Here is a 72,089-nt window from a genome sequence, read left to right on the forward strand (position 1 = left end):
GCATATTGGACTCAGAATCCTTCCAACATGGAGATGGCAGAAATCTATCTTCACTGGAATAAACACATATTTCACATTATTCTTTGCTTTGTTTGATTACAGGACCTTGGGCAGCACCACTCTATGAAGCCTAGAGTGTTTGCTCCATCAAAATAAGATCTGACTGTTTCCAAAAGTACTCCTTTATAAATCTGCTGCATACAAATATCTGTCATCAAGTTTGTTTCCCTGGGAACCTGCCCCAATACAGTACCCTTAAGCACATAATATTAAAACTGTCAAGAAACAAAGGCAAACAGAAATTTTAGAAGCCACTACAGAAGTAAACAAACAAACAGAAACAAACAAAAAACCTGTTACCTTCAAAGTAGCAATAAGAAGACTGACAGCTAACTTCCAAACAGGAAAGATGGAAGGCAAAAATAAATGAAACATCTTTAAAATGCTGAAAGGAAATCTGTCGGTGTAGACTATCACACCCAGAGAAAATAATATTCAAATGTAAAGATGAAATGAAGTCATTTTCAGGAAAACATAAACTGAGGAATTTGTTGCCAGCAATCTTCACTAAAAGAAAAACAAATAAATAAATATAGGAAGTTGCTCTGGAACAAAAACAATGATCCCAGGCAGAAGCCTGAATGTGCAACAGAAAAAAGATATTGGAAAAAGAGCTTATCAGGATAAATATGGTATAATAAAAAGGAGTAATCCAAAAGAAGGCAAAAAGGAGGAAAAAAACAGACAAATTCAAAATCATAGATATTTTTAACAATAAATGGTAGTTTAACAGTCCTCTGTGCTTTGGCTGATCTTTGTGTGTGAAGATTGGGAGGGAATCATTAAGCTCACCATTAGAACATTAAAGTATTTTCAATTACTGAGAATTTTGGAATAAGGGCTACCAAAATTAAGAAAGGAAATAAGAAATTTCACTGCCCCTATGTCAAAATTCTTAAGGAATGAGGAATATGAGTTTTAAGTTTCAAAATTATTCGTGGAATAGGACATTTTGACATAATAAGATGGATATAGGAAATGCTAAGTCAGGAGTATGATTTCTATAACTGAAATAATTAAATGACAGAGATAGAAGACCATGAAAAGAAACACTCTATAACTGTGGGAGAATTAAATGAACATTAAACACAAAAGATGTCCACAATGAGGTAAGTGGCTTGAACCAGAAGGTAAAATCATTTTCTTTTGTCTTGATAGGAAAAACAATGGCAGCTGGATAAAATTATAACTAGTGAATTAGTTAAGTTAGATTCTGGCAAAAACTTACTGACCCTGTGCAAACACTGAAAATCAATTGCAAGTTCATGAATAAAATATGGTGTAGCAATGGTTTCTAGCATATGTTACTGAGGGAAAGGATTTTAAAATAGTTTTTCTTTAAAATATCATACTGATTGCAGAGGAACTTCACTGTAGACTGACCTCAGAAAATCTCTATTCCAGATAATATGAATAGCCTCCCTTATTTCACCATGCCCACAAAGAAAAGGAGAATGAAGCAAGACTAATAAAGGTAGTTAATGATATTACCCTCCTTATAGTGGCTTTTCACATATTTATAGACAGCATTATGCAGAAAGCATAGATAGATAGAGGGAAAAATAATTCCCTCTTCATAAGAAAGCATAGAGAGTAATGATCTCCCAGGAGAAGATGATCTTTATTAGAAAAATAGCTCTCCAAACAAAATTATGCCCTCTGTCCATGGGTAAAAATTCCTTACCCTAAGAAGAAAATTCACAAAAATCATGAAAATAAACTCTACATTTTTTCCACAGCAGAATTTAAAATATTGAGGAAATTCATAATAACTATGGTAGAGGTTACCAGTGCTCACTTCTTAAGGTAACAACCCACACTACATTTCTCATTCTTGAATCAAAATGACTACGTGACTAGTTTTCAACAATGCAGTGGAAGTGGAAGTATCATTTCTAGGCTGAGGTGCTGAAAAGTGGGAATGTCTTCACCAATTTATTTTTTTGGAGGAGGTTGTTTGTTTCAATCCACTAACTAAATGGAGAGGACCCTGAGGACCTTGATGAGCAGAGAGCTACAAAAATGGAAGAAGTTTGGTTTCTGAGTTATGGCTTAAATTCAAGTAATTCATGAGGAACATTCATATAGAAATATCCCTCTGGGTAGTTACATGAGAAAAAAATACATTACGTTTTTTACATGCTATGGCACCAAGAGTTTAGACTTTATCTGTTATTCCATCTAGTTAGTGTTCCTGACTCTCATTAATAAACAATTAAATCTTTTTTTTTCCTTAAGTCCATCTCTCTATGTGCATAAATAGCATGTAAAAATTGTTTAATTCCTTCCCAAAACATTTGTGGGTTTTCTTTGTTACTTGACAAACACATCCAGTTAAAATAATAATTATCTTGAGTATTTAACGGCGTGCAAGCCAACAAACATTTTGGTGGATAATGGATATTATACCAAGTTTCAGCTCTCAGTAGATTCATAGGCTAGTGGAAGAGGGTATAAAATAGATAGGTGCCCCTAATAAAAGGAAAAATAAAATACTAGCTGTCACAGAGGTTCAGTTAATGTAAATTGGAAACAAACTTCTAAATGGTGTCTACTTGGATATGTAGATGTCAGATCAGGATATATAAGGTTCAAAAAATGCTTATTTTAAATAATTAATTGTATTTGTAAATCCACAAAATTTGTCACAATACAAAGTAGACAACTACTATCTTTTTACTGAATTAGAGTTTGGGCATTAGTTTGCATATATGTCATAAGTATCTATTATTTATATTAATTTAGATTGGATAATACTCATTTAATGTCCTTATTTTTTACAAGATTATTTTTATCTTTGAAATTGAATACTTTTATATTTATATTATCAAAAAAGTTATGGCAGAAAAAATTATAATACATGCAAGTAATGAGGATTTATCAAAAAGGAATAACAAAATTCAGTCATACCATGATAAATTATGTGTATATTTTGGTTCGGTTAATTGAATTTTACCAAAGTAAAAGATAATTTTCTCTTGGTTTAATTCCATTTTAATTTTTTTGTAAGGGAAATAAAGGTTATTTAAAGTGACTGATGAACTTGCTGGGAAATTAAACTTAGAGATAATTTGCAAAATTAGTAGTTCAAATTTAGGAAAACAATACAGTTAGGTACAATACAATGCAATATACTCCTACACAAAGTCAGCTAAGCACTTATTTGCTGGCAATAAAGATCTTTAAATTTCAGTTAACTCATTATCTTTTACTGGTAATGCTAATGTAAATTCTAGTATCTTGAAAATATTTTCTCCTAATTTTTAAGATTTGTTTTAAAAAATATTTTCAATTAAAATCCTGGATAATTTTGTACATGCCAAAAATTGTTGAAAATTTTTAAGTGTTCTTAGTTTCTAGAAAATACATATTTAGAAAGATATTTTTCTGTATCATTTAAATTTGAAGGCAAACTGGTTCTTTGTATATATCTGTACATATATATATAATCATATATGTATATATGATTAAATCAAATATTTCTATTTAAGAAATGAATTGGTTTTAGGAAGACGCCTGATAGAGCACACTGCTTTTTAGGAACTAGTTGAATGACATGTTTTTCAGTTGAGCTTAGGAGTTGGAAATACAATGGCAATACAAGTTTAAGTTCTGTCATCACTTTCAATGACTTTAGAATTCTGATCCTATAATCACCTTGCCACCTTAATAAAAGAAAAAAACAATTTCTTCTAAATATAATTTTATATGTTTGAATTAACTTTATGTTTTGAATTTTATTTGCTAGAATAACATTATTGTACATATTTTAATATAGAGCTAAATATTTTTAGAAATTCTCAGTGTTAAAAATTTTAGATGTCATTTGGTTTGCCCTAAAACAGTCTAGAAATCCTCAATTAATTGAAAGTTATTTTTAGATATAGAAATTGATATGCAAGTTAACATATTTCAAATATATCAAATAAAATTTTAAAAGACATGCCATTCTGTTAGCTGTAAGATAGTTTATTAAATGGAAAGTTGCTGTTTGTGTTTTTCTTTATTATTTATTTGCTTTTGCTTCTATGGGTTGGGAAACACTCAACAATGGTATACCAGAATATAGAATAACAAGAAACTTGGCATTATTTCTAGAATGGTCCAAATTAAATATGTTTCAGTAAAATGGCATTTGTCCTTTTTGTAAACTGGAAAGCATCTAAAGTATTATTTTTAAAATTCTATTTTCCTGATATATATTAATGTAAAAAAGCATTCATATTTACTATATAACTTTAAATTTATAATCTTTTTTATTCTTTGCAATACATCTTATATAGATGGAGGCTAAATGTATAAATTTATTTGAAATAAAATTATAAGTTCTATAAACTTAGTGGATTATTTATTTTCTAACAATTTAAAAGTTATATTAAAAATGCATGTTCCAAAATTCTTATCAGTTTACTGGTTAAGAATAAAAATTCAGAAAATGCAGTATTTATTTGAGAAAAAAAAATTTTGAGGGGAAACCTAGGTAAACAGCAATGGGAGGCATACAGACAGGGGCAGGAAGTACAGAAAGATTTCACATTCATCTGGTCAGAATTGTTCAGCTCTTTTTACTTGTCTAATAATTGTTATGTAAATTTTCAGAGCATCTATTATCTGCAAAATAAGAAGTCAGAATTATATGGTGTACAAGTTTCCTATTATGATTTGATTCATACATAAAAATTATTCATTCAGTATTGTTTTTATTGCCCTGTGCTTTTAAATATAGCAGTATATAATTTACTATTATTGTGTAACAAACTTAATGACTTAAAAACAACATAATTTAGTAGCTCAACTCTGCAGGTCAGTAGTCTGGGCCCCGCATAACTGGGTTTTCTGTTGAGGCTCACACAAGGCTGTGATCCAGCTAAGTGTTGGCCATATTGTTGTTCTCATCTAGAGTTTGGGATTCTCTTCCAAGTTCATTCAAGTTGTTGGCAGAATTGTTTCTTGTAGCCCTAGGAATGAGGTCCCTATTTCATTACTGACTGTTAGCCAATGGTCATTTTCCACTCCCAGAGGCAATCTACATTCCTTGCCATGTGGCCTCCTCCAACTTAAAAGCTAGTAATAGAAAAACTCCCTCACACTGAATCTATCTCACGTTTAGAATCTGACTTTGAATCTCTCACCAGGAAGAGTTTGACCCTTATAAGGGTTAACCTGATCAAGAGAACTTCACCAAGGAAAATCTTCTTTATCTTAAGGTCAACTGCTTTAAGACCTTAATTACATCTACAAAATACCATTATAGCAGCACTTAGATTTTTATTTAATTGAATATCTGACAAAAGGTGTTCCCCAGTGGGATGGGAATCTTGGGGCACATCTTAGAATTCTGCTTATCACAAAAAGTGAACATGTCAGCCTCAATCTTTTCTTTCATAATATATGAAATCAAGTTTGGGAAAAAAATCAATGCCCAAATAATGACCTAAATTTATATTTGATAAATGTTAAATAGAAGAAGTAGGTTGCTTTGAGTGCAGTTACTCAAGATCATCTTAACTGAACAATGCAATCAAGCTATCCACTTGCACTAACAGCATAGCCTGTCTTTAAGTTTCAGTTCAGGGCATGCATGTTCCTAAATCTTTCTTTGATCAACATTTCTCCCACAAACTTAACATGGTATTTGGATGTTGCCCTGGCTATTCTCCATTTATTTCTAAAAATGTGCCTCCCCTTCTTTTTGTCTGATGCTTTGCTTAGCCTTCTCACTTTCCCCAGGAAGAGAAAATGTATAGACTGTTTTGCTGGGTTCATTACCCTCTGTCTTCTGATTGGACTTGACCGGTGGTAGATATAAGCAAGAGACCAGAGGTGGTAGGATAGTGATGTTGGGGTACTTATTCTTCCTCTCTGCTGGTCTGTAGTTTGACACAGTTCCTGTCCAGGGGATTGCTCCTATGATTATAGCTCTGTCTCTCTGGGCAACAGTAATTGTTCCTTCTTTTTCCTTCAATCTAGACATAGTAATGACTCCCTGTTATTTCTGACCTTGGGGTCATTTTTCATCTCTTTCATTTTCCTTAACATTACCCAAATATTATAATTTATTTATAATATTTATAAATTATTATATAAATATTATAAATATGCCCCTCAATTATCCTATTTGAGTGTGGAATCTATTAGCTGATACTGTAACTGATATAAATGTTTTATTACTAGCTAACATTTTTTTGTCATACATACCCCCACTCCCCACTTTTTTTACTGGTAATCTGAAACATACCCCCACTCCAATTTGTTTAGGGTGGGAATGTGCTATGTAAATATGAGACCATGAAATATAGTTATAGCCAATGAGACATAATCAGATGGCCTTTTCTAGAAAGCAGCTTACTTTTTTATTACAGATGACAATCATGCCTTATTCTCCCTTCCCGCGTGTTCCTGCTTGGTTGGGAGGAGGAGACATGTAACGATAAAACCACAAGCATATGACAAAAGACTCAGCCCCTACAGGTGAGAGTGAAAGCTGGAAACAGTCTGAATTCCTAGTGGCAACTTTGAGCCACCATACTTGCTCTGAGCTTCATGATACAAATAAATCCAACTGTCAGTAGTATTTCTTTTTGTTTCCAGCTGGCTTATGAATGTATTCCTGACTAATACATCTACCCACCCTGTTCCTTTCATGCTTCTTTGCATATAACAATGTTATCAGCAGATTAAGTGATGAAATATGTCTTCATGGAGCATCTACTTTAATATTTCTGCAGCCCATGCTCAGAGCACAGGCAGATAAAGTAGGTTTGCCATTCCCAAGAAGTTCTTGAACATGAAAGATCAAGTGGACCCTTTAGCATACACATTCCTGTAATTTCTTATTTTTGGTAGAAAACCCATCAAGACTCCTGTCCAGACCTTCTCATAATACTTTGTGAGAGTTTCATGTTCCTCAGTCTCTAGCTTATAATTACTTTATTTACATTATTTTCATTCTATAACCAGGCAGTGGGGTGGCAAATTCAGTGTGTTTTTATAAGATACATGTGGAATTCAACATTAATAAGAACCTTAATACTATTTTATTAAAACTATCCCCTTTGTTTTTGGGTCACCTCAAACTTCACACTTTTAGTGGCAAGAAAGCAAACCACAGCATGTCCCTGTTTTGATCTCTCTTCCATATCAACTTGATGGTCTGTCTATTTTGTCCTCAATTTGCTTTCTTAAACTCATTACATTTCTGCCAAATATTCTTGTGGATTTTTTCCTCTGTTGCATGATTAATACAGTCCCTGATTCTCCTCTGATACGTACTGGTCACTTTATAGTTTATCTGTGACATTTTAATAGCTGATCTTCTTACTGGCATTCAGAAAATTAGATGAACAAAAACCAGCTTTTTAAAAAAATTTCCAGGAAACTTTTATTCCTTTACCCACAATTGAGGCCATAGAAGCAATCAAAGATTTGATCAGACATCTGCCTTTATATAGGTCGTGATTGTCATGCAGGCTTGGAGTAATTAAGACTGAGAAAGCTTTTCAGCATATATGGGAAGAAATGGATTTGAGAGAGAGCAACAAGGAAGAACAAGCAAGATGATAGTGAGTTTTATTTTACTAACATAGGGGGAGAAGGAATCTCATGATACATGATGTCTGATAATTAGTAATACTTGGTAGAGAAGAATCAAATTTGGCAAGGCAAAGATACTTTGAAATTAGAAGACTAGATCATAAGGCACCATGAGACTTTCTTTTATGGGATATTCTTTCATATAACATTCATATGGTTCTGATTTCTGAGGCTGAGCTTTGATACAGATAATTAGGTTTTGAATGTGAGTTACTGAGATGAGACAGCAGCAAGATAAAACAGCAAACCAAAAATTTAATATGAAAAACTGAAAGGGTCAGCTTGTTGAACTTGGTTACATTTTACTAATATGAAGAAAAGTAAAATCTGTTTCTGAAGTGATAAGGAAATGCTCAATAATATTTTTATAAATTGTTCATTTTCTCTCTCATTTTTATTATAGGAACAATTAAAACTGAAATTGCATTACCAGTATTATTGCCATTACAGTGATATTTCATAGATACTATTTGTGCTTTAGTATTGAGACATTAGAGTGATAAAAGGAAACAGTAGCGTTTTAAGTTTTTGTGTAATAAAGACTTTTCATGCTTCTCTTCAAAGTTTGAGATTATTCTAACAAAATTAAATAAAATGATGACGGGGAATTCTGTGACTGCTCTTATGCTTTTTCTGGTTTATTTGTACTTAGTGAAAGGTTTATATGAATACAGCAATTACACAACTTGGATTAACTTCCTCTTCTCTCCAAATGCAAGGCAGTTCCATTTGTCATATTCCTGTCACTTTCAGAGAAGTATGACACTAACATCAAAATTGTCCCCATTTGAGGCTTCCAATTCATGACTGGAAACATGCATTTATATCTTTAGGTGCTAGAAATAAGGATAAAACAGAAAGACAGAGGGGTAAATTGGAAGTGAAACCAGGGTGGCCCAAGGGAAGTCAGACAGGACTTAGTGATGAGATTAGAATGTGTGTCCTGAGACATAAATCATAATCCCAGACCTACATGAGCCTTGGAGCTGATACTGAGCTGCTTAATCCACTACACTACCCTCCCTAGTGGAAGTTAAGCAGTGGGGTAAATGCTTAAACAAGACACAACTGTAAGCAACAAGTACAGTAGTAATACATTTTATCTCTTTCTGTGTATGTGTGTGTATATAAATATTTATTTATATATAAATATATACATGTATATATATTTATATATTTATTTAATACATTTATAATTTAGTATATAAATATACATGTATTTATATATAAATAAAAAATATATGTATATTTGTTATTTATTTTTATATATAATTTTTCTTTTTTTTTTTTTTTTTACTGGTAATCTAAAACATGCCCAAGATGATCAGGACACATGTTCAGGTAGCTAGGGGATTTTATATTACTTGATCCCACCCCTACCTTTACCCAAACTAAAATATGATCTTGAGGTATAGGATTTTTATTTGTTGTGTTTATGGCAAACACTTCAGTGACTTACACAGAGTAAGTATTAGTAAATATTTACTGAATGGTTAATGTTTTTCTTTCTGCTTTATTTTTTATACAGGCAAATCATTTACAAAAAGACAAATATCTAGAGATACTAAAAAAGACGCAGGAACGATGTCATATCATGTAAACAAATTACAGATGCCCACAAATTTCTTACCAAATTTGATTATATTTAAAAGCTTTGTACACGAAAATGAAGAAGCATTATTCATTTCATATACAAAAGTTAATTTACTGACAATCTTACTCTAAAAGATAAGGATTAAAAGCTTTAATTTCAAAGTTACGGGTTTTATTGAAAGAGCTACATAGTCATTATTTTTAAGGAAAGTTCTTTCATTCCTGAGAAATTGGATGTTTTTCATTTATAAGTTAATTTTCAGTTTATGGTTTTAAAATGGTCATTTTAGCAGCTCCATTTAAAAAAAAAATTTTCCTAGACTTCCCAGTTCATTCTAGACCCATACCTCTTTGTTAATAACAATAATAATAATAATACATAGTGTGGTTAAAATGTAATTCTGCTTTAAATACTAACCTCAGATAAATACTATTAGATATATTCCCTCTTATTATCTCTCCCTTTGTAAATAATTTGTAAATAATTAATAAATTTAACATGGTGAGTAAAATTACACAAATATAAAAATTTTAACTATGGTATGATCTTCAATAAGCTACTTCAATTTGGAAACAATACATGGAGAAAGCACAGACTATGAGAATGAAATCTGATTGTATTAAATTACTTTATATTCAATATGCTCACTTAGGCATGCACCCCTTTTAATTTGAGGGCATTCGTATTACAAAATTCACAAACTTAGAGCACTTACTTGAATGTGTTATTTTTGTTTCTGCTACAAGTCTAGGAATAATACGGCTGGAAGAATTGCTTCATGACTGGAGCATGAGTAGACACTGTTAATTCAATGATAGTACCATGATTTAAACTAAATACGCTTTACCACTTCAGAATAACTACTGTTATGGCTGACTTACACAACCTTTTCTCAGTAAATCAGTTCAAAGATGTCAGTTTTACCTATTAAATGGTCATGTCTAAATAGTTATGTCCAAGAGTACAATATCCATCATCTGTCCTCAGATTCCCACAATCATTAATTTTAAGATTGATTGGTTACTGGCACACCAGTTATGTCCATGGTTTTTCACATCTACTTTTTATCCTTGGAACACCCTGGCTCACAGCCATTAAGGTCAAAATCCTTTTGTTATGTACAGAGTAACTGCCTTTTCACTTATTTGAATCAGATAACACATGCCATTTGAAAAATCAGAATTGAAAATATTAAAAATTAAAAAAAAAACACTTTAGGTCTTCCCTGGTGGTGCAGTGGTTGAGGGTCCGCCTGCCGATGCAGGGGACACGGGTTCGTGCCCCGGTGCGGGAGGATCCCACATGCCGCGGAGCGGCTGGGCCTGTGAGCCATGGCCGCTGAGCCTGCACGTCCGGAGCCTGTGCTCCGCAACGGGAGAGGCCACAACAGTGAGAGTCCCGTGTACCACAAAAAAAACCAAAAGAAAAACCACTTTAATTCAAAATAACTTAAGAAAATTAAATATGTTTTATATTCTCCCCTCTCCCCCGGCCTCTCTCTTTCTTTCTCTCTCTGCCCCCTCTTGACATTTTTCTAATCATTTTACATATGATAATAGTAGCACGTGAAACCATATTTGTTTTGTTATGAAATAAATTTCATGTCCTAAGCAATGAATCTGATCGAAGAGTGTAACTGGAAATTTATGAAGTAGGCATCATTACTTAATGTGATATTTCATTAAGTGTTATAAACACTTACCATATATTATGACAGAAGGGTCAGCTTTCTAATAGACTGTTTTAGTCATACAGGAAATATTAATTCGGCAAATGAGCTAATATAAACATGATTTTAAGTAAAAAAGTTTCCTCGGAGATGGAGCTTCAAACTTCTCTGTTTCAATCTATCTTAATTATGATGCGAGAGTATAACTAGTTCTGAGCCACAGCTCATGCTTTTGCCAGTATATGAGTCTGGGAAAGTTACTGAATGTATCATAGTCCTTACTTTATATATGTCATACACATTTGAAAGACATGGTTTGTTTCATCTTTAGATATTTGGTTAGAAGAGCAATCAAACTAAATGAAATGATACTATTTATAGAAAATAGCTTTGTAAAGAGGTAACCAAATACAAAAATTTACTACTTAGTGAGAAAAAATTAGTAGATGTAAGCAATATATTTTGGGGCAATGTGACCTACCACTCTCGGACTTCTTCTATATTATTTCCCATCAGTTAGGTTTTTGCCTCTATATATTCTTCTCTTTTGCATTTATTATTATTTTTTAATTTCTCCAGGAAAATGTCTCTACATTATTTTGTATATGTATTATCTGATTCTGTAAGTCTTAGAGTTCAGTGGGAGAAATAAAAAATGAAACAACAGTAGTAAGAAATCAGCTTAAGCATACTAAAAATTATTTCAAATATTACATGGCATGAGAATCCACAAAAGATACTACAGAAAACCAAATTAGTAATATAGAGGACAGGATTGAGAAAATCACATAGAGTAAAACAGAAAGTTTTATTTTCTGGAAAGTTTTATTTTCAGAAGAAAGTTTATTTTCTGGAGCAGAGCTTTGAAAATACGCTCTTTGTCTATATCCTAAATGCTCTATTCACCTCAAACTTTTTATCGTTTTGTGTCTTCAAAATTTATATATGGATTTTCCAATTTTAATTACTTATTCTAGAGAGAAGACATAGGTAAAATTGCTATTTATTTTAAAAGTATATAAGTGATTTACTTTGCAGTCTCTTTCTGGTATAATCGAGTATCATTATCAAAACGCAGGGACAATGATTCATATTACTATATCTCTCATTTACTATACTGAGGAGTTAGGAGGAAGATCTGGAACTCAGGAGAGGAAAAATTCATCTTAATACTATTTCCTAAATCTCAAAAGTGAGATTTCTTCAGTGTCTCTTCTGCTTGGCCTGTTGTCTAAGTTCATAGTAATCATCTATCTAGCCTCTTAATTTGAGCTTCTGACCGCCTGGTCACCAGTTATTGTCCATGAAATTACAGTTTATTTTTTGTTTTTATTTTATGGAAATTTTGCTTTTAAACCAATACGCATTTTTAAGAAACTGAAGAAGATGTAAAAAACAATGTTATTTTTCAATCATTAGGTAGAATTATTTCTCCAGATTCTTTTTATATATTTTTCTATTTTCATTAAAAGTTGTTTTGCATAATAATGCCCCCACCAAAGGAAAATAAGATACTAGATTAATGGCAGTTTCATATATTTTAGAGAAATATTTTTAGCTCTAATATTTAGCAATTATTAATAATCATAGTCTGATAATATAACATGTTTTCTAAGACTTTCAGAATTGATTCCCCAATATATTTTTATCAACATATTAATTACAGTCCTATTAAAATGATCCTATTATGTCAGTATATTTTACATGTCTACTCTTATGTAGAAATATAGGCAGAATGCATTTTCAATGAATAGCAAAATGTGGTATTTCATATTTCATAGAGCAGAAAGTAAAAATTAAGTGTTGTATGGAGTCTTGATATTGAGATAAACTATGACGTAGATTTCTATATAATGTAAATCCTATGTTTTTTTTTACCATAGTGCTAATATTACTGATGTTCAAACTACAGCTTCATCAGTAACTGATTCTTTTTTTCCTTGTCAAAGCCAATTTGATATCTGAATAAATATATTTGCAAATTACTTTGTATTTAGTGACGATTAGTAATTTCTGAAACTGGGCTTTATAAAAAGGCAAAGGTTTAAAAGTCCCCACATTTAAAACTTTGTATTTGAGTTCAATTTTTTAAAAGTCTAGCATACATTTTTAACAATTATATTGCTAAACAGATAAATAACAAAACACTTTGTCTTTCCTCTATAGCTCTTTAAATTTGTTCATATCAAAAAATAATTGTTCTAAACTGGCAATAACACTGCTGCATATCATATAGCAGAATTAAAAGACAGGAGTTTTGGAAACAAATTACTTCACAGATAATGAGGTACTAAAGCTTGTTTGTTGTCATTGTTCTAACCAGGAATGTGGAGTAATTTTACTATGGCTAAAATATGAATGAAACATGTGACAAGTTAAAAAGTCTGGTTAATACTCTGAAATTGCATTGAATTCCCAAATATTTATTTTTATGCTTCAAAATATAGAATTTGAAAACTATCTGTCATGTATTAAACAAACCAAAAAGTCAAATTTTACTATTTTACTCTTTTAAATAGTTGAAATACTTTTCTTTTGCCGTTCAGTAATTTACGTAACACTTTAAAGCTATGACGTGAAACTGATTTTAGTGCTATGACCACTAATTAGAAAATCCGTGAGAAAATACTAGGAACAATCTCATTTAATGTTACTTTAATATATGTTACACTTTTATAACTACCAAGAGCAGGGTGTATACAGAGCTTAAATGTCTCCTCACAAATTACTTAATAACTTCAAAAGTAAATATGTAGTAACTACAGAGAAACCAGATGACACTCTATCTATGATCAAATTAACATAACCAATAATGGACAAACAGGTATATATGCCTGAAAATTTGATACTCTGAGAAGGAATAATCAATATTATATTATTGTAACCAAAAATACATAGCCTGTACCAAATAATGAGGAAGAAAGTCAGAAAACAACCAACTTCAAACTGAAATAATTGGTATGGCAAATGCTAAGACAGACATTGAAACACTGAGGAAAGTTTTCAGATTAAGGGAAACTAAATGGCAAACAATAGCAAGTTTTTGGTTTTGTTTTTGTTTTTAACCCTGACTGAATCCTTTATGGGAAAAGCAAAGAAACAAAATCCTTTATAGGATATTATTGTGAGATATGAAGAATTTCATATTTGTATGAATGTTAAATCCTCTAAGCCTGATAAATACAGACAGCATCCTTATTCAAATGAAATGCTTTGGTCTTAGGATATATGCTAAATAAAGGATTTAGGAGTAAGGGAGAATGTTATAACTTTTTGAATCTGGGCAAAGTGTACATAGGATTATTTTGTGTATTTTTTTTAACTTTTTTGAAAGTTGAATATTATTTCAAAATAAAATGTTAAAAGATATAAATAACTGTCCGAATAAAATGCATGCTATAGCATCAAAAATTTGTAGCAATTGAGTTATAGGCATCTCAGTTTTGATTATTTTCTTTTTAAAAATATGTGTATTTCCTAAATTTTAAAGAGAGGACATGGCAGATTTATTTACATGAGATTTAGGCAGAACCTATATGGTTCAATAAGTTTATGCATAAAAGCTTTCATGTATCAGTAACGTTATCATAAAAAATTAAAAGGTGAAACAAAAAAATGAAGCATACTAAAATATAGAAGAAATGTCCCAAAAGCAGGGGAAAAAATAAAAATAGACCCCCAAGTGATTCAGATACAATTGTTATTAACCACAGACTTTAAAAATAATTATGATTATTTTATTGAAGAAAACAAAGGAAAATATCAACTAAATACATGAAGAATTAGAGAATTTAAACAAGAGTTTAAAAATATTTGAAATTAAGAAATCATTGATTGTGTTTAAAGCAGAATACTGAAAGACTACAGAATAGAAAATTATGAGGAAAAAATAAAGAGATGAACATTAAAAAAAAACAAAGGAAAAAACGCAGATATAAGCATAAGAGAGCTATGGAATGCAGACAAAGATCTAAATCTAAATGGAATACCAGAATTAAAGGACAGTGAGACTGAGGAAGAAGCAATATTCAAAAAGATAATATCTAATAATTTTCCAGAACTGTAGAAAGAAAGGCTTTAACCCATAGAATCAAGAAGCTAGGTCCTGTTCCATAAAGGAAATATACAAACAGAATCGTGTAAATTACCACAAACTTCCTAAAACCAGAAATAAAGGTAGAATCCTTAAAGTAGCAAGAGAATAAACGACACAATACTTTTACAAAAACATAAGTTTTTCAACAGAAACTATGGATGTCAAGAGTCAAAGGAAAGATATCTTAGATGTTGAAAGAAAAATACAGTAACCTAGAATTATTATCAGAATTAAATACTTTTGAAAGATGGTGGATTGTATACATTTTCTTATAAACAATGTTGAAATATTAAAAGCCTGAATATCAAAATTTCCTCTTAAGAAGCTAGAAAAGTACAGAGAAATGAAACCAAAGAAAGATAGAAGGAAAGAATAAAGATAAGCAGATTAAAAAAATTTAAAAAGCTTAAACAAAAAATTTTAAAAGCCAAAAGTTGATTCTTTGAAAAGATTATCAAAATGATGAACATCTTCAAAGATGAATCAAGAAAAAAGCAGATAACAAATTAGACTGTAAAGCTACAGTAGCTTCTTAGTTACTGTGCTATTAGTACAACTTAGGTTAGTAGGCAAATGAAACATAATAGAGAGTGTAGAAACAGACCTATACATTATTTTAGATAGGCAAAGTACACCTAGAGCTGGAGTATAGGACATCACTGTCTGGAGGCCCATTCAATACAGACCTGCACTGTGGTTTGAGCAAGATAACAGCTATATCACAAAATTTAAATTTCTGGAGATCACACCCTTCCTTGTACATGGTAATGAGTATACAGGCTAGAAAGAATATAATTATTAAGAACTAGAGTACAATCCTGAGCCAGTCCCCTCATTTCACAAATCTCATTAATGAACATAGGTTGAAGCCAAGCCAGGGGAAATCAGCTTTGGCATCATTTTGTTTGAGAAGTCTGATTTTTCTCATTTCAACATTTCCATTTAAAATCCATTAGGAAATTTTAAAGCTTTTGGACAAGTCTTTAGGAGTATATATACAACATGCTTCATCAATGACAGCACAAGAACTTGCTTGGGAGACTGAAAGAGGATAGATAGTGGCTCTGTTATATTTAACTACTTGTCCATTTTCAGCTACTCTTCTCCTCAGGAAGTCAGTAGTCTTGGTGGAACTGTCCACACCTGAATAACTCTCTTTGCCATGGCATGGATAATCCTTGTAATTTTTTGAATGTCTTCAGAGTTTGAAGTGATGTAGCGCTGGAACTTAAAATGGCAGTTGAAAATTCTTTATTTGTGAACAGACAACACATTGTGCACTAATTTGTTAGATTATCATTTTGTTTTTATTCATTTATTTATTTTTACTAAGAATTTTTTTAATTGAAGTACAGTTGATTTACAATGTTGTGTTTCAAGTGTACCGCAAAGCGATTCAGTTATACATACATATATATCTATTTTTTTCAGATTATTTTCCCTTATAGGTTATTACAAAATATTGAGCATAGTTCCCTGTGCTTAACAGTAGGTCCTTGCTGGTCATCTATTTTATATATAGTAGTGTATAAACATAAACAAATGGGATCTAATTAAACTTAAAAGCTTTTGCACAGCAAAGGAAACCACAAACAAAACAGAAAGACAACATACAGAATGGGAGAAAATATTTGCAAATGATGCAACCCACAAGGGATTAATCTTCAAATTATACAAACAGCTCATATAGCTCAATATCAAAAAACAACCCAATTTAAAAACGGGCAGAAAATCTAAATAGATATTTTTCCAAAGAAGACATACAGATGGCCAAAAGACACATGAAAAGCTGCTCAACAGTGCTAATTATTAGAGGAATACAGATCAAAATTACAATGAGGTATCACCTCATACCTCATACCAGAATGGCCATGATCACAAAGTCTATAAATAAATGCCGGAAAGGGTGTGGAGAAAAAGGAACCGACCTACACTGTTGGTGGGAATGTAAATTGGTACAGCTACTATGGAGAACAGTATAGAGGTTCCTTACAAAACTAAAACTAGGGCTTCCCTGGTGGCGCAGTAGTTGAGAGTCCGCCTGCCAATGCAGGGGACACGGGTTCATGCCCCGGTCCGGGAGGATCCCACATGCCGCGGAGCAGCTGGGCCCATGAGCCATAGCCGCTGAGCCTGCGCATCCAGAGCTTGTGCTCCGCAACGGGAGAGGCCACAGCAGTGAGAGGCCCATGTACTGCAAAAAAAAAAAAAAAAAAACTAAAACTAAAAATAGGGTTACCATATGATCCAGCAATCCCACTCCTGGGCATATATCTGGCGAAAACTACAATTTGAAAAAATACACGCACCCCAATGTTCATAGCACTATTTACCATAGCCAAGACATTGAAGCAACCTAAATATCCATTGATAGATGAATGGACAAAGAACATGTGGTGTATATATACAGTGGAATGTTACTCAAACATAAAAAAAGGATGAAATAATGTCATTTGCAGCAACATGAAAGGACCTAGAGATTATCATACTAAGTGAAGTAAGCCAATCAAAGAAAGACAAATATCATATGATATTGCTTATTATGTGAAATCTAAAAAAAAAAAAAAAGATACAAATGAACTTATATACAAAACAGAAATATACCCATAGACATAGAAAACAAACTTATGGTTACCAAAGGGGAAAGGGGGGAATGGATAAACTAGGAGTTTGTTAGATTCCTCTTGAACTAGAATATAATTTTTCCCCATGGTTAATCATCTAAATTACTCCATTTGTAAGCCATGGTTGTAAAAATCTGTGAGGATACCTAGAGGGGCCGTAGAATTATAACTGACCGTATGAGATAAACCTAAGGTTAGTGCCCCAAGGTAGCAGATATTCAACAGAATGGTCAGTACTTGAGGCAATATGTTCCTGAACGTTTTGCTTGGAACCAAGTATGCCTTAGTTCCACAAATGCAGTGCTAAAAATTAAAAGCCACCCTTGGAGATTTTTCTTGTCTAAGTATTGCATTGGGATTGTTTAACAACTTGTACTTTATTTCTCATTTTAAAAGGAAGTAATCTCCACCCACCAACTCCCCAACTCTAACCTCAGCTAAAGAAGAGGGATAAAGAAAGGACACACAGTGGTCTTTGTCTGAGCTTTGCATGTTAATATTTCTTCATGACACAGCCATATGACACAAATATTATTCTATCAGTAGTACCTATCTTGAGTCTTTGTGTGCCTGTTTCACAAATCATTTTTTTCTGCTTTTGTATAAGCCTGTTTTTGTCATGTCTGGAATGATACTGATTTTAAAAAACTCATTAAGGCTATTTTTCCATGCCTTGTCTCAGAATGAATATTCTGATCTTCCTGACAAAAATATAGAGACTAAGATAAGTTCTCCAAAGTGAAATGGAAGTTCACCTAAAACCCAGTATATTTCTGAGCATTTCACTATTGAGTGGACCACTTTTAACTAGCTATTGATATCAGCAAATAAATAATAGTATCCATAGGTATAGGGAAAAAGCGTTAACATGAAAGAAACATCTTTTGATTTAAAATGACAAAGTGGCACTAAAGGCAGAGTAGAATGACTGCACTAAAAAATAAATCAAAACAAAATGAAAGCCAAAACCAACTGAACAAAAATGATACAGAAAGAAAACAAAAAAGAAAGGTAAGAACTTGATCCAGTTTCTTAGGTCAAAATAGTTTTATGATCTTATGATAGTTCTCTGTTTATGGAGAACTTTTGAGAATCTGTTGTTTTAAATCTTTGAGATGGATACACAGATGATGAATAGTGAAAACATGTGTCTTCTCTGTTAGGAGGTCATACATCCAAGGCCCTACTTCCTGGTAATTAACTTCTATTCTACTGGTTAAAATTATAAGATAAGGTCTTGTGTAATGTGATTCTAAGACATTTTTCATATCTTTGATATCTTTAATATCTTTTTCTAAAGTGAAATCCTCAGATTTTGAGCTTGTGACTGCTACTTTGAAGACTCCTGAGGACAGGCAGATCATACCTGGATGTAATATGGCTGTGTATATTCCATGAGTCCTTTCAAGACTTCATCATGTCATCTGTAACTAATGTAAAGTCCAAAATTGGGAGAGAAATATCCAACTTTATAGGATAACCCTTGATAAGTTGTATTGTGAGAATCAATGATTACTAAAGGTCACACAGACCAGAAATAACATGACTGGCTAAGAAAGCCCAAAACTGTCAGATTGTTTGAACAGAATGAATATGAAAATGTCAGTAGCTCTCTCTACTTTTCTTGAAAATGGAGATAAAGGAACAATAAAATGTCTTTATTTACTACAAGGCTTTGCAAAGCTCTTTTGTATGGTCTCAATAAAAATCATTGCCCTTGTCATTAAAATGATAAGTTTGAATTCCCAGGTTTAGATGTAAAATCTAGATGTGGCATCAGCAAGAGGAAAAAATATGAAGCTTTAGACCCTCCTTCCAAGGAAACACAGATCAACCAAGAATACTATATTTGTCAAAACTGTCCTTCAAAAATGAAGAGGAAATTAAGGCTTTCCCAGATAAACAAAAGCTAAGGAAGTTCATCACCAGTAGACCTATCCTACAAGAAATGCTGAAAAGTGTCCTGCAAGTTGAAGTGAAAGGATGATAAACAGCAACACAAACCACACAAGAATATAAAATTCCCTGGTAAGGTAAATATATAAGATACATCACACGTTAGGCCCCCAAAAGTGTTCTTAACACATTTAAGAAGATTGAAATTATGCAAAGTGTCTTCTCTGACCACAATGGTATTAAACTAGAAATCAATAGGAGAAGAAAAACAGGATAACCCACAAATGTGGAAATTTTAAAATGCACTCAAAATCTAAGAGTCAAAGAGGAAATCATAAGATAAATTTTTAAAAATCTGGAAACAAAAGAAAATGGAAACACAACCTACCAAAACTTATGAGAGGCAGCAAAAGTAGTACTAAGAGGGAAGTTTCTATTGATAAACATTTACATTAAAAATAAGGAAGATCTACACCTGAAACTAACACAAGATTGTAAATCAACTATGTTCCAATAAAAATTTTAGAAGAAGATACATAAATAGTATCTTATTGGACTGCTGCTTTTTTCACACAATAATATTTCTTGGAAATTGAGCAATGCTTTGTACAAAATAAATACCCAATGTATAAATAAAAAGTGAATGAATAAATGAATAAAATAAAACTAAGAAAGATCTCAAATCAACAAACTAACCTTACACCTCAAGGAACTAAAAAAGAACAAACTAAATCCAAAGTCAACAGAAGGAAGGAAATAGTAAAGATTAGTCCAGAAATAGTGTAGAGAAAGGAGAAACAACAGAAAAAAAAAATTAAACCGTGAAGATTTTTTTTTGAGATCAACAAAATGGACAAACCCTTAACTAGACTAACTAAGAACAAAAAAAGACTCAAATTCAGAAATGAAAGAGAAGACATTACAACTGATGTCAAAGAAACAAGAATTATAAAAAAAAAAAACTACTATGAACAATTAGATGCCACTGAATAACCTAGAAGAAACAGACAACTTCTTAGAAACATACAACGCTGAACCATAAAAAATTGCACAATCTGAACAAAACTATATCTAGAGAGAAGCCTGAAGTAGTAATTAAAACCTCCTAACAAAGAAAAGCCCAGGACCAGATGGATTCCCTAGAGAATTCTACCAAACATTTAAAGAAGAATTAATACCAATCCTTCTCAAACTTTTCCAAAGAATCAAAGAGGAGAGGACACTCCCAAACTCATTCTTTGAGGCAAGCATTACCCTGATACCAGAGCTAGATAAAGACACACAAAAAAAGAAAACTACAGGCCAATTTTCCTGATGAATATTGACACATAAATCCTAAACAAGATGCTGGAAAACAACAGCACATTTAAAGGAACATACATCACAACTAGGTGCAATTTATACTTGGAATGCAAGGAAGGTTCAATATATAAAAATTGATCAATGTAATTTATAACATTAATAAAATAAAGGAGAAAATACATATAATCATTTCAACTAATACAGAAAAATAATTTGAGAAAATCCAACACTCTTTCATGATGAAAACATTCAACAAAGTAGGAATACAAGGAAATTATCTCAACATAATAAAACCATATATGAAAAGCCCACACCTAACATCATCATAGGAAAAGACTGAAATCTTCCCCTAAGATCAAGAATGAGGCAACAATACTGACTTTTGCCAGTACTATTCAACATAGTACTGGAAGTTCTAGAAAGAGCAATCAGACAAGAAAAAAATAAGAGGCATAAAACTTGGAAAAGAAATACAATTTTCTGTGTTCACAGATGAGATGATCATATGTAGGGAACCCAAAAGATTCTATACACAACCACCCACACAAAAGAAAATAGAACTAATAATCAAATTCAGCAAGAGTTGCTGGATATAAAATCAATACACAAAAATCAATTGAATTCCTATACAATGACAAATCTCATAATGAACTAAGAAAGCAGTCTCATTTAATATAGCAAAAAAATGATAAAATACTTAGGAAGAAACTTTACCAAGGAAGTGAAAGACTTTATTTCACTGATGGAAAGACACTGAATACTACAAACCATTGCTAAAAGAAATGAAGGAAGACCGGACAACAAAAAAATTTACAAAATGGAAAGACAGCCCATGCTTATAGATTGGAAAACTTAGTATTATTAAAATGTCCATAGTACTCAATGCAGTCTAAAGATTTGATGCAATCCTTATCAGAATCTCAATGTCACTTTTTTGCAGAAATTTTTTTTTTTTTTTTTTTTTTTTTTTTTTGGTACACGGGCCTCTCACTGTTGTGGCCTCTCCCGTTGCGGAGCACAGGCTCCGGACGCACAGGCTCAGCAGCCATGGCTCACGGGCCCAGCTGCTCCGCGGCATGTGGGATCTTCCCGGACCGGGGCACGACCCCGTGTCCCCTGCATAGGCAGGCGGACTCTCAACCACTGCGCCACCAGGGAAGCCCCAGAAATATTTCTTAAAAGTTCTAAAATTCATGAGATCTCAAGTGACCCCAAATAGCCAAAACAACCTTGAAAAAAGTTAAAGGTGGAGGCCTCACACTTACCGGTTCCCAAACATACTATAAAGCAACAGTAATTAAGATTATGTGGTACTGGGATGAAAATAGATATATAGACCAATGGAATAGAATAGAGTGCTCAGAAATAAACCCTTGCAAATATATCCAAGTGATTTTTGACAAGGTGCCAAGTATACACAAAGAAGAAACACAGTCTCTTCAACAAATGTTGTGGGGAAAACTGAATACCCACATGCAAAAGAATGCAGTTGGAAACTTACCTTATACCATATACAAAAAATAGCTCAAAATGAATTATAGATCTGAATACAAAACCTATACTATTAAAATTCCAGAAGAAAACATAGGGTAAAAGTTTCTGGAATTTGGATTTGGCAATGTTTCTTCTGAGTTGACAGCAAAAGCATAGGCAACAATATTTAAAAACAGACAAATGGGACTACACAAAAGTTATAAACTTCCAAAAAGTATCAACAAACATCAACAGAGTGAAAAACCCATAGAACAGAAGAAAATAATTGTATATTGTATATCTAAGAAGCAGTTAATATCAAGAATATGTAAGGAGCTTCTACAGTCAAACAATAATAAACAAATAACCCAATTTAAAAGTAGGCAAAGGACTTGAATAGCTATTTCTTCCAAGAAGATTTACAAGTGGCCAATAACTATATGAAAGTATGTTCCACATCACTAATCATTAGGGAAATGTAAGTCAAAATCACAGTGAGCTATTAGCTCTCACCCAAGGATGGCCACTATCAAAAGAACATAAAATAACAAGTTTTACTGGGGATGCAGTGAACTTGGAACCCTTGTACACTGTTGGGAATGTAAAATGGTGTGACCATTATGGAAAATAATATGGAGTTTCCTAAAAAATTTAAAATAGAATTACCATACCACCCAGCAATATAACTTTTGAGTATATATTCAAAAGTGCTCAAAGCAGGATCTTGAAGAGATATTTGCACACCTGTGTTTATCACAGCATTATTCACAATATCCAAGAGGTGGAAGCAACCAAAATGTCCATCAACAGTTGAATGGATAAAGAAAATGTGTTTGATATATAAAATGGAATATTACGCAGCCTTAAAAGGGAAGGAAATCCTGTTACATGCTACAATATGTTTGAACATTGGGGACTATATGTTAAGTGAATAAGTCACAAAGGGTAAATACTGTATGAGTCCATTCATATGAAGTATGTAAAGTAGTTAAAATCAAAGAAAAGGAAAGTATAAAGCTGTTTACCAAGGGCTAGGGGAATGAGGAATTAGTGTTTAGTGGGTTAAGAGTTTTAGTATTGTAAAATGAAAAAGATTGAGAGATCTGTTGCACAGCAATGTGAATATACTTAACACTTATCGAATTGACACTTAAAATGGTTCTTATAATGGAAAATTTAATGTTACTAACCATAGTAATTTTAAAAATCTAACAATATCTTTGCTACCAACATAGCCGTAGCTATCCAGCAAAATAATGTTTCATTTCATCTTGAGAATAGTGAAATAATCAAAAATTTTTGAAAAATTTTTGGGGTGTGAAGTGTGGCCCAGGCTATGGGATATGTACCCCCCCATGCCCCTCTCCCAGCAGGGCCAGGATTATAGTGGCAGGGCCAGCTCTGAGGGGAAGAAGTAATTGAGCAGAAGGACTGATGGGAGTAGCTGTATGAAATCGATTTCAAGATACTTAAATGAATCCTGCAACTTGGGCTCTTTCCACATTATACCTTTACAGTTTTACCAAAATTATATTGGTGACATATTAGAATTCACCAGAAGCATTCTCGACTATTTCTGTAGATTGCTGATGTTGATTTGAGTACACTGGTAATTTGTTTCTTCTGCGGTGGGTAATTTGATGTAAATTCTATGTGAGGTCCCATTTGATGCCCTCTGATGTCATCAGATCTGTCTTAAAAGTGGCAGAGTTTATCATCATGTTATTTACAACTATAGTTTTTCCAAATAACTTTTTTTCTGATTCTGGAGAAAATTGCTGAGCCATAATGGGTTCTTTGAAACTCTCCAAAGAGCACTTTGGAGTATTACCAGGCAAGGTCTTAGTGATTGCTGCCTAACTGGTATAAAGATCAGCAAAGGCATTTTCTGGCTGTTATTCCTTTTAGTATGAGCCTTTACTTTTACAGATATAGCCAATAGAGTACTTAAAATATCTTTATTCTTTAAGGAATTTTTTTCTGAGATCAAGAAGTCTCATGGTTTCTTTAATATGAATCATGGGCTACCCCAAAAGCATTTTTGCTACTAGTGAATATATTAGCTCTCTTATTTCTAGATACTCAGAAAGCTCAGTAAATGAGTTTTGCAATCTTGACAGAGGTTTGTGTCTGGTAAGGAGATATTTTCTAGTGGTGAGTACAGATTTGTTGTATGCTGCCTCATATTTTCCTGTTCCTGTCACAGAGTATGTTCCCTCAAAACACAAAATTTTCTAGGGAAGGAACTTTTAATAAATGTCCATGGAATGTGGACAGTTATCAGAAAGATTCTAGGGCACTTCTGAATTTCTGTTTCTTTTGGTAGTAAAAGGAGATGTGAATGGAAATGTTTGAGGAAGAAAGTGATGTAAGAGTTTATCTTTTAGGTGTAAATCATATCCTAGGGGACATATTCCTTTTGACAATACTGAAGCATGAATTTGGAAGTTCAATATTCTTTCTGAGCTAAAATAGCAGGTAGATTGCTGTAATCAATCTTAGAGTTCACGTCATGTTTAGAACATACCAAGAGGTCATTTGCATTTTTGGATAATACTAGAATTTCAGGGAAATCTAAGGATCCTTAGCGTCCTTGGCTAAAGGCTTTGAAAAGTAGGACAGTGTCTTGGTAAACCTCAGAAACATAACTGTCTCAATATATTGTTGTGTTTTCCAGAAAAAGAAAAGTAAATATTTATTCTCTCTTGTCAAGGGCCACTAGTGTAAAGATTATAGGCTGGAGCACGGCAAGTATCTGTGGATATCTGAGGCAGAGTTTGTGTAACAGTGACAGGTGTTTAAGGTTCATATTCCATATCTACATCTATCAAAAATTTATAGAGTTGTCACTTAATATTTACACAAATTTCTCCCATGATTGTTTAAGGATAAAATAGGAAATTAAGCACTTGGTTCCCACTAACACCTTCTGACCAGCTGTTTAATTTTATTTCTTATTCAGTTTCTTAGCAAACACGGGACAGTTGTTTACCTAATGTTGTTTTCTGCCTGCAGTTTCTGCAGATGTCTTTTTCAAAAGACTCTCTTTCCTGGCACATACTAACTGGATGGGAGCAGCTAGTTGCTTTGTTTGTAAGGCTATCTGCGTCAGTTTTTCCTGGATCTTATTCTACGTTTATTCTAAGACTCTTTAAAAATGCTTAGAAAGTAGTTAGAGATCTGGCAATAGGACTATGTATTTCCCATTCCAGATTTTGCTGCATTTTAAGTTCTCTATTTCTACCTCAAGGCTAGTCACGCAACATGAAGAGGAAGATTCAACACAACTGTTTAAGGATTTACATCTAATTGTTTCATGAAAGAGTTAACCTACTCCTGAAATTATTTAAGGATTCATCTTCTCTTTGCTTGTAGGACTGTACTAAAATATAATCTATTTTCACAGCAAAGATGTTGAGAGAATCTCACAAGATATTATGTAGCATTTTCAGTTTTTTGAAACCACTTTAGTTCCCTATGCAAAATGGGATACTTTAAATCAATCTTAGGATCTTCATCCTCTGCATTTGTCGTCCATTATTTTCATGCGGGATTCCAGATTACATTCTTAGAACTATTCTAAATTCTTCTATAAATTTCTGTTTATCTTCCTAGGTTTTTTGAATGTTAACAATAGCTTTCACCTATTACCAAGACAAGGGCTCAATATAACTATTAAGTGGCTTGCTCTATTCTGACTCAACTTTAAAAGGCAATTAAGTAATGGGAGTTTCTGGATGGTCAGCATCATAGATGAATTTGTCAGAAGGAAATGTACAGGCAGAGAGTATGGAAGTATATAGGATAAAGGAAGGGATATAGTTTAATTTATTGTTTGGGGAATGTAAAAGAGAGATTTAACTTTTTCACATGTGTTTATTTGCCTTGGTGACACAATTTAAAAACTGAGTTTATTTGGAAGCATCTCATACCAGTTAAAATGCAGACCATTGGATGTTTGGGATTTTACTTCTTTTTTTTTTTTATTCTAAGGTATTTTTCAAATGAATAATTTAGTTTTTATTATAAGTTTAGAATTAGTGAACACAGTAAGAAAAAGGTATTGGTGAGCAATCTATTTTTTGAAAAGTGAGCAGTTTTCTTAAGTGTATAATACATTGCCCAATAGAGCAACTGTTGCCCAGATGAACAAACTATTTGCCTGGATAAATTGATTTTCATGACTTTGCTGAAGCAAATTGTAAACCATTTATTGGTTTATGGACTTATTTTCTGGGCAAGCATTTACTGAAATAAACACCTAAGTTAGGTTTATAAAGATCATCTAGGTTCTAAGTCCTAATAGTTGAGTTATATTGAAATACATGGTCTCAACTTCACAGAAAATATAAATCCGTTTTTCAATTATTAAAGGAGGCTATTGGTAATATTGGTCTTAGATTTATTGCAGATCAAAGGGAGACTCTGCATACTATATGGCCCAGATCTTTAGGAATCTTGGTTTTACAGGAATTTTATCTATAGTCATACTTTGGAGATATTGCAGGTTTGGTTCCAGACCGCTGCAATAGAGCTAATATCTCAATAAAGACAGTCACAGAATTTTTTGTCTCCAGTGCATATCAAAGTTATGTTTATACTATAGTCTATTAAGTATGCAATAGCATTATTTCTAAAAAAAAAACAATGTACATACCTCAGTGAAAAAATAATGCTCTTTGAGAAATGGCATCAATAGACTTGTTCTACACAGGGTTACCATAAAACTTCAATTTGTAAAAACCACAGTGTCTGCAAAGTGCAAGAAAGTGAAGCACAATAAAATGAAGTATGCTTCTGTAAAAATACATACATACCATAGTAAGAATTTAACCTTGCCCAAGAAGAAGTCTGGCTTCTGTGCTCAGTTCCTGAGAGGTAATCATTAATGCCTTGGAATGTCCTGCCTGATAAAAGATTTTGTTTACTTGGGGATCTTGGGACATGGCAGGTAGTCTAACAATGGGATTTCTGGTAGCGGTTCTGTGTTATGTGGTATCAGCTGGACCACTGAAGGGTCTGGAGAATGAGGTCAGGCATGTGGGAAGTTGACCATGTCTATGTGATGGAGCTTCAATAAAGACTCTAGACATCATGTCTTGAGTGAGCTTCCCTTGTTGCTAAAACTACATGCATATTGTCACACATGGTTGCTGGGAGGAAAAGACAACTGGAAACTCCATGTTTGGAACCTTCTAGATTCTGCCCATGGTTCTCTTCCCTTGGCTGAATTTAATCTACATTCTTTTACTCTAACAAACCATAATCATGAGTATAACAGTTTTCAGTGAGTTCTGTGAACACTCCCAGCAAATTACTGAAGCTAAGAATTTGGGTACCACTGAATTGCTATTGTTGTCAAAAGTGATAGTGGTCTTGGGACCATTCTATAACTTTGCCTATACATATACACATACATTCATGTATATACTTGCCTTTCTCGATTCTAATATGATATGTAAATCATACTACTTTTTATATGCTACATAGTACATATCTGTCATATATATGTATCAAATATTCAATCATGAATATCTGATAATTCAGCTTTTATAATAGTCTTACAAAAGCTTTTATTTGAGAATGAATATTAAAATATTTGTTATTTATTCTCTGGAGGTTTTCTAACTTATATTCCTACAATTCAGTCAAAAATATGTAAGATGTTATATCACTACTCTATTGAAATGTTTCTACATAGTTAAACTCCCATGTATTATTGTTTTCTCTCCCTATTTTTAAAAGTTTAGAGACTTTTCTCTCAATGCTTCTTATGAAAGGACTTGCATGATAAATCATTTCTTTTATTCAAAAGACATACCAATTTGCTTCAATTTAAAGGGAAAAACTATGTCTTTAGATGATTTTGTCTCTGTAAAATTTTATTTTTTTTAATTTTTGTTAACTACTAAAACTTTATATAATACCATAATTCCTTTTCTACTTTAGCTACCAGAAAACTAAGAGTTAAATTGAAGTCCAATGTAAAATCTAGTTCCAATCAGATAATTAAGATTGTTTTTTCAATATATGTATTTACTAATATTATCCTAAATGGAACAGATTATTATTTACTCACATCAAATGATGCACGTTTCCCTCTGCCATAATTTCCTCCTTCCAGTGTGATGTTATGAGAATCAGATATCACTCTAATATACAAGATTAGCATTATAGGTAAGGAACCCTTCAAAAATGCATCTGTGCATTTATTAGGATTGAGAAGTAGTTTTTTTCTCCCTTTCCCATTCTGAGATAGTCTACTTAGAAATACAATGAGAAGGATCTTCGGTCCTCATGCTTTGTAATGTAAATAAATTTCTTCAGTGGGCAGATATCTAAGACTATAGTCTCCAGCTTACAACCCAAGGATGTCTCCAGGGACCTAGAGGCCTTGAGTCCCTTTGAAATATAAGCACATACCTCTGGAGTGGTATATCTTTTTGGAGTCTCATTGGCTAATCAGACATAAACTAATTTCTAAGATTTATCAGTTAGCCCTGGTCACAAGTTTTAGTAAAATTTGCTCAGAGAGACAATTTTAAAGAAATATAAAAATATTTTCTCTACAACCCCCAAATTGGTAACATCTCACTCCCCTCTAATATTTATTAGCTTTTCTTTTGTTCTGATAATTATGTAATTTAAGCTTTTGAATAGCAGTTACAAAAGACAGTGACTAAATAGACCTTCAACAAAACATCATTTATGTGGCAAAATGAATTTTGAATCAACTCCACTCTAAATATTTGTCCCAAACAGTAAAGATCTCAAAGAACCCAAGTTAATAATGAATATTGGTATTTTGAGTTTACTTTCCTGCAATTCCACATTCTACTGGCTTTTAAAAATATTTTTAAAATTAAACTTTTAATTTTGAGGTAATTGTAGATATGCATGAAGTTGTAAGAAATATTACAGTGATATCTGGTGTACCCTTTACCCAGTTTATCCCAAAAGTATTATCTTGTGAAACTGTAGTACAACATTACAACCAGGATATTAATGTTGATGCAGTCAAGATGCAGAACAGTTTCATCATTATAAGAATCCTCCACAACCACACCCAATTCCCCTCTGCCCACACACCCTCCTTAACTCCTGGCATTTCTGTAATATTGTCTCTGTTTCTACAATACTGTCATTTCAAGGATGTTGTATAAGCAAATCATATAGTTTGTAAATCCCTTGGGGATTTGCTTTCTTTTTTTTACTCAGCAGTTCTCTAGAGATTATTCCACATTTTTGTACATATCGATAGTTAATCCCTTTATTATTGTTGACTAGCATTCCATGGTATGGATAAACCATAGTTTGTTTCACTATGGTATTCACCCACTGAAGGACATTTTGTGTGTGTGTGTGATTATGACTAAGGCAGTACACATTCGTTTTCATGTTTGTGTGTGTATGTGTGTATGAACATAAATTTTCATTTATCTGGAATAAATTTCTAGGGATGCAATTCCTGAGTCTTATAGTAGTTGCATGTTTAATTCTGTAAGAAGCTTCCCAGTTGTTTTCCAGAGTGGCTGTAATATTTTACATTCTCACCAGCAGCGTATGAGTGAATCAGTTTCTCTGTATCCTTGTCAGCACTTGGTGTTGTCAGTATGTTTCATTTTAGCTATTCTGATTAGTGAGCAGTGATACCTCATAATTTTAATTTGCATTTTCCTAATGGCTAATGATATTGAACACCTTTTTTGTGTGTGTGTTCTTGTTTAATACCTGTATATCCTCTTTGGTGAAATGTCTTTTCATGTCTTTTCCTATTTTCTAATTAGATTGGTGGTTCTTTTTAACTCTTTTGTTTTAGGAGATATATATATATATATATATATATATTCTGTATAAGATATGTGGTTTGCAAATGGTTTCTCCTACTCTGTAGCTTGCGCTATCATCTTTTAACAAGGTCTTTCACAGAGCAAAAGTTCATAATTTTGATGAAGTCCAACTTATCAATTTTTTATTTCATGAATACTGTCATGTATAAGAACATTTTGAGCAGTCATAAATTCAGGAGTTCTTTTCAAATTTTTTTGGTAAAAGTTTTGTAGCTTTACATTTTACATTTATGTCCATGATTTATTTTGCATTACTATTTTTATAGGATGTGAGACTTAGGTCAAGATTTCCCACCGTTTTTCTTTTGCCTATGTATGGATGTAACCTTGCCCTAGAATCATTCATTGAAATGGCTATCTTGACTCCACTGAATTGTGTTTTTTTGTACTTTGTCAAAGTCACTTGGGCATATTTGTGTGGGTCTATTTCTGGATTCTTCTGAAAAGCCACACATATTTGATTGCTGTAGCTATATAATACACCTTAAAATGGGGTGGACTGATTCCTCCCACTCTATTCTGCTTTTTAAATATTAACTATGCTGGTTCTCTGCCTTTCCATATAAATTTGGAATAATCTTGTCTGTATCTCCAAAATTTTTTGCTGAGAATTTCATAGGAATTGCATTAATCATATATATTAGTTTGGGGGAGAACTAACATCTTTACTATAATGTCTTCTAATTCATGAACACAGTATGTCTCTCCATTTATTTAGATCTTCATTGGTTATTTTAATCAGCATTTTGTAGTTTTTAACATTCAAGTCCTATACATGTTTTGCTAAATTTACACCTAATTTTCTCATTTTTGAGCAATTATAAATGACATTATATTTTTAATTTTGATAGCTATGTGTTTATTGCCAGTGTATAAGAATGCAATTGAGTTTTTTACGTTTATCTTGTATGTTGCAAATGTACTAGACTCTCTTAGTTTCAGGAGTTTTTGATATGTTCATTTTGATTTTCTGTATAGGTAATCATGCCATCTGCAGATAGAGACTTTTATTTCTTCTTTCAGTCTGTATGCTACCTCTTTTTTCTTGCCTTACTGCACTGCCTAGAAATCCAGCACTATTTTGAATAAGAGTGATCAGAGGAAAAAGCATTCTGTTTGTCACTATTAAGCATGTTAATTGTGGTCTTTTTGTTGTTGGTCTTTTTTGTAAATGCTGTTTATCAATAGAGGAAGTTTTCTTACATTCCTATATTTCTGAGACTTTTATCCTGGATCAGTATTGAATTTTGTCAAATAATTTTTCTTCATCATTTGATATGACCATTTAATTTTACTTCTATGCCATGTTAATATAGTGGAATACATGGATTGATATTTTTAATATAGAACAAGTCTTGCACTCCTAAAATAAACCTCACTATTTTTATGCTGTAAATTTATATATATATGTGTGTGTGTGTGTGTGTGTATACATATATATTTGATTTCCTAATATTTCATAAGGATTTTTACATTTATATTAAGGATGCTAATCTGTAATTTTCTTTTTTTATACTATCTTTGTCTTATTTGGTATAGGATAATACTAGTTTCATTAGTGATTTGTGATACGCCCCTTCCTCTTGTATTTTGCAAGTGAGATTGTGTAGTATTAGTCTTAATTCTTTAATGATTTGACAGAATTCCTAATTAAGCCATCTAGGTCTGGAGATTTTTTGGTAGTTTTATTCATTACAAATTAATTTTCCTTAGTAGGTACAGGGTTATTTGAGTTATCTATATCATTTTGGGAGATTTGTGGTAGTTTTTATTTATTGAGGGCTTGATCCATTTCATCTAAGCTGTGAAATTTATATGTGTAGAATTGTTCATATTATTCCTTCAATATCATTTTGATGTCTAGAGTATGTTTGGAGATATCACCCAATTTCATTCCTAATAGTGGTAATTTCTGTTTTCTCTGTTTTTTGTCAGTTGCTAAAGGTCTGCCAATTATATTGATCTTTTCGAATAACCAGTTCATTTTTTTTCCATTTTTTTAATTTACAATTTCACTGATTTCTGTTCTTTATTGTTTCCTTCCTTTCAAGGCCAGTATCCTCAAACCTCTCTCAGCTCCATCTTTATATTGCCTTACCCATGTGTGTATCAAATCTCCTTCCCTCTGATCATCTAAATAATTCGAATCAGGTATGGGTGAGACTCTGGATACAATCTATCCTTGGGCAAAATTCCTCTCTACCTGTGGTTCTGCAAAACTAGAAAACAAGTTGTCTGTTTTCAAAACAGCATGACACAGTGGCATAGTATAGCAGAGAAATCCCTACTCCAAAATAAGCGTGTTAAATTGCCTAGGTTTTTTTCTACTTACCATTTTAGTTCTGTCAGTTTTTTTTCTTCTCATATTTTGCTGCTCAGTTGTTTGGTGCATACATATTTAGGATAGTAATGTATTTTTGATGGATTGACCCTTTTATCATTATATAAAGTCCCTTTCTGTATCTAGTAATTTCCTTTGCTCTAAAGAGATATCAGTATAGGTATTCCTGCTTTCTTTGTATTAACATTTGCATGATACAGCTTTTTCCATCCTTTTACTTTCAACCTATTTTTTATATCTGAAGTGAATTTCTTGTAAGCAGTATATATTTGGGACGTGTTTTAAATCTATTCTGTTAATCTCTCTCTAAGTTGATATATTTAGACTATTTACACTTAATGTAAACTATTGTTTATTTGAACTTAAGTATGCTACTTAATTTTTTATTTTTTGTTTTTCTCTGTTTTTTGTGGATTTCTGGTCCCTCTCTTTCCCCGCTACCCTCCACACCCCGCCTTCCTGTGGGTTCCTTTAACACTTTGTAGAAATCCATTTTGATGTATTTATATTTTTTTTAGTCTGACTCTTCACAGCTTTTCTATTGGTTGCTTTAAGTATTACATTATATCAGATTCAATATATATATATATATATATATACACACACACACACACACACCCCCCACATTTAAGTATTAAATTATATCAGACACAATGTGTGCAGTGTTACATTATGTTACATTAGAATCTATTGTTGCTATCATTTTGAAGTTTGAATGAAGTGTAGAAACCTTACCTCTGACTATTCCTTTGCTCTTCCCTGTTTATAATAAAATTATCTCAAATATTTATTCTTTATACATTTAAAAGTAAATCAAACATTGCTGTAATTTTTGCTTCAACCAATAGGGAAAATTTAGAAAGCTCAAAAGAAGGAATATCTATTCTATTTACCTATACTTACTTTTTTTCTTACTGTACTTTATTCCTTCTTGATAATTCCAAGTTTCTTCCTTAGTAACTTCAAGGGTGAGTTTCCTGGCAACAAATTCTCATCGTTTTTCTTCATCTGAAATATCTTGATTTCATCTTCATTCCTGAAGGTTGTTTTAGCTTGATAGAGAACTCTGAGTTGACATTTCTTTTCTTTAAGGGCTTGAAAAATGATGTATCACTTCCTTCTAGTCTCCATGGTTTCTAATGAGAAATTTGCTTTCATTTGAATTGTTTTTCCATAATAGGTGAGGTTTTGTTTCGATCTCACTGCTTTCAACATTGCTCTTTCTCTTTAGTTTACAGCCCTCTCAGATTCCACCTGGGCATGGGTGGGGGTGAATTGGAGAGCTGCATTATTATAGCCTTGTGAGGGTTGGGAATCTTGCCTCTCAGTCTTTGGTGGTATGTATTGGAGTGGGGTCACTCTTTGCTGTGCTATTTGTCTGCATTTCAGCAGTTGTTATTTCAAGATTTCTGTCTTTCTAGGCTATCCCTTTCCTGGTCCTTTGGCTAAGGAAAGCAGGAATTTTGAAGGATTTTTATTGTCTGCTCCCATTAGTATTTCTGGGTTGCTAGCTCTTTCAGTACCAAGTCTGAGAGTCATATGGCAAAAACAATACCTAAGGAACTCACCAGTGTGGCTTTCGTTGGGTTGCAAGGTCCTTAGCCAGTCTGCCTTTTTTTCTCTCCCTTTCAAAGTCTTGTTAGGTTCATTTTATATATAATGCCTAGGGTCTTAGCTGTACTTAATGGGAGAAATATTCAAAAGTATATTTCCTCCATTTTTCTGGAAGAGAAATCCTTCTACTGACTTTGTAAATAGTATTCTATCTATCTACCTATCTCCAAGATGTGTACTAGTGTTTCAAAAGAATGTTTGGTTCATTATTATACAATGTCATATGTATTTTCCCCCTACTGTCAATTTTAAACAGAAATACTGCACAAAAATTTTGAGGAAATCTTGACTTTAGATTCCTTTTTTTCTGAATATCTATGCAGAAAAATGTGCTTAGTTTGCTAGTTTTCTTTTGTAGCATAAGAATAGCTATATTTATTTATAGTCCATTATTCTGCAAAGTAATTTAAACACCAGGGGGTTAAGTGTTCAGTGACTTCCAAGGTGTATCTAATGTAGTCTAATCAGGCAACTAAGATATACCCTCCAGCAAATAGAGTATATGAAACTGTTGACCTAAGGTTAGAAATAATTTTAGAGGAAATGACTTCCAATTAAATGCAATTTTTGTCTCAGTGTAGGTGGAATCAGCATTGTAGATGCAATTTTCTTCATTGCAGAAATAAAACTTATCATCAACAAGCAATCAAAGATTCTAAAGCCCCTACGACCTGTTTTTTTTTTTTTCCTTCTTTTTTTCTGGATACGCTAGGTTTCAATCTATTTAGGATCTTTTCAGTAATAATGGAAATATTGCTAACACTGATATCTGTAATACTAAACCTGACTGATTTACAGAATCAGCGTATTATTAGATATTCACTAGTGGGAATACTTGTAAGAAAAATGTCCAGAGCTGAGCCAGAAATACTTTGTGAACAATACTGCTCATACCGTGATTCTGTAATAGTGACCAGCTGCACCTACTGAACAATCTCATTTGGCTTTTATTACTTCTTATTTTTAACTTTAATACTACAGTGCTGAGACAGATAAGTAAGCACAGATGCATTTTTGAATACTAGTCTCTTAGCAACCTCTTATATCAAATACATTTTTAATGGAATAAAAAGAAGATAGACAATTTCAACACTAACTTAATTTAGAATTTACCATTTTTTATTATGAGATGTAAATTTTCCAACACATGATTATTCTCTTTATTACTTTAGTAGGGTAAATATCATTTGCAGAACTCCTGAGCTGCTGGAGAATACTATTCACAGCAAAAACAATTGCTACTTTAATCATATTGTCACGCTTTATAGCTATGCTGTAAAGTAATTTTTATACCTGACACTATGACAGAAAACCAAATCAAACTTAACCTTGATGATTGCTGTTCTTCTCCAAATGTAGGAAACAGAAGAATGTAATAATAACTGAAAATACATTTCCAGGGATTAAAAACATAATCAATTTGCTATTTAAGAACAAGGAAAAGCACTGTCTAAATTTGATCTGAAACAATATATGATTAGAAAATGAAAAAAATAAAATCTCTATTAATTATATGACTGTGTATGTTATGTTTCTTAATACTAATTAACTTTTGGAATAGAATACATTTTCAATATTTGTCTCTAATAGCAAAGAAAAAGTAGAATTAACCTTCTAAACATCATCATAAAGTTATTTTCTTGATTCTTTGATCTTTACTGAAGCTAATCACAAGTTAATTAGCACCTAAGCTATTAAAATACCAATTAAAATACCCAGTTTTATTAATTATGTGTTCACCACAAAGAAATCTAGCAATCTTTTCTCCATTATTGAGTGTGTGAATTTCCCAAAATATCTTACAATTGAAATATTTCTAGTGATTTGATCATTCTCTGTGTTAAATTGCTTATGTACATCTGAGTCTATGGTGGATGTCAGGATATAAATAAATGGGGACTGGCCAACTTCAAAAAGTCTCCTCAACAACTGATGTTATTTTATGATGAGCCAGATGATTAGCTGAAGAAAAGGATACACTCTCTATCAAGTATCAGGGATAGCTTTCTGGCCAGTCATTTCACCTGTGTAATCATATCAGATGGGAAACACTGAATTTTGTGATCTTTATGTTCTATATTATTATTGGGATACTTTTTAAAATAGGATGCTTTGATTTCTTCAGGGAGAAATTTTAAGATTTTACTTTGATCAGCAGCCCAAGTATTTTTCTAAATGCTGAACTTAGTGTCATGTTTCAAATATTTCTTTATTATCAAATGGTATTATATTGTATTTATATTATATTATAATATAATATAATGTTATATATATAATATAATATAATATTAGGGTTAGCCAAAGCTAGATAGATGGTTACATGGGTGTTTGACAGGATATTGCACTATGTGGAGGTGTTACCTGGAAGAGTAATCTTTTTTTTTTTTTCTGAAGAGTTTAGTATTACATTCACTCTCAAGTGTTGGAAGTATTATATGAGTAACACTGCATGCAATTAGACAAGGAAAATACAGAAATGGCAGCAGTGGATATCTTTATTTTTCTCTGATTAATGAATGAAAGTAGTAGTCAACAACATGTAAGTGCTTACTATAGGCAGTTCTATATTCTTTGCATGTTTCAACTCTTATAATCCTTGCATACTTTCTATAATGAAGATACTATTATTCTTCCAGTTTAAAAAATCCAAAACTGTGACACACAGAGGCTAAATAACTTGCCAAAGGATACTCAGATAGGAATTTGTAGAGCTCAGCAGCCAGGAGTCTAGCTTCAGATTCTGAGTTGTTACTCCTGTATTACACTACTCCCCAGTACTGATAAAAAGCACTGTAGAAGGAACGAAGTGTTAAAGTAAAACCGGCAACAGAGAAACCTGTACAATCATAGATTAATCATCTAGGCAAAAGAATATTTTGGATTGTTAGATCTACTATATGATTTTTCCTAAAGTTTTCTCTGTTTGCTTTATTTTGAAATTGTCTAAATCTTTTCCACTTGCCCTTTTTTTTTTTTTTTTTTTACTGTGATCCTTGTTTTCTTCCTATATTCTCATTTTTTGAAATGGGACTCCCCAGAAAATAAGGTCAATGGGTAGACACCAGAACAGAACATTATCTCTCAATACTAAAGAGATGGCTGGCATAAATTCTATGGACTTAATGCAAAAACAAATATGGGTTAGGTGGCAGTCCTATTTCAAAGTATTTGCCTCTTCATAGCTTACTCCCATGCTGAGATCTATTTTTTCAATGACTGTAAGATATTTCAACTCTGTATGTACCTCCTACCTAGACAAGTGCTAATTTTCTTGGCAAGTCAAAAACAGAACATCTGCTTATATTGACTCTGTAGTTGGAAAACAATAAGAAAACCTTTTTCTTTTCTGTGCTAGTAATATGATTATAATACCCTATTGCATATTAATGACTTGAGATGCATCCTTGTTTGAATTTGGTCAGAAATAAAATTATGCAATATTGAGTTATAAAACAGAAATAAAACATATTAGCTAAATACTTTCTTAACCAAATAAAAACATACACATATAACAGTAAAATAAATGAAACATTTCAAAAGGAAGTCCTTATTTATAATCATCCTTCCATAGTTACATGACAGCGAATGTAGTATTCATGGATAAATATAACTTTTGAGACCATCAGCTCTATGCAAGATGTCATGGAAATAAAGACTGTTTTGGAATAAAATGGAACAAAAATCTTATTCAAAGAACACCTCCCAGCTGTGTTACCAGTTACTGTGTAATCATCTTTCATTATATATGCTGTATGGGGTATGGAGAATGATTAGAAATGCAAACCTGATGTTCTGAATTTGTACATCTCTTTTAGGGCCAGATCTCCTCAACAAGGAACTTAGCCTCAGATTCCACACGTAGCTCATTAAACATTTTGCTAAGTCACTAATATTTACTAAGTGATCATTCTAATATTCTATAAAGCACCCTAAAGACAAGTTCTGAATTCTTATATTTATAGGATACTAGATACCAAGCAATGTAAGACTAAGCAAAATCAGGACCATACTGTTATCATCTTTGTTTTCTTTCTCTTTTCCTTCCAAGTGACTTCTACTGAATGGATAATACAGCATAGCAAAAAGTCTAATGTTATAAGTTATTTATTTACTTATCCCCCCTCAAAGTCAAGCAGCGTTACCAGTGTTGGGGGACATCATTTCAGATATGATATCCCTTTAACATCATAGCTGTGGTATATAGCTACACAAGAGACAACATCTTAAGCAGGAAATAATATATATAACATTTTGTAGCTCATTTTTGCATTTAATTTGTCTCACAGATCATACCATACTGAGCAATAAGAGCTGACTCATTCTATGTATAATTGCTTATTTCATTGTAGACACCTTATTTTCAAATGTTCCAGTTATCTATTCCTGCATAACAAACTACCCTAAAACTCAAAACCTCTTGGTTAATGATTTTATTGTATCTCATCATTTTGTGGATAATGAATATGCACAGGACTCAGCTAGGTGATTTTTCTGGTCCATATTGTATAAACTGGGGTAATTAGGTAAGACTTTGCTGATGCCAGGCTGGGCTGGATTATACAAAATGTATGTTCTGACATGTCTGGGCCCTTGGTGAAGATAGTTGCAGAAATGAGCTCAGTGGGTCCCTCTACGAGTGGTTTTGGGGCTTCTCCATATGGTACCTCCAGTATGGTAACTGGCCTTCTTGCAAAACAGCTAAGAGGGCTTCCCTGGTGGCTCAGTGGTTCAGAGTCTGCCTGCCGATGCAGGGGATGCGGGTTCGTGCCCCGGTCCGGGAGGATCCCACATGCCGCGGAGTGGCTGGACCTGTGAGCCATGGCCGCTGAGCCTGCATGTCCGGAGCCTGTGCTCTGCAATGGGATAGGCCACAACAGTGACAGGCCTGCGTACCCGCCCCGAGAAAAAACAAAACAAAACCCAAACAGCTAAGAGCTTCATGATACCAGAGTGGATGCTTCCAGTCCTTTTTAAGGGTATGCTTCCAAACTGACACAATATCATTTCCTCCAGATTCTATTGAATTTTGGTTTTTTCAGGGTATGTGCCCAGTAGTGGAATTGCTGGGTCGTATGGTAGTTCTATTTGTAGTTTTTTAAGGAACCTCCATACTGTTCTCCATAGTGGCTGAACCAATTCACATTCCCACCAGTAGTGCAAGAGTGTTCCCTTTTCTCCACACCCTCTCCAGCATTTATTGTTTCTAGATTTTTTGATGATGGCCATTCTGACTGGTGTGAGATGATATCTCATTGTAGTTTTTTTTTTTTTTCTGGTACACGGGCCTCTCACTGTTGTGGCCTCTCCCGTTGCGGAGCACAGGCTCTGGATGCGCAGGCTCAGTGGCCATGGCTCATGGGCCCAGCCGCTCTACGGCATGTGGGATCTTTCCAGGCCAGGGCACGAACCTGTGTCCCCTGCACTGGCAGGCGATTCTCAACCACTGCACCACCAGGGAAGCCCTCATTGTAGTTTTGATTTGCATTTCTCTAATGATTAATGATGTTGAGCATTCTTTCATGTGTTTGTTGGCAGTCTGTATATCTTCTTTGGAGAAATGTCTATTTAGGTCTTCTGCCCATTTTTGGATTGGGTTGTTTGTGTTTTATTCAGCTGCATGAGCTGCTTGTAAATTTTGGAGATTAATCCTTTGTCAGTTGCTTCATTTGCAAGTATTTTCTCCCATTCTGAGAGTTGTCTTTTGGTCTTGTTTATGGTTTCCTTTGCTGTGCAAAAGCTTTGAAGTTTCATTAGGTCCCATTTGTTTATTTTTGTTTTTATTTCCATTTCTCTAGGAGGTGGGTCAGAAAGGATCTTGTTGTGATTTATGTCATAGAGTGTTCTGCCTATGTTTTCCTCTAAGAGTTTGATAGTTTCTGGCCTTACATTTAGGTCTTTAATCCATTTTGAGCTTATTTTTGTGTATGGTGTTAAGGAGTGATGTAATATCATACTTTTACATGTACCTGTCCAGTTTTCCCAGCACCACTTATTGAAGAGGCTGTCCTTTCTCCGCTGTACATTCCTGCCTCCTTTATCAAAGATAAGGTGACCATATGTGTGTGTGTTTATCTCTGGGCTTTCTATCCTGTTCCATTGATCTATATTTCTGTTTTTGTGCCAGTACCATACTGTCTTGATTACTGTAGCTTTGTAGTATAGTCTGAAGCCAGGGAGCCTGATTCCTCCAGCTCTGGTTTTCTTTCTCAAGATTGCTTTGGCTATTTGGGGTCTTTTGTGTTTCCATAAAAATTGTGAAATTTTTTGTTGTATTTCTGTGAAAAATGCCATTGGTAGTTTGATAGGGATTGCATTGAATCTGTAGATTGCTTTGGGGAGTAGAGTCATTTTCACAATGTTGATTCTTCCAATCCAAGAACATGGAATATCTCTCCATCTATTTGTATCACCTTAATTTCTTTCATCAGTGTCTTATAATTTTCTGCAAACAGGTCTTTTGTCTCCTTAGGTAGGTTTATTCCTAGATATTTTATTCTTTATGTTGCAATGGTAAATGGCAGTGTTCTCTTGATTTCACTTTCAGATTTTTTATCATTAGTGTATAGGAATGCCAGAGATTTCTGTGCATTAATTTTGTATCCTGCTACTTTACCAAATTTATTGATTAGCTCTAGTAGTTTTCTGGTAGCATCTTTAGGATTCTCTATGTACAGTATCATGTCATCTGCAAACAGTGACAGCTTTACTTCTTCTTTTACAATTTGGATTCCTTTTATTTCCTTTTCTTCTTTGATTGCTGTGGCTAAAACTTCCAAAACTATGTTGAATAAGAGTGGTGAGAGTGGGCAACCTTGTCTTGTTCCTGATATTAGTGGAAATGCTTTCATTTTTTCACCATTGAGGATGATGTTGGCTGTGGGTTTGTCATATATGGCGTTTATTATGTTGTGGAAAGTTCCCTCTATGCCTACTTTCTGGAGGGCTTTTATCATAAATGGGTGTTGAATTTTCTTGAAAGCTCTCTCTGCATCTATTGAGATGACCATATGGTTTTTCTCCTTCAGTTTGTTAATATGGTTTATCACATTGATTGATTTGTGTATATTGAAGAATCCTTGCATTCCTGGGATAAACCCCACTTGATCATGGTGTATGATCCTTTTAATGTGCTGTTGGATTCTGTTTGCTAGTATTTTGTTGAGCATTTTTGCATCTATGTTCTTCAGTGATATTGGCCTCTAGTTTTCTTTCTTTGTGACATCCTTGTCTGGTTTTGGTATCAGGGTGATGGTGGCTCATAGAATGAGTCTGGGAGTGTTCCTCCCTCTGATATATTTTGGAAGAGTTTGAGAAGGATAGGTGTTAGCTCTTCTCTGATATATTTTGGAGGAGTTTGAAAGGATAGGTGTTAGCTCGTCTCTAAATGTTTGAAAGAATTCGCCATCTGGTCCTGGGCTTTTGTTTGTTGGAAGATTTTTAATCACAGTTTCAATTTCAGTGATTGTGATTGGTCTATTCATATTTTCTATTTCTTCCTGATTCAGTCTTTGCAGGGTGTGCACAACCTGGAAGAAATGTCTATTTTGTTTAATTGTTCATTTTGGTTCAAAAAAGGAGACAGCAAAAATAAGAAAATGTCAAAAAATGATCATTGATAGCTATGTTTTCCTATGGCTTAAACCTTAATTTTGGATTTCAGTTTAAAAAAATACTCATTTCAGAAAAATATCTCCACATCATTGTTACCTTAATATATTTGTTTCCAATTTATCGTAGGGAGAAATAAGACAATTTCGACAATACTGAGACTAGAAATAGATATTTTCAAATTTGGAATGAGATAAAATAAACTTTGTATATGCATTATTTAGGTCTCACTTTGTTATCAAGTATGGCATATTGTTTCTATTGGTAATTTCTTTAGACAAAAGTAGATAACTCTTATTAAGGGTAAGATAGCACCCTATTTATTTAATCTGGGGGGCATATGTGTGTAATTAATGTTCTTTTATTTCAAAAATGTTATATAATGAATTTAGTTTGGTTTGGTTATCTATAATAATGATGAGAGGAAAGTGTGTGTGTGTGTGTGTGTGTGTGTGTGTGTGTGTGTGTGTGTGTGTGTGGTTTAGGGACAGAATTTCAATGTCACGTTCTATCATGTGATTCTGTACTTGATAGTTGTGCTTTAACATTTGGCTACATAAATCTTCTCAAAATGCTCTAAGACAGCACAGCCAGGTGGCATATGCCACATCATATACACCTTGTAAGGTCCTTCAGTATTCAACAAGGAGAACTCATTCCCGTTATACTTCACCCTAGTGAGACATATCTAGACAAATCAATACATATACTAAAAACAAAATATGAAAGGAAACAATTGATTACATCATCCAGAGAAGCAATTAATCGTTTGAACATGACTAACAGCTCAAGAATATAAAGAGAATTGGTGATCTTCTCTTAAAACTGTAAAAAAAAAATTTTTTTTCTTTTTAAAGTACCTTTGTCGTGAAATTACGTATGTAATTATATGAAGAAAAGGAAATTATTTCTATCAGATAGCAAAATAGAAAGGAATCATCACTTGGTTTGTGCATATCTCTATCAACATTTGAAAAAATATGGATGTATTAATTATACCTTTCAGGGATCTGGTCAAGGTTTCTAAGTTCACTAGACAGCACCATTAAGAGATAGCAGTTATCATGAAGATTGATAATCCTATAGTACTACTGCTAACTTTCTGTAAAGTTAAAGAATCTCCAGGGATACATGACTATATTTTGCAGCCAGAATTCACACAATATGACAACTATTGTAATAAATAATTATGACCTAAAATTAAGGGTTTACAAAATACTTAATACTAATCACATGTTATCTGTGATAAAGTTTCATATGCATCAAGTGAAACTTCAAAAATTGATAAATCATTACATTATACTTAAGATATTAAAGTAAAACACTAAGAAATAACAAAGTATTTAAAATTATATATGTACAGAATCCTTTTTTTGAAACACTAACTTCATACGACAGTTTCTAACCTTTTCTCTGTCACAAAAACATAATGTGCACCAAAGACTATTCAAACTGTACTTCACATGTTAACAAAGTTTACCTTTTCATTAAAAAAAAAAAATCCTACTCACCAGCATTCAACATCTATTACATACTTCTCAGTAAATTTCATACAATCACCATTCTAGTGGCTGTTTCAAGGCTAACGAAAGGTAATTAAAACTAAAATCTTAGTACTAGGAGTAGAGCTTTATTTTCTATGGTGAGTTTTTTGGATATTGACATTTGATTTGTTTTCTAGAAACTATACTCTCTATAAGGAAGTGCAACTCTTTATTTGAAATCTCTTTCAAAAATCTTCAGTAAAATATATTTTTACCTGTTGATATCCTTCACTTCAGATACCAAATTAAAAAGTCTTTGAAAATTATAAGATTCACCAGAAACACGTGCACACACATATCATTTAGGCATGATTCTGTCTACAAGTAACAGAAAACACAAACAAAATGACTCACACCAATAGTGCTTTATTTGTTTCACATATAGTAAGTCCTGAGTAAGTGACTGCTAGAATAATCTTGTGATGCTAGGGCCAATGTATTTTTGTTTGTTTAAATAAACTTGCCTGTTCTCTTATGATCATAAAATTCCTGTGTAATCCTAGACATACTGTTTTCTTTCAAAGTAGAAAGAAAGGGTAGGGGGAAAAAGGATCAGTGCATCTCTATTTATTAGGGCTGTGTCACAGAGCTAGCAGCAACGAGAACTAGGTGAGTATTTGACTTTCACAGCATACATAGGCATGTAAAAAAGGAAATTGATATTGTGTATAAGAATGAGACAAACTACAATGATTTCCAGAATATCCTTTGCAAACATTTACAACCAATTCAAATGGAAATCCTTCATTGTCTGTTCTTATGGGTTGAATTAGGTACCCCCCAAAAGATACATTAAAAGTCCTAACTCCCAGTACCTCAGGATGTGACCTTATTTGGAAATAGGGTCATTGCAGATGTAATTAGTTAAGATGAGGTCATACTGGAATGGTATTGGCTCTAATCCAATAAGACAGGTGCTTTTATAAGGATAAGAGAGAGGTGCAGAGACAAGACAGCCATCTGAATACACAGAGATACAGAAACACATAGGAAGATGGAGGCAAAGATTAGAGTTATGTTACCACAAACCGAAGACTGTCTGGGGCTACCAGAAGCTGTAAGAGGCAAGGAAGGTATTCCTCTGGAGGCCTTAAAGGGAGGATGGCCCTGCTAATACCTTGATTTCAGTCTTCTGGTCTCCAGAAATGTGAGAGAATAAATTTCTCTTGTTTTAAGCTACCCAGTGAGTAGTGCTTTGTTGCTGCAGCCCTAGAAAATTAATACAACCACGTACTAAATGTTACTCTATGAAATAATTTCTGTTAAAAATTTAGTGTATTTTTCCCATAAATCTCCCTATTTTGATATCATATAGGTATTTATAAAATATATACTTAGATAGACATGTATTAGTTGCCGCTTGTGCACTGCCTCATATCTCTTGCAATCACTGTAACACCTACAGCCAGAACCAGGGCTGCAGCTAATACTTCTGGGTGGGCTTTGACCCACTTCATGCTGAAACAGTCAGCTCATCCTTCATTTTTAGGCCTAGGGATTCTCTAATACTGCTATAAGAGATGCCAGCGGGAGCCTGCTTGTCTGCCAGGAAGCTTGCCTACAATTTCTGGAGCATTCCTGTCCACCCAGGAAACAAATAATGGAGGATGGAAACTAGTAAATAAATGCTTCTTTTAATTCTCAGAAATTCTTTTTTCTCAGTTTTTTTTTCACGTTTAGGGAGATATAATTGACATATAGCACTGTATAAGTTTAAAGTATACAGCATAATGATTTGTTTTATATATGTATTGTGAAATGATTATCAAATTGAGTTTAACTAGCATCCATAATCTCAGATAGTTACAAAAAACTTTATTCCTTGTGACAAGAACTTTTAAGATCTACTCTCTTAGTAACATTCAAATTAACAAAGCAGTTTTAATTATGGTAATCATGTTATACATTGCAACCCCAGTACTTATTTATAAGTCTGTACCTTTTGACCATCTTCAATCAATTTCCCCAGCTCCTACACCATTGGTACTGGTAACGACAAATCTGATCTTCTACTATGACCTTTTTGGTTTTGGTATTTTCTTAGATTTCACATATAAATGAGATCATAGCGTATTTGTCTTTCTCTGTCTAACTATTTCATCTAGCATAATGCCCTCAAGGTCCTTCAGTGTCACAAATGGCAGGATTTTCTTCTTTTTTTTGTGGCTGAATAATATTCTGTTGTATATATACACCATAATATCTTCATCCATTTGTCTATTGATGGACACCTCTGTTTTCACATGTCTTGGCTATTATTAATAATGCTAAAATGAACATGAGTGTTCAGATATCTTCTTCACATAGTGTTGATGTTATATTTGGATATATACTCAGAAGTTGAATAGCCAGATCACATGGTAGTTGTAATTTTAATTTTTGAGGAACATCCATACTACTTTCCATAGTGAGTGACTGTACCAATTTACAATCCCACAAAAAGTGTACCAGGGTTCCCTTTTCTCTACATCCTCTCCAGCATTTGTTATCTCTTGTCTTTTTGATGATGGCCATTATAACATATAAAATTATATCTCACTGTGGCTTTGATTTTCATTTCCCTATGATTAATGATATTGACCACCTATGTAACTGTTGGCCATGTGTATATCTTCTTGGTAAAGGTCTCTATTCAGGTCCTTTACCCATTTTTAAATTGTATTTTTTTTCTTTTTTTTTTTTTGCTATTGAGTTGCATGTTTGTCTTTATGTATTTTGGATATTAACACCTTATCAGATATATGATTTACAAATATTTTTTCATTGACAGGGTGTCTTTTCATTCTGTTGATTGTTCCTTTTGCTGTGCAGAAGCTTTTTAGCTTGATGGAGTCTCACTTGTTTATTTTAGATTTTGTTATTTGTGCTTTATGAATTAAAGCCAAAAAATTATTGCCAAGACACATGTCAGGGAGATTTTTTCCTTTGCTTTCTTCTAGGAGTTTTATGGTTTTTGGTCTTATGTTTAAATCTTTAATCCATTTCAAGTTAATTTTTGTGAGTAGTGTAAAACAGGGATCTAATTTTGTTCTTTCATAGGTGAATATCCAATTTCCCTAGTACCATTTACTGAAGACACCATATTTTCTTCATTGAGTATAATTGATCCCTTGTCAAATATTAGTTGATCAAATAAACAGGGTTTATTTCTGGGCTCTCAGTTCTTTTCCATTGGCCTATGTGTCTGTTTTTATGCCAGTACCATACTGTTTTAATGACTATAGCTTTATAATATAGCTTGAAATCAAGAAATGTGTTGCTTCCCACTATGTTCTTCTTTCTCAAGAATGCTTTGGCTATCTGGGTCTTTTGTGGTTCCATATAAATTTTAGAATTGTTTTTTATATTTCTATAAAAAATGCCATTTAAATCTTGATAGGGATTACATTGACTCCGTAGATGGCTTTGGTAGTATGGATATTTTAACAATGTTAATTCTTCTAATCCATGAATATGAGATATCTTTCTATTTATTTGTGTCTTCTTCAGTTTTTTTCATCACTGTCTTATACTTTTCAGCATAGAAATTTTCATCTCCTTGGTTAAATTTATAGCTAAGTATTTTGATTTTGATGCTATTGTGAATGGGATTTTTAAAATTTCTTCTTCAGATATTTGTTAGTGTATAGAAACACCACTGATTTTTGTATGTCAATTTGTATCCTGCAACTTTTCTGAATTTGTTTATTAGATGTAACACTTTTTTGGTGAAGCCATTAGAATTTATTGTATATAAAATTATGTCATCTGCAAAGAGAGACAATTTTACATTTTCCTTTCCAATTTTGATGGCTTTTATTTCTGTTTCTTATCTCAATGCACTGGAAAGGATTTCTGGTACTATGTTGAAGAGGAGTGGTGAGAGTGGGCACCTTTTTCTTGTTCCTAATCTTAGAGGAAAAGCTCTCAGTCTTTCAGCATTGACTATGATGTTACCTATGTGCTTGTCATATATGGTCTTTATTATGTTGAGGCAAATTTCTTTTTTACCTAGGTTGTTTTATAAACTGATGCTGAATTTTGTCAAATGCCTTTCTGTGTCTATGGAGATGATCCATATGATTTTTTATGTTATTGTTTTACTATGTGTATCACATTTATTGTTTCATATGATGACCCATCATTCCATCCCAGGGATAAATCCCACTTCATCAAAATGAATGATCCTTTAAGATGCTGCTAAATTTGGTTTGTTAGTATTTTATTGAGAATCTTTACATCTATATTCATTAAGGATATTGGCCTATACTTTTCTTTTCTTGTAGTGCCCTCTTCTGGCTTTAGTGTCAAGGTAATACTGGACTCACAAAATGAGTTCGTGAGGGTTCCCTTATCTTCAGTTTTTTGGAAGAGTCTGAGAAGCATTGGCCTTTATTGTTGTTCAAATGTTTCATAAAATTCACCAGTGAAGATGTCTGGTCTTGGGATTTTTTGTTGAGAGATTTCTTCTTACTGATTCAATCTCCTCACAGGTTATTGGTCTATTCAGATTGGTTATTTCTTTCTGATTTACTTGGTATCATTGTATGTTTCTAGTAATTTTCCCATTTCTTCTAGGTTGTCCAGTTTTTTGGTGTATAGTTTGTCATAGTACCCTCTTATGATCCTTTGTATATTATCAGTTGTAATGTGTCCCTTTTCATTTATACTTTTGTTGATTTGGGTCCTCAAATCAACTTTTGGCCTTGTTTAGCCTAGTTAAAAATTTGTCAATTTTTCTTTTCAAAGAGCCAACTCTTAGTTTGGTTAATCTTTTCTATTGTTTTCCTGTTCTCTATTTCTTTTATTTCTGCTCTAATCTTTATTATATTACTTTCCTTCTTCTTATAATTTTGGGCTCAGTTTGTTATTCCTATTCTAATTCCTGGAGGCATAGAATTAGGTTTATTATTTATGACTTTCCTTATTCATCCATGTATGCATTTATTACTAGCAAATTCCCTCTTAGAACTGCTTTCACTGTATCCCATAAGTTTTGGAGTGTTATGTTTCCATTTTCATTTGTCTTAAGATACTTTTTTATTTGACCTTTAATTTCTTCTTTGACCCATTGGTTTCCAGAAGAGTTATTTCATTTCTGTGTATTCATGAGTTTTCCAGTCTTTCTTCTGTAATTGATTTCTATTTTCATACCATTATGATCAGAAAAGATACTTGGTATGATTTCAATCTTCTTTTCTTTTTTTTTTTAAACATCTTTATTGGAGTATAATTGCTTTACAATGGTGTGTTAATTTCTGCTTCATAACAAAGTGAATCAGTTATATATATACATATGTTCCCATATGTCTTCCCTCTTGCATCTCCCTCCCTCTCACCCTCCCTATCCCACCCCTCTATGTGGTCACAAAGCACCGAGCTGATCTCTCTGTGCTATGCAGCTGCTTCCCACCAGCTATCTATTTTACTTTTGGTAGTGTATATATGTCCATGCCAGACTCTCACTTTGTCACAGCTTACCCTTCCCCCTCCCCATATCCTCAAGTCCATTCTCTAGTAGGTCTGTGTCTTTACTCCCGTCTTGCCCCTAGGTTCTTCATGACCTTTTTTTTTTCCCTTGGATTCCATATATATGTGTTAGCATACGGTATTTGTTTTTCTTTCTGACTTACTTCACTCTGTATGACAGAATGTAGGTCCACCCACCTCACTACAAATAACTCAATTTCATTTCTTTTTATGGCTGAGTAATATTCCATTGTATGTATGTGCCACATCTTCTTTATCCATTCATATATGGATGGACACATAGGTTGCTTCCATGTCCTGATTTCAATCTTCTTGAATTAACTAAAACTTGTTTTGCCACATAACATACGGTTTCACATGTACTTGAGAGGAACGTGTATTCTGCTTTTGTGAGATAGGATGTTCCATATATGTCTACTAGGTTCATTCTATAGAGTTGCTCAAATCAGCTGTTTATTGATTCTCTGTCTGGATGATCTATTCATTATTGAGAGTGGGGTATTAAAGTTTCCAACAACTATTCTATCACTGTTTCTTCTCCTTTAATTTTGTTAATTTTTGCTTTATATGTTTAGATGCTTTGATGTTGGGTATGTAAACATTTAAAATTGTTACATATTCTTGATCGATAGTCCCCTTTATCATTATATAATGATCCCCTTTGTATGTTTTTACCATTTTTAAAGTCTATTTTGTCTGAAATAACTACTCCTGCTTTTTTTTGTTTTTATTTTTTTTGGTTATCATTTGCTTGAAATATGTTTCCCATCCCTTCATTCTCAGTCTTTGTGTGTCTTTAAGAATAGATTGAGTTTCTTGTAGGCAGCATATTGTTAGATCTTCCTTTTTTATCCATTCAGCCATTCAGTATATTTTGATCTGATAATTTAATCCATTTACATTTAAGTCATTATTAATTGGCAAGGATTTCATATTGCCATTTTATCAATTGGTTTCTAAATGTTTTGTAGATTCATTCTTGCTTACTTCATTATCCTGCTTTTTCTTTTTTGTATTTTGATGTCTTTTGGCATTAATATGCTTTACATTTCATCAATTTTTTGTGTGTAATAGCTGCAAGTTTTACCTTGTGGTTATCATGAATCTTACATAAAATACCTTAAAATTATAGCATCCTATTTTTAAACTGATAAGAACTTCAGTTCAATAACACTCCTAAATTTCTCATTTTTACTTCTCCCTCACATTTTAGGATATGGATGTTACAGTTTACATATTTTTATATTGTATATCTATTAAATCTTCAGTTCAGTTATTGTGTTCTTCCAACTTTTTGTTTGTTTTTTTTATGGTTCCTATCTTTTCACTGAACCTATTGTTTTCTGTGTACATTGTTTTCTCAATTTTGTTTATTTGTGTGTTCTTGTGGTTCACTAAACTTCTTTAAGAGAATTATTCTGAATTCTTTGATAGTTTATAGATTTCCATTTTTTTAGGGTCAGTTATTGGATATTTATTATTTTGCTTTGGTTTTGTCATGTTAACTTGATTCTCATGATCTTTGATTTCTTACAGGGGTATCTGTATATTTGAGTAAGAAATTTCCTTTTTCAGACTTTTAAAAGTTCACTTTGGCAGAGACAGCTCTTGACCATTCCTCTCAGCTTGGTGTTCTGGATGTGTCAGCTGGTAGCATCCTTGGACAAATGGGGCTTGCTATCAGGATCTATTTTGGGGCAAGACCACTGCTCCAGTTCTAGGTTGTGGGGGAGAGGGGTATACTACTGGCTAAGAACAGTTGAATAGGAGTGCTGGCTTGATTCCCTGCCCATGTGAGGCTGTAGAACGGGTTTTGTGTTTGCCTGGGTTCTCTAATCATGCTTCCTAAATGGTCAGGCTGGGTACTATATTCAGCAGTGGGAAGCATTATGAATTAGCTTTCTTGCGGTGGCAGGGAAGCAGAACAGGCTCCAAGGCATTCAAGTCTCATTGTTTGGGGACCCAAATCAGGCTACACTTTGCACTAAATTTCCTGTCCAGATAGAGCAACTGATTTTGTTGTGAAGACAGGGAAAGCCACAGGCTGTGCTCTCTATTCATGTACCACTGTAAACAGGGCTGTAGGATGGACTCTGCATTTTCTTGTGTGCTCTGGTTAGGTATCCTGGTCAGGAAAGCTGAAGGCTGTATTCAGTAGTAAATGGGAGCTCAAATTAATTTCTCTGGTCTGTGGGGCCCCATATAGGCTCCAAGGCTGGCACAGGCTCTTGTTGGGGATCAAATTAGGCAGACTATGCCTTGTGATGGGCCATCATTCTAGCTCTTCAGACGGGTAGGGCTACTGACCAGTTTCTCCACTGAAGTGCTATTGTAATCAGGGTTGCAAGATGGGCTACACAGATTTCCAGGAGCTCTGGTTAGGTTTCCTAGTTGTACCAGACTAGAGTCTGTATCAAGCTTTTGGGAGACCTATAAATTAGCTTCCATGCCTGGTTGGGGCTGCAGAACAGTTCCTAAGGCCAGCAAGCCTCTTTGTTTGGGTATCAAATTAGACAGACCTGCGTGTGATGCTTCCTGGACAGATGGGGCCACTGTTTTGACTCTGCAGACACAGAACCACTGGTTGGGTTCTCTGCTCAAATGCCACTGTACTGGAGCTAGAGGATGGGCTACTGAGATTTCCAGGAGCTTGGGTTAGGTTTCCTAGAGGTTATATTCAGCAAAGGACAGGACTACAGGTTACTTTCCCTGTTTGGGGTGGGAAGCATACAGCAGGCTCCCAGGATGACAAGACTCCTGTTTGCAGAGCTAATCAGACAGACCTGTATGCCAAACTCTTTGGTCAGACAGGGTCACCAGCTTGTCTGCAGATGGGCAGAGCTGCTGGCCAGACCCTCTGCTCAAGTGCTGCTCGGTCAAGCTATTTCCTGTATGCTTGGCCAGGCTTCCTGATCAAGCAGGGCAAGGAGCTACACTCCCAAGTATTGGGTTGCCCAAAAAGTTCATTTGGTTAATGAATATATTGTTCAATAAAGTTCTTGGTAAAAATGAAAAATGTGTCTTTTATTATTTTTACTTAAAGTCAAAAGATGTTTTTGGCCAACCCAATATTATGGTCATGGTTCCTAGTCAGGTGGGGCAGGGAGCTACACTCAGCAGTGGATGACTCAGCTAGCCAGCCTAGGCATGGGGGGTAGACTTGACTCTAGTGCTAGCAAGGCTCTTGATTTGAGGTTTAAAAGCAGGAAGACTCACTCCCTGCTGAGTTCCCTGGTTAGACTTATCACAATCTTGGCTCTGTAGATAAGCCAAGCTGCAAGTCCCTTCTGCTTCTCCTTCATAATGTGATTTCCAGTGGTCAACTCCCTTGATCCCTGTGAAACAAGACCAGAGAATGGGACTCCCAAGAAACAACTGACAATACTGGGGGAGCTCAATGTCCACCTTCAGGTCTATTTATTTCCCCCATGGAGGAAATTTAGACTAGGGTGGGGTGCTGCCCTGGACTGGCAGAGGGGCAATGCAGTCATCATGCAGCCGTTCCTCTTATCCTTCTAATGGGAGTGTCTCCATCTCTGTGGTACATGAGGCCTCATGTTCTAGGATTTTGTCAGATATGTCTTGTTCATAGGTTGCTAGTTGTTCTTGTAATGGGGAGTGAAATCAGTAATGCCCTATGTTGCCATTTTGGTATCATCCCTTGATCAGAAAGACAACTCTAAAAGGCATTTTTTAATTCTTCTGTAAAGATCCCAGAAGTATTGGTCCGCAATTGTCCACAAGTTAGCCAAATTAATACTGCTTCATTTTAGACTTCCCTTCCAGCTTCATTTGCCTCGTCTTTTACTTCTCCATTAGTTACTTCTATTGCCATAAGTAATGATATCCTTTGTTTCTGACCATCAAGAAGTCTATGTCTTCTGCCAGGATTCTAAAAAAGGCTAACTTGTTAGCTTGTAAATAGTGTTAACACTCAGACCCTTTGCAGTTACTTCTTGACAAAATGGAATGGGAAAAAACAATTTTTATGATACATTTCTTACTACTTCTGGTACTTTATAAAATAATTTATCTTTATTGAAAGAGTCTGAGTCAATCATAAACTATATCCGTTTGGAATATACCACATCATATCAAGTAAAATAGCTTTTCCTTCATTAATACTTACTTGGCACATGCTGATGGGCCATGGCAGAGAAAACTGAAAGTAAAAATCCCAGATTCCTACATCTCAGGATAGTATATTGCTATAACATAGTAAATGTTCTGACAGTTGATCAATTTTAGTGCCATATTTATTTTGGTTTTGTTTTCTTATATATATGCATAGAAATATATATATATATACACACATACATACATACGGGAACATGACTCATGACTCATCCATTTGTTCATGTATTGGTTAACTAATTAGTCCTCATGGACTTATGTGTTAAACTTTCCTACAATAACTATTGGAGAAAATATTAGTAGTGACATGATGCTTCATAGATAGCAGAGTATACTTAACTTTGTTATTAAAACATTTAGATCCATGGTATAATAATAAATATTCTGGGAATATCTGGGTGTTTTGTAAAATTTAAGTCAAGAATGAGGTGACATATTTGATTCAAAGATTGAAAGACTCTGTAAGGGCAGAATAGAACTCTGATTTTTGTCCTCAATCTGTATCTCATGGAATGGAATAAAGGATCATAAGAGAGCTTAATGGTTTATTCTTTTTCACTGTCACATAATCCTGACAAAGGAATGAACTCTTCAATCTTCTCAATTGTCAATTGATGCCCTTTGACAAGTAGCACATTCGCTGAAAAAATTTAAATAGAAAAAATATAAAATAAAATAGAAGGAAATTGAGGTAGGAGGTTGGAGAGAAGACTGAGTTAGAAGGTAATAGAAAATGTATTAGTGTAGATCTTTGATATTTTCCACATTAATGTAGGTGGTGGTAAAGTATGATCATTAAATTAGTCAGAAAACAGTTATTAATACTATGGCATTCTTCTCTACTGCATATAGTTCAAAGATTTTCCCCTAAAACAATCCATTTATTAAAATGTAGACTTGCTTTCTTTTTGCTTATGAAGCAGGCAAGATAGTCCAATTTTACTACAACCTTAGGAAGATTTCTAATGGCTTAAACTAACATTGTTAACATATTCATCCATGTTGTTTACTAAAAATCCATTCTTAGGAATTCCAGAAATTCTTTCATTTTACTATTTTAAATAGTGTACTCAAAAATAAACCGATGTGATGGTGTTAATTGGCAAAAGATTATATTACACAGAAAAGTGGAAAATTTTAGACTAAAATTAGTAAAAACATAATTATTTATAATATTAGAAATATAATCAGTTTGAGAGTGCTGAAAAAATGTATGCATACATGCACATACTTTTCTATGCATTACTTAACATACACTGAAGCTTTATATTTGTGTTGAGGGAAATTGTAACAGACTTCATATACATGGCAATATGAGTTTGTTGTTCTTAATGTTGACTCTTACCCTCATACTAGACTATTGCCTCTGAACAATACATTCTCAAAATAATCTTAATTATCTAGCATATTAAATCTGATTGATACAATCTGAGTAGTTCCAGGGCAAATAGTAATCAGAACTGCATTGTGGGCTAGGCATAGGATATATCACTTTTGAAGGGTTATTTTAGGTAGGAAAACAAACATTGAAATTTTCCTGAGTAAAATTTCAACTCGTAGTAAAATTAGTGATGGTGCTTAATTACCACAAAGATAGGATGAACAGTGTAATTTCCTAAACCTATGCAATATGGAAAAAGGAAGACAGAGAATATTTAGTTTCATTCTAAAGGACAACTGATATCCTATATCTTGAAGAAATATTTATTCAGGATTTGTAATTTATTATTAAGGTATAACTGACATGTAACTTTATACTAGTTTCAGCCATAAGGTATAATGAGTCAGTAGTTGTTTACATTGCAAAACGATCACCACAATAAGTCTAGTTAACATTGTTACCATCCATTAATTTTCTTTATTCTTCTGATGAGAAATTTTAAGATCTATTCTCCTCTCAGTAACTTTCAAATAGGCAATAATTATAGTCACCATGCTGTACATTATAACCCCATGACTCATTTGTTTTATAAGTTTGTACCTTTTGAGCACCTTCATACATTTTTCCCACCCACCATCCCTTACCTCTGGTAACCACCAATCTGTTCTCTGCATGAGCTTGGGGTCTTTTGTGTATGTTTATGCTTCTGATTTTATTTTCTTAGATTCCGTATATGTTAGATCATACAGTATCTATCATTACTGTCTGATTTATTTCACTTAGTAAATTCCCCTCAAGTTCCAGCCATGTGGTCACAAATGACTAGATTTTATGCCTTTGTATAGCTGAGTAATATTCCATTGTATATATGTACCACATCTGCTTTATCTATTCATCCACTGATGGACATTTAGGTTGTTTCCATATCTTGGATGTTATGAATAATAGCAGTGACCATGAAGATACAGATATATTTTCAAGTTAGTGTCTTCATTTTCTTTTTTTCTTTCAGCACTTTGAATAAAGTGCTTCTGGCCTGTAAAGTTTCCTCTGAAAAATCATATACCTTTAGGTGTGTGCCGAATTTGTAGCCTGCCCCTCAGGCCAAAGCTCCAGGACAAGTGAATAGGCCTCTTTCACAGACAGACTGTCAGTATCTCAGTCTGTTGTCTGTGTAGTGCCCTAGGGGTGGTAGTCTGCCAAGAACTGTCTCTCTGATTATTACAGTCTCATGGGACCAGGGAACACATGCCCCCGTGGCCACCAGAGCTGACAGTCAAGTGGTGTCCCCTGGTGGCAGTGATAAAAGCCTGGGTACCAGACACATAGAAATGCTCCCTTATAGCAGCTACTGGCACTCTGGAGTGTGGCAGATGCACGAAGATACCACCCGTGCTCAGATTTCTCTGGAAAGCATTAGAGGCAGTCCTTAGTTGTATGTTTAATTAGAAGCCTACCCCTTCAGGTTGCATCTATAATGATTAGCTAATAGCCCTCTTTTATAGTGAGGCTGAACTCTATGTGTGTTGCCTCTTGCTATGCTTTAGGCTGTTTAAGAACTCTCTCTCCATTTATTACAGTCCTGTGGGATACATGAGCATAAGCCCTGCTGGCTACCAGAGCCAGGTGATATAGAGTTGTTCCCTGGAGGCAGCTGTAAAAATTGGGGTTCTAGAGAAGAGTATAAGCTACTGTTTGTGAGATACCAGCAAGATGGAGTAAACACAGGGAGAGAACAGATCTCATCCACTGGCCTCTGTTCCCTGAGAGCACGTCAGTAGACCAGTAGATGCATTTCAAATCACAAGTCTGCCCCTCAGCCCAAAACTCCTGAAAAGTAACTAGGCTTCTTTCCCAAAAAGACTGAGGTTGTTTCAGTCAGCTGTCTGTGCAGTGCCCTGGGGGTGGCAGCTTGCCAAGAACTGTTTCTCTGATTATTAGTCCCGTGGGACTCAGGAACGAAGCTCACCTACCCTTAAGAGCCAGGCAATCAAAGGGTGTCCCCTGGGTGGGAGCTGTAAAAAACAGCGACCAGAAATGTGTAAAAGCTCCCTTTCAGGTGATTCTGGTGCTTTACAGCATGGCAGGGGGAGAGTGTGAAGATGGTCCTTACTGAGTGTAGAAAAGTACAGGGGGACTGTAAAGATGATGTCCACTGGAAAAATATTGGAGGGGAAAGGAAAAGGGAAAAAAATGATGGGCACTGATTAGCTAGAACAAGGCAAGGAGAGCCAGAAGATGACACCCCCTGGCTAGAGTGAGACAGAGGGGGGTGCCTGAAAATGGCACCCACTGGCTAGAGCAAGGCAGAAGGAGAGTGTAAAAGTGGTACCCACCAATCTGTTACTAGATAGTGTTCCAGAAGGCTCTTAGATGTGTGTGTTGTATTAGATGCCTGCCCCTCAGGCTAATGCTTTATTACAAGCAAATGAGACTTTCACCTAAAGTCTGAGCCCCGTTGGCTGCCTCTGACCTGGGCCCTGAGGCAGGGGAGTGCATGTGCATGAGCCAAATTAAGAGCTATTTCTCAGATTGCTACAGTCTTGTGGTTTTCCTGGATGTGAACCCCATTGGTTCTCAAAGCTAGATGTTTTGTGAGCTAATCTCTCAGGTGCAGGTCTTAAAAGTTGGAGAACCCAATGTAGAGTTTAAGTGCTTCACTCCTCAGGAAGAAATTCCAGGTTTTGAGTTCCCTTCCAATCGTGGGTTGCTGCACCAGGAGTGAGGTTAATGGCAAGATTGTGTCCCAGCCTCTAGTACCAGTAGGTACTACTCTACTACCATATTCAATGTGCTATTTTTTGTCCTTACCCTGATGTATAGTTATTACTCAGCCATTATTTCGAATATTTTTCAGAAGAAATTTTCCATATGTAGCTGTAGACTTGGTGTGTCCGTGAAAGTAGATGGGTTCATGATCTTTCTATGTTACTATCTTGTCATATAATTTAGCTTGACTTTTAAAACATATTTTGTATTTCTATAAACATATCTTTAAAGTTGACAGTAAAAATCATTTAAAATTTTTATTGTGATATTGTTGACATGTAATTTTACATTACTTTCAGCATAATGATTTGATATTTGTATAAATTGTGAAGTGATCACCATAAGTCTAGTTAATGTACATCAACACACATTGTTACAAATCTTTCTTGTGATGAGAACTTTTAACATTTATTCTCTTAGCAATTTTCAAATATACAGTAGTAGAACATTTTTAACTATAGTCATGCTATGCTATACATTATATTCCAAGGACTTATTTTATATGTGGACGTTTATATCTTTTCACCACCTTCACCCATTTTGCCCATGTATCACATCCCACCTCTGGCAACAAACAATCTTTCTCTGTCTCTGTGTGTTTGTTTGTGTGTTTGTTTTTTTATTTCATATATAAGTGAGATTATATGGTATTTGCCTTTCTCTGACTTTCACTTAGCATATGTCCATCCATGTTGTTGCAAATGGCAAGATTTCATTATTTTTTATGGCTGAATAATATCCCACTGTGTGTGTATGTTTGTGTGTGGGTGTGTATCACATTTTCTTTATTCATCCATCAGTGGACACTTAGGTTGCTTCTATGTTTTCACGATTGTAAAAAATGCTGCAATAAACATGGAGATGCAGTTACCTTTTGAAGTTAGTGTTTTTGTTTTGTTGGGATAAATAACCAGAAGTAGAATTGTTGGGTCACATGGAGTTCTATTTTTAATTTTTTGAAGATCCAACATACTCTTTTCCATAGTAGCTGCACCAATTTACATTTCCAACCTCAGTGCACAAGGATTCCCTTTTCTTCACATCCTCACCAACACTTGTTACTTTTTCTTTTTGATATTAGCCATTCTGACATTAGCCATTCTGACAGGTGTGAAGTGATACCTCATTGTGTTTTTGATTTGCACTTCCCTGATGATTGATTAGTGATGTTGAGCAACATTTCACATTCTTATGCCATCTTTGTGTCTTTGGGTAAATATCTGTTTAGATCCTCTGCCGATGTTTTAATTGGATTATTTATTTTTTGCTATTAAGGTGTATGAATTCTTTATATATATTTGATATTAGTACATTTTTAGATGTATGATTTACAGATATTTTGTCCCATTTGGTAGGTAGTCTTTTCATTTTGTTGATTGTTTTCTTTACTGTACAGATTTTCAGTTTGATGTAGTCCCACTTGTTTATTTTGCTTTGTTTCCTTTGCTTTTGATGTCATATCCAAAAAATCATTACCAGGACCAATGTCATGTGATTACACTGCCTATGTTTTTCTTCTATGAGTTTTATCGTTTCAGGTCTTACATCCATTTTGAGTTAATTTTTGTATATGGTATAAGATAGTAGTCCAGTTTCATTCTTTTGCATGTGGCTGCCCAGTTTTCCCAGCAACCTTTATGAGACTATGCTTTCCCCATTGTATATTCTTGGCTACTTTGTTGTAAATTAGTTGAATATATATATATATATAGCTTTATTTTTGGGCTCTCTATTCTGTTTCATTCATCTATGTTCTGTTTTCTTGCCAATACCATACTGTTTTAATTACTATAGCTTTGTAATAAAGTTTGAAATCAGCAAGCATGATTCCTGCAGCTTTTTCTTAAGATTGTTTTGCTATCCAGGGTAGTTTGTGGTTCCATACATATAATAGGATTGTTTTTTCTATTTCTATGAAAACACCATTGTAATTTTATAGGAATCACATTGAATCTGAAGATTGTATAATATGGTCATTTTAACAATAGTAATTCTTCCAATCCATGATCACATCACATTTATTTGTGTCTTCTGTACATTCCTTCATCAGTTTCTTATCATTTTCATTATAGAGGTCTTTCACCTCCTTGGTGAAATTTATTTCTAGGTATTTCATTCTTTCTGATGATGCTTTTATAAATGAGATTGTTTTGTTAATTTCTGTTATTAGTGTACAGAATTTCAACAGATTTTTGTATATTGATTTTGTATCCTGCAAGTTTACTGAATTCATTTATTGGTTCTAATAGGTTTTTGGTGGAGTCTTCAGGGTTTTGATATATCAAATCATGTTATCTGTAGATAGTGATAGTTTTACTTCTTTTGCAGTTTGCAGTCCTTTTTTTGTTTTTGCCTAATTGCTGTGGCTAGGACTTTCAATACTATATTGAATGAAAGTGGTATGAGTGGGCATTTCTGTCTTATTCTTGATTTTAGAGGAAAAGCTTTTAGCATTGAGTATGATGTTAGCTGTGGGTTTGTCATATATGGCTGTTATTATGTTGAGGTCTGTTCCCTCTGTACCCACTTTGTTGAGAGTTTTTATTATGAATGGATATTGAATTTTGTTAAACGTTTTTTTCTGCTTCTATTAAAATGATCATATGATATTTATCCTTCATTTTGTTAATCGGGTGTATCACATTGATTTTGCAGATACTGAACTATCCTTGCATTCCTGGAATAAATCTCACTCGATCATTGTGTATGATGTTTTAATGTATTGTTGACATCTGTTTGCCAGTATTTTGTTGAGGATTTTTGTATATATATTTATTGGGACAATGGACTATAGTTTTGCTTTCTTGTGGCATCCTTTTCTGATTTTAAATCAGGGTAATGCTGGCCTCATAAAATGACTTTAAACACGTTCTCTTATATTTTCTTGAAGCGTTTGAGAAGGATTTGTATTATTTCTTCTTTAAATGTCTAGTAGCATTCACCAGGTTAGCCATTTGGTCCTGGGCTTTGTTTATGGGAGAATTTTGACTAATGATTCAATCTTCTTCCTAATATTTGGCCTGCTCAGATTTTCCTTCTCCATGATTCAGTCTTGGTAGGTTGTATGTTTTTTGAAATTTATCTTTTTCTTCTAGGTTTTCCAATTTGTTGATGTGTAATTGCTCATAGTAGTCTCATATAATCTTTGCATTTCTGTGGTATCGTATCAGTTGTAACATTGTCTTTTATTTTGAGTCCCTTTTTTTTTTGTTTTTTGGTCAGTCTAGCTAAGGGTTTTCCCATTTTGGTTATCTTTTCAAAAAATGTTCTTTACTATCGTCTATTTGATCTGTATTTTATTTCTACTCCTCTGACCTTTGTTATTTTCTTCCTTGTACTAAGTTTGTCCTTCATGTTTTCTTCTTTTCTATTGCCTTGAGGTGTAAACATACGTTGTTTAAGATCTCTCTTGTTTCTTGATTTAGGCCTTTAGTGATGTTAACTTCCCTGTAAGAACTGCTTTTATGATTCCCATAAGTTTTGGTATGCTGTATTTCCATTTTATTTGTGTCAAGGATTTTTTTTTCTCTTTTGATTTCTTCTTGGATCTATGACTGCTTCTTGAACAACCAAAGGAGTTGTTCAGTACTATACTGTTAAATCTCCAAATATTTGTGACTATTCCAATTGTCTCTTTGTAGGTAGTTTCTAGTTTCATACTATTGTTTTTGTAAAAGGTGCTTGATATGATTTCAATCTCCTTAGGTTTATTAAGACTTGTTTGGTGGCCTAATATATGATTTATCCTGGAAAACATTCAGGTGTGCTTTAGAAGAATGTGTATTCTGTTGCTTTTTGATAGAATGTTCTGTATATGCCAAAGATCATCTGGTCTAGTGTATTGGTTAAAGTCAATGTTTTCTTATGGATTTTCTGTCTAAATGATTTGTGATAAAAGTGAGTATTAAAGTCCCCTACTATTACTGTGTTTCTATTTCTCCCTTTAGTTCTGTTAATATTTGCTTCATATATTAGATGTTACTATAAAAATCATTTTTAAGGCTAAAGAAATTGCTGAGATATGAGGGTGCAACCAAAAATAATCAATGATAAAACCACTTCAACTAAAATACTTGATACCTAAAAAATTCTCAAAACAAAATGACAGGAGGATCTTCAAGATGGCAGAGAAATAAGACGTAGAGATCACCTTCCTCCCCACAAATACATCAGAACTACACCTACATGTGGAACAACTTCTACAGAACACCTACTGAATGCTGGCAGAAGACCTCAGACTTCCCAAAAGGCAAGACACTCCCCACATACCTGGGTAGGGCAAAAGAAAAAACAGAGACAAAAGAATAGGGACAGAACCTGTACCTCTGGGAGAGAGCTGGGAAGGAGAAAAATTTTCCACACACTAGGAAGCCCATTCACTGGCGGAGACGGGGTGTAAGCGGCTGGGGGAAAGCTTCAGAGCCATAGAGGAGAGTGCAGTAACAGTGGGTCAGAGAGCAAAGCAGAGAGATTCCCACACAGAGAAGAGGATCAGTGCCGACCAGCGCTCATCAGCCTGAGAGGCTTGTCTGCTCACCTGCTGGGGCAGGTTGGGACTGGGAGCTGAGGCTCGGGTGTTAGAGTTCAGATCCCAGGGAGAGGACTGGGGTTGGCTGCATGAACACAGCCTGAAGGGGGCTAGTGCACCAGAGCTAACCAGGAGGGAATCTGGGGAAAAGTCTGGAACTGCCTAAGAGTTGAGAGACCATTGTTTTGGGGTTTGTGAGCAGAAAGGATTCAGAGTACTGCCTAAATGAGCTTCAGAGACGGGCACGAGCTGCAGCTATCAGCGCAGACAGCAGAGATGGGCATGAAATGCTAATTCTGCTGCTACAGCCACCAAGATTCCCATGTGCAAGCACAGGTCATTATCCACACCTCCCTTCCCGGGAGCCTGTGCATCCCACCACTACCAGGGTCCTGTGATGCAGGGACAGCTTCCGTGGGAGAACACACGGTGCACCTCAGGCTGTTGCAATGTCACACAAGCCTCTGCCGCTGCAGGACTGCCCTGCAATTCACACACCTCTCTCCCACTGGCTTGAGTGAGCCAGAGCCCCCTAACCAGCCACTCCTTTAAGCCCCTCCTGTCTGGGTGAAGAACGGACACCAGAGAGCAACCTACATGCAGAGGCGGGGACAAATCCAAAGCTGAACCCCAGGAGCTGTGCGAAAAAAAGACGAGAAAGGGAAATTTCTCCATGCAGCCTCAGAAGCAGTGGATTAAATCTCCAGAATCAACTTGATGTAACCTGCATCTGTGGAATACATAAATAGACAATGAATCATCCCAAAACTGAGGTGGTAGACTTTGAGAGAAACCTTAGACTTGGGGTTTGCTTTAGGTGTCTAATTTCTTTCTAGTTTTATGTTTATCTGAGTTTAGTATTTAGAACATATTATCATTGGTAGATTTATTGATTTGGTTTCTTGCTTCCTTTATATATATATATTTTTTTCTTTTTCCCTTTTTGTGAGTGTGTATATGTATGCTCCTTTGTGTGATTTTTGTCTGTATAGATGTGCTTTTACCATCTGTCCTATGGTTATGTCTATCTGTTTTTTTTTAGTATGGATTTTAGAGCTTTTTATCATTGGTAGATTTGTGTATTGGTTTAGTTGCTCTATTTTTTTTTAATTACTTTTTACATTTTTTTATTTGAATATATTTATTTTTTATTTTAATAACTTTTTTATTTCTTTTTCTTTTATTCTTTTCTCCCTTTTCTTCTGAGCCGTGTGGCTAACAGGGTCTTGGTGCTCTGGCCAGGTGTCAGGCCTGAGCCTCTGAGGTGGGAGAGCCAAGTTCAGACATTGGACCACCAGAGACCTCCTGGCCCCTCATAATATCAATCAGGGAGAGCTCTTCCAGAGAGCTCTGTCTCAATGCTAAGACCCAGGTCCACTCAACGGTCAGTAAGCTCCAGTGCTGGGCCCCCCCCCCATGCCAAACAACTAACAAGACAGGAACACAACACCACCCATTAGCAGAGAGGCTGCCTAAAATCATACTAAGTTCACAGAAACCCCAAAACACACCACTGGATGTGTTCCTGCCCACCAGAAAGACAAGATCCAGCCTCATCCACCAGAGCACAGGCACCAGTCCCCTCCACCAGGAAAACTACAAAAGCCACTGAACCAACATTACCCACTGGGGGCAGACACCAAAAACAACAGGAACTATGAACCTGCAGCCAACAAAAAGGAGATCCCAAATACAGTGAGTTATCAAAATGTGAAGACAGAAATATGCATCAGATGAAGGAGCACAGTAAAAACCCACCAGACCAAAAAAATGAAAAGGAAATAGGCAGTCTACCTGAAAAGGAATTCAGAGTAATGATAGTACAGATGATCCAAAATCTCAGAAACAGAATGGAGAAAACACAAGAAACATTTAACAAGGACCTAGAAAAACTAAAGAGCAAACAAAAAATGATGAACAACACAATACATGAAATTAAAAATTCTCTAGAAGGAATCAATAGGAGAATAACTGAGGCAGAAGTAGGGATAAGTGCCCTGGAAGATAAAATAGTGGAAATAACTACTGTAGACCATAATAAAGAAAAAAGAATGAAAAGAATTGAGGACAGTCTCAGAGACCCCTGGGACAACACTAAAGGCACCAACATTCAAATTATAGGGGTACCAGAAGAAGAAGAAGAAGAGAAAAAGGAAGGGACTGAGATAATATTAGAAGATATTATGGTTGAAAACTTCCCTAATATGGGAAAGGAAATAGTCAAGTCCAGGAACCGCAGAGAGTCCCATACAGAATAAATCCAAGGAGAAACACACTAAGACACATATTAATCAAATTATCAAAAATTAAACACAAAGAAAAAATATTAAAGCAGCAAGTGGAAAACAACTAATAATATACAAGGGAATCCCCATAAGGTTAACAGCTGATCTTTTGGCAGAAACTCTGCAAGCCAGAAGGAAGTGACAAGACATATTTAAAGTGATGAAAGGGAAAAAGCTACAACCAAGGTTACTCCAATCAGCAAGGATCTCATTCAGATTTGATGGAGAAATTACAACTTCTACAAACAAGCAAAAGCTAAGAGAATTCAGCACCACTAAACCAGCTCTATAACAAAGGCTAAAGGACCTTTTCTAGGCAGGAAACACAGAGAAGGAAAAGACCTACAATAACAAAAGGAAAACAATTAAGGAAATAGTAAAAGGAACATAAATATTGATAATTACCTTAAATGTAAATGGATTAAATGCTACCACCAAAAGACATAAACTGGCTGAATGGATACAAAAGCAGGGCCCGTATATATGCTGTCTACAAGAGACCCACTTCAGACCTACAGACACATACAGACTGAAAGTGAGGGGATGGAAAAAGATATCCCATGCAAATGGAAATCAAAAAAAACTGGAGTAGCAATTCTCATAACAGAAAAAATAGACCTTAAAGACTTACAAGAGACAAAGAAGGACACTACATAATGATCAAGAGATCAATCCAAGAAGAAGATATAACAATTGTAAATATTTATGCACCCAGCATAGGAGCATCCCAACACATAAGGCAAATCCTAACAGCCATAAAAGGGGAAATCAACAGTAACAATATCTTAATAGGGGACTTTAGCACCCCACTTTCACCAATGGACAGGTCATGCAAAATGAAAATAACTAAGGAAACACAAGCTTTAAATGATACATTAAACAAGATGGACTTAATTGATATTTTTAGGACACTCCATTCAAAAACAACAGAATACACTTTCTTCTCAAGTGCTTACAGAACATTCTTCAGGATAGATCATATCTTGGGTCACAAATCAAGCCTTGGTAAATTTAAGAAAATTGAAATCATATGAAGTATCTTTTCTGACCACAGCTCCATGAGACTAGATATCAGTTACAGGAGAAACACTGTAAAATATACAAATACATGGAGGCTAAACAATACACTACTAAATAACCAAGAGATCACTGAAGAAATCAAAGAGAAAATCAAAAAATACTTAAACAAATGACAATGAAAACACGATGATCCAAAACCTATGGGACGCAGCAAAAGCAGTTCTAAAAGGGAAGTTTATAGCAATACAATCCTACCTCAAGAAACAAGAAACATCTCAAAAAAAACCTAACCTTACACCTAAAGCAATTAGAGAAAGAAGAACAAAAACCCCAAATTTAGCAGAAGGAAAGAAATCATAAAGATCAGATAAGAAATAAATGAAGGAAATGATAGCAAACATCAATAAAAGTAAAAGTTGGTTCTTTGAGAAGATAAACAAATTGATAAACCCTTAGCCAGACTCATTAAGAAAAAAAGGGAGAAGACGCAAATCAATAGAATTAGAAATAAAAAAGGAGAAGTAACTGACACTGCAAAAATGAAAAGTATCATGAGAGATTACTACAAGCAGCTATAAGCCAATAAAATGGACAACCTGGAAGAAAGGGACAAATTCTTATAAAAGCTCAAACTTCTGAGACTGAACCAAGAAGAAATATAAAAATATAAACAGACCAATCAAAAGCACTGAAATTGAGACTGTTGTTAAAAATCTTCCACAAACAAAAGCCCAGGACCGGAGAGCTTCACAGGTGTCTTCTATCAAACATTTAAAGAAGAACTAACACCTATCCTGCTCAAACAATTCCAAAATATAGCAGAGGGAGGGATACTCCCAAACTCATTCTACGAGGCTACCGTCACCCTGATACCAAACAAGACAAAGATGTCACAAAAGAAGAAAACTACAGGCCAATATCATTGACGAACATAGATGCCAAAATCCTCAACAGAATACTGGCAAACAGAATCCAGCAGCACATTAAAAGGATCATACACCATGATCAACTGGGGTTTATCCCAGGAATGCAAGCATTCTTCAATATATGCAATTCAATCAATGTGATACAACATATTAACAAATTGAAAGATAAAAACCATATGATAATGTCAGTAGATGCAGAAAAAGCTTTTGACAAAATTCAATACCCATTGATGATAAAAACTCTCCAGAAATTAGGCATAGAGGGAACTTACCTCAACATAATAAAGGTCATATATGACAAACCCACAGCCAACATCATTATTGATGGTGAAAAACTGAAACCATTTCCACTAAGATCAGGAACGAGACAAGGATGCCCACTCTTACCACTATTATTCAACATAGTTTTGGAAGTTTTAGCCACAGCAATCAGAGAAGAAAAAGTAATAAAAGGAATCCAAATCGGAAAAGAATAAGTAAAGATGTCACAGTTGCCAGATGACATGACACTTTACATAGAGAATCCTAAAGATGCTACCAGAAAACTACTAGAGCTAATCAATGAATTTGGTAAAGTTGCAGGATACAAAATTAATGCACAGAAATTTCTTTCATTCCTTTACACTAGTGATGAAAAATCTGAAAAAGAATTTAAGGAAACACTCCCGTTTACCATTGTAACAAAAAGAATAAAATACCTAGGTATAAAACTACCTAAGGAGACAAAAGACCTGTATGCAGAAAACTATAAGACACTGATGAAAGAAATTAAAGATGATACAAACAGATGGAGAGATATACCATGTTCTTGGATTGGAGGAATCAACATTGTGAAAATGCCTATACTCCCCAAAGCAATCTACAGATTCAATGCAATCCCTATCAAACTACCAAGGGCGTTTTTCACAGAACTAGAACAAAAAACTTCACAATGTGTATGGAAACGCAAGAGACCCCGAATAGCCAACGCAATCTTGAGAACGAAAAACGGAGCTGGAGGAATCAGGCTCCCTGACCTCAGACTATATTACAAACCTATAGTAATCAGACAGTATGGTACTGGCACAAAAACAGAAATATAGATCAATGGAACAGGATAGAAAGTCCAGAGACAAACCCACACACATATGGTCACCTTATCTTTGATAAAGGAGGCAAGAATATACAATGGAGAAAAGACAGCTTCTTCAATAGTGGTGCTGGGAAAACTGTACAACTACATGTAAAAGAATGAAATTAGAACACTCCCTAACACCATACACAAAAATAAACTCAAAATGGATTAAACACCTAAATGTAAGGCAAGACACTATAAAGCACTTAGAGGAAAACAAAGGCAGAACACTCTCTGACATAAATCACAGCAAGATCCTTTTTGACCCACCTCCTGGAGGAATGGAAATAAAAACAAAAATAAAAAAGTCAGACCTAATGAAACTTAAAAGCTTTTGCACAGCAAAGGAAACCATAAACAAGACGAAAAGACAACCCTCAGAATGGGAGGAAATATTTGCAAACAAAGCAACTGACAAAGGATTAATCTCCAAAATATACAAGCAGCTCATGCAGCTCAATTTCAAAAAAACAAACAACCCAATCCAAAAATGGGCAGAAGACCTAAATAGACATTTCTCCCAAGAACATATACAGATTTCCAACAAACACATGAAAGGATGCTCAACATCACTAATCATTAGAGAAATGCAAATCAAAACTACAATAAAGTATCCCCTCACACCGGTCAGAATGCCATCATCAAAAAATCTACCAATGATAAATGCTGGAGAGGGTGTGGAGAAAAGGGAACCCACTGCACTGTTGGTGGGAATGTAGATTGATACAACCACTATGGAGAACAGTATGGAGGTTCCTTAAAAAACTAAAAATAGAACTACCATACGACCCAGCAATCCCACTCCCACTTCTGGGCATATACCCTGAGATAACCATAATTCAAAAAAGCTCATGTAGCACCCTGTTCATTACAACACTATTTACAATAGCCAGGCCATAGAAGACACCTAAGTGTCCAATGACAGATGTATGGATAAAGAAGATGTGACACATATATATCACGGAATATTACTCAGCCATAAAAAGAAACGAAATTATTTATTTGTAGTGAGGTGGATGGACCTAGAGTCTGTCATACAGAGTGAAGTAAGTCAGAAAGAGAAAAACAAAAACTGTATGCTAACACATATATATGGAATCTAAAAGAAAAAAAATGTTTCTGAAGAACCTAGGGACAGTACAGGAATAAAGACACAGATGTAGAGACTGGATTTGAGGACACGTGGAAGCAGAAGGGTAAGCTGAGATGAAGTTGGAGAGTGGCATTGATATATATACACTACCACATGTAAAATAGGTAGCTAGTGGGAAACAGCCACATAGCACAGGGAGATCAGCTCGGTGCTTTGTGACCACCTAGAGGGGTGGGATAGGGAGGGTAGGAGGGACATGCATGAGGGAGGGGATATGGGGATATATGTATACATATAGCTGATTCACTTTGTTATACAGCAGCCACTAACAAAACAATGTAAAGCAATTATACTCCAATAAAGATGTTAAAAAAAAAAAAAAAACTGTCTTCCCCTAGTACCTTTGATGGTCATTTGATTCATTCATGCAACAGCATTTATTGAATGCTTACTGTGTGCCGAGCATTGATTTGTCTGCTGAATCTACAACAGTGAACAGGATAGACATGGTCCCTGCCTTAAGGGAGTTCATGGTCAGATGGGAAAGACAGAAAGTAAATAATTTGTCAAGTAAAAATAATAAAAAAATAAAATATTTTAAAAATGATTACATAAATAATAGCAACAAATTATTAATAAAGAGAAAATCAGGACAAACTGCCAATCATCATGACCTCTGACAAATTTTGGTAAATAAGAAATATACAAAGCTAATGTGGGATTCAAACTATGCAAATGATGCATTCTCATGTTTTGTCAAGAGAAAGAGATCCTAATTTTATAAACCTCATAAATAAGAAATGAAGGTTTTTGACCTTGTCGCTGATGTCTACTTAGTGTAATAGAGGCTCATAATTTGAATTAGTCATAATAAATTATTGCTGTTGTTTCTTAAATATTGTGGCTCTTCTCTTTGGATACACATCATAATCACTGTTAGGTATTTTATAAAAAATACAGAAAGCTGGATCTTAATCCAGATCCACTAATCCAGATCCTCCAAGTCTATAGTCCTGAGATCTTTATTTTGTTAAAAGTTGAATTTAATTCCCAGCCATGATAAAGAATATCTGGTCTACTGAATGAGTGCTGATTTTTCAGTTGGTCACTTATTTCTCTTCTTCTTATATCTAGACCAGGGAAAAGACTTATAATAAATGTTGGTAAGGAAAAGAGAAGTAGGACTGTTTGGAGCACTTGGCATACCACGTGGTGAAATCTTGAAAGTATTGAAAGTACAAGGCAGTTTGCAGAATGAGTGACAAGAACTTGATAGAAATTGTTATCCATGCACAGAGACAATGGATGCTTCTGTGTATTTTCATAGAACTCTAAAATTAACATGAATTATTCTTTAGTCTGATTTTAAATTTCTAAAACTAATAAAATTGGAAAAATAAGAAATCATTCAAATAAACCATGTATCAGAAAGCAAATGACAAACTGTAGTGACAACCTGTTTATATTTTCAGGCTTAAATGCTCCAATCATTTTGTCTATATTCTAATTTAAATCTGCCAACCTAAATTGAATAGTTTTCGATCCTGATTGTGTATTAGAACCACTTAGGAAACATAAAAAAGATCTGTTTTTCAACTTTATACAAAGCAACTAAATCAGAATCTAAGGATGGGCCCTGAGTATCTGGCATGTTAGGTGTTTCCACACACCCCCAACCAGGTAATTGTATGCATCTATGTCTGAGAATCATATTCTAAACTCCAAGTCTAAGAAATACTAATTTATTTTAATTAATTCTGTAAAATTTCACTCTGAGGCAATGATTTAGAAACCTGCTGTGTGTTTAATGTGTTGAGGATTTAGTAATATTAATACAAGAAGAAAAATAAAACAGGGGCTTCCCTGGTGGTGCAGTGGTTGAGAATCTAACTGCTAATGCAGGGGACACGGGTTCGAGCCCTGGTCTGGGAGGATCCCACATGCCGAGGAGCAACTAGGCCCGTGAGCCACAACTACTGAGCCTGCGCATCTGGAGCCTGTGCTCCGCAACAAGAGAGGCCGCGATAGTGAGAGGCCCGCACACCGCAATGTGGACCCCGCTTGCCACAACTAGAGAAAGCCCTTGCACAGAAACGAAGACCCAACACAGCAAAATAAATAAATTAATAAACTCCTACCCCCAACATCTTCTTAAAAAAAAACATACAAAACAGAAACATAGGCTAATATCTTAAAAATAGTATTTTCTTAAAATTATATTTTATCATAATATCACAGTATCAAAGATATGTAATAATGCATAAATAATAATTATTATTCAATACTGAAGTAATTAAAAAAGACAAATTATCAAACTTCTTTTTACCTAATTTAATAAATAAGAGCAGGATTATCTATTTTGAAAAGATCTAGCAAGTCTGTTAAGGTTAATGAGAAAGAAAGAGTAAGAGAGAGAAAGTGAAAGAAAATATGAACCTTCAATGTGAATAATGATTTAGGAAAATCCTGAGGAAAAGAAACCTTGAATTTAAAAAGTTGTCAAAATGTTAAAGTCCTCAAACTTTGGTGGTTGTTTGGAAAATATGTTTGCTTTTTATCTTTGATATTTTGTCTTTTTAATATTTTCTGCATTGAGCATGTATCAATAATGATGATTGTTTTTAGAATTGACTACTATTACGCCGTTTATTTTCAAAAATTTTAAATAAAAATGTGTGTAATCTAAAATTTTAAACTATAGCAAATTATATGCTATTCTCTTAAAGGTATGCAAAACACAAGAGAAGGAAACAAGTACAAAAGAAAGTTTCCATAAAATATCATTGCTTTCTTTCCTGGACCTGAGGTAACCTCATCAGAGCAGCAGCCATAGAATCTATTTGCAACTTCAGAACACTGGTTTACATTGTGAAGTTTCAGGCATTAACAGTAAAATATAAATTATAGTTTTTGTTGCTCAGCACTACAACTGTTTTATATGTGATTTATACCTGTGAAAAGAGCACAGTGCAATAATTGCATTGCTGATGTATTTAATTTACAGGTTGGGTGACTCCAGAAGTATGTTTCAAAGTGTTCAGTCTTGTTAAGCATAAAGAATAAACTGGAGTATTCTCTTCTGCAGGTGAGGCAAGCAGATGTTGCAGCAAGTAAATTACCTCTTTTATTATTTTCTTTTCTGGCAGCTTGTACTATTACCTTATATATATATATATATATATATATATATATATATATATATATATATATATATATATATATATATATATATAAACTTCATTTGAGATTTTTCAGTCAAATATATGACTATGAATCTAAAAACATAAGCCATTTTGTTTTTTCATTGAGCAAACAGTTTTAACATCAGGCGTTAGTTTCTGTGTATATTCTCTAGAAACCACTAATGACTCTTATTCACACTCAAAGAGACATTAGGCTGTCACATCAGTAGGTGGTTGGCACATAGGTTATCAATCAGATACCTTTGTTGGATTCAATCAGACATGACTTTGGGGGAGATTAATGTTGTAGAGAGAGATGTAGTCAGTGGTATTGAACCTGACCACTAATAGTAAAGAATCCTCAAATTCTCTTCTTGGCCAGTTCTCTCATATGAGGACTCCGGGAGTGATCCTCTACAATGAAGCTATGAGCAGGGCCACACCTTCACTGGCACACCAGGTACTCATATACCAAACAAACATTTTCCAGAGTAAACAGAAGTACTTTGTGGATGTGATCACAATAACACATAATTTTCTAAACATGTAGATTCACCATAATTTGTCTAAATATTTGCTTTGTTTTTGATTTTTAACTCAAATTGCCACTGTATAAACAAAGATTTTATTGCATATTAATACTTGCCTTGTTTTTTTAGAGGAGGATACAAATAGTAAAATTGTTATATTAAGGTTTTAATTCTATGAATCTATGATTCTCTTCTCAGATTGCTTTTGGGCAAAGTTTAATTTCAAATGTTTATCTACCATGAAAGTGAGTAATCATTTCATTCCACCCTTGACACATTAAATTGTATCATATATTAAACTATTAAATTTGACTCGTAAAAATGGCAATCTCTTTCATTTTAGCTTTCATTTACTTGTTACTGAGTACCCTCTATGTTCCCAGAACCATTACAG

Source organism: Grampus griseus (assembly GCF_964374135.1).
Source record: "Grampus griseus genome assembly, chromosome: 5".
In the NCBI taxonomy this organism is placed as follows: domain Eukaryota; kingdom Metazoa; phylum Chordata; class Mammalia; order Artiodactyla; family Delphinidae; genus Grampus; species Grampus griseus.